Below are 61,819 nucleotides of genomic sequence, written 5' to 3' on the forward strand. Positions count from 1 at the left end.
AGACAAATTTCCATTTATCTCACAAGAAAATGCCCCTTCTGCTTTTTCCAAGCTGAATTCAGCTTTCATTCCGGCACACCCAGAGTCAGGGACTCATATACCATGACCCCAAGTATCCGTTTTGAAACGTCTCATTATCCCCACCCATCGACTCAGGTTCTGAAGCACATACCACCCACACCCATTATCGCTGCAGTGCTGCTCTGCTCTCCAGCATCCTGGCCCACCTGACACCTGCTCACAGTCTGTCTTCTTGGGGGCTCCCACCTCGGTTTCACTGCCTCCAGCATTCACGCTATAGCGACCGTTCTTTCATCTGCCTTAAAATTTCTGTCCTCTTGGCTCAGCTGATCTTTCACTCACTTTTACTCCAGCCTAGCGGGTTAAACACTGTGCTTTTGCTTCACAGATTGAAAATGCCGATCTCTACCTCTGAATGACGCTCCAATAGCATCCCTCTGCCCAGTGCACTGTTACTTTAAAATGTTTTGAAATCTGCTCTCTCAGTGCTATGCCCTCTGCTACTAATAGATTTTATTTTCTTGAACTTAGTGTTTTATTTCTAAATCTAATTATTTTCTTTTTCATACATATTATTTAATTACTGCATTCAAAGAATTATAAAGTATCACTTTCCAACCCAATACTGATATTTTCAGGCGTATGACAGCTTAGGTACCATGAATGGCACTCCTTGGTAAAACAACTATTCACTGGATAAAATGTGTTTGAATATCTTTAACTTTGTTTATTTTTGAGAGAGAGAGAGAGAGAGAGAGAGCAAGTGAGCACAAGTGGAGGAGGGGCAGAGAGAGAGCACAGAATTGGGAAAAAAATCCATTTGTAATTTGGTGATGCCTTCATTATTTTAGACACTACTTCGTATATGATATTAATGCAGTTCCTTTATTTATTCAACAACTATTTGTTATAGTGTGCTAGTATGTGTCAGACACTGTTCTAGGTGTTGAGACTAAGCAGTAGACAAAAGAAAATCCCTGCCCTCATGAGGCTTACATTCTGGCCAGAAGACAGAAGCTAAACAAAAAGAAAATATGTGTAACAGCCGGTGGTGATGATGTTTGGAGTCAGGTTAGGCGGCAAGAAGAGTAAGGAAAACTGCTGAATCTTACACATGCTGCTGTCGTAGGGCTTCCCTAAAAAGGCCTATTTGAGCATTTGTGTGAACCACGTGGATAACTGGGAAAGAACATTCTACACAGAAGGAGAAGTTAGTGCCAAGGGTCTCAAATGAAGCATACTTGCCATGTTTCAAGTCTCTAAAGAAGACCAGTGTGGCTGGAAGGACATGAGATCAGAGAAGTGACAGGCCAGCCAGGCCCTAGGTGGCCTTGTGAGCCCTGGTAAGAACTTGGCTGCCGTTCTGAGTGAGGCAGGAAGTCACGGGGGGGTTTTGAGGAGAGGAGTGACGTGATCTGATTCATGTGGAGATTACATGATGGGAAAAAGATACTGATTACAAAATTATTACAATAATCCACATGAGAGTAACCTGGAGCAAGATGGAATTAGAACTGGCAAGAAGTGATCACATTCTACATATATTTTGAAGGTAGATGCAATAGGATTTGCTGGTATATGGTAAGAAAGAAAAATCAGGGGCGCCTGGGTGGCTCAGTCAGAGGGGTGTCTGACTTCAGCTCAGGTCATGATTTCATGGTTCATGAGTTCAAGCCCTGTATCACGCTCTTTGCTATCAGCGTGGAACCCACTTCAGATCCTCTGTCTCCCTGTCTCTTCCCCTCCCTTGGTTGCACACACACTCTTTCTCTCTCTCTCAAAAATAAACATTAAAAAAAAAAAGAAGTCAAAGATTTGGTCCAGGACAACTAGAAAATGGCATTGTCATTTATTGGGGTAGAGACAGTGTGGATTAGGACAGAGAAAATAAAGAGTTCTTTTTTAAAAAATATTTATTTTTGAGAGGGGGAGTGTATGTGGGGGAGGGGCAGAAAGAGAGGGAGACAGAGAATCCCAAGCAGTCTCCGTGCTGTCAGCCCAAAGCCCAATGTGGGGCTCAAACCCACAAACCGTGAGATTAGAACCTGAGCCAAAGTCTGAGGCTCAACCGACTAGGCCACCCAGGCACCCCAAGAGTTCATTTTTAAACATAAGCTTAAGATACCTATGACATATCCAGAGTAGATGATGTTGAAAAGACAGAATTCAAGGGATCGGTCTGAGCTGGTGATATAAATTTGAGAGTCATCAATACAGAGAAGGTATTAATGTCATGAGATTGGATGAGCTCACATCAAGAGTGAGCAGAGGAAAAGAAGGAAAGACATCTGAAGACTGAGCCTGGGCCACCCCATATACACAAGTCAAATGATGAAAAGAAACCAATAGGGGATGTTCAAGATCCTCTGAGGACCTTGTGCCAGTGAGGAAGAATCATCAAAGATGGTGGTATTTTTAAGCAAAAGGAAGTCAGATTTCCAATGTCTAAGATATAAATGTGGAATTGGGCATCTGAGGTAAAACAGAGGCCAAGAACATTACAAGGGAAGAGGTCAAGAAACCAGAATATTAAAAGGATTGTTTTTTGTGGATATTGCAATCACCAAGAATATTGAAGATCAAATTAGAAAGAGTGACAGCCAGCTTTGGAAAATCTCCAAGGGGTGAGGGGAATCAGTACCCACTAGAGGTCTACAGCCGTCTCGTGTGATGGCACCAGCTTCCAAGTCAAGTAACTGTGAGAATGTCGGTGTTGGCAACATTAGGATGGCCATGCGAAAATGTTGATATTTGACTACTTTTTAGCCTACAGAAAGGCAATTGCATATGGCTCAGTCCAATGACTGACCATATATAAAATGTTTGAATTGTGGTCTTCTTCATAGGTTGATATGTGTATATGTGTTAGTGCTATTTTTTCAGTTGTAGACTCGCTGAGATCAGGAATTTGTATTTCACCACATGTGTTTCTTTCATAGCACTTAGAATTTGCTTGGTCCGGTTAGTTGGTCAGATAGTACTTTTTATACATAATTACTGTAATAGCTACTGCTGACTTCTGTTATTTCAGGGTGATGATCTTTCTCCTCACTTCCCAGGCTAAAATGTCTAGGAAATATACACAGGCATTAAATGGGGATCAATATGAGCTTATTGCTGAATAAACTGGGATAGAAAAAACACTTGGACCTGAGGCCAAGATGGGATCCCACATCTTTCCGCCCGGGAATGTATTATGCACTCAGTCCCTGGACAGATGCAAACTGCCTCCCGGGGGCACAGCCAGTTTCTACCAGCGTGAGGCTGGGCTGAGGGTAGCAGACACAAGGACTTGCAAAAGGCCCAGTCCTGACTACCTTCTCTCCACTTCTCACAGAGCCAGCCCTTCACGATGCTTTCTTCAGTCTTCACAGCCATCCTGTTAACACAGTGTTTTTGAACTTTGGAAGATGTGGTCCAAGGCAGCAACTGCTTCCCCTTCTGCTCTTGTCCGCTAGGGCTTGCTGCAGTGAACGCACCGCTATGGACAAGCAGATCTGACCGAGAGAGCGGGAGAGGCCAGGGCACGTGTGTGCAGTGACCCTTCCGGCTAGTCCCCCGTTAAGTAAGGTGCTCCCCTCGCAGCGAGCCATGCATGGAAGGAATTAGAGGTAAAGGTGGACATTTTTTCCCCGAAACATCTGATGGTAGATCCAGGTATTGTGAGGCCTGAGGTCACACAATTTGGATAGTCCTCTTGAAGGAAAAGAATATAAAATTACAAGTGTGAAATTAGGTCGAAAGTTTGGAAGAGGACTGAGCAAGTGAGTGAGGGTGTTAAAACTTAAGCATTATAGCTTTTATAACAAATCCTCCTCTGCTCTTCAGAAGGTAGCAACCTATTTTAATATGTGTATCCGCTAGGATGCTCTCAGACACAAACTCGCAAGCCCACCAGCTTGAACTAGCTTAAATAATAAAGAAGAGTAGCGGCCCACATCAGCGAAGAGTCCAACTGTTGGACAGGCCCCAGGGGCCGTTGGTCTAGCAGCTTAACAATGTCATAATGACCCAGTTTCTTTCCTTTCTCCTCTGTGCTGCCCCCAGTATCTGTTCCTCCTCAGGCAGCTCCCTGGAATGCAGAGCATGAATGCCAGTAGCAATGAGGGCCACTAGCTTCCCTTTTCCGTTAGAAGATAAAGGACAGTTGCCTCAATCATAGAGCAAAACCTTAAACTTCAAACCATGACCTGTTGGATTCAAGAGTCTCAACAGTTAAGGCCAAAGCCCGGCACCGTGGCAAGAGGGATAGGGCAAACAGTGTCAGGGTCAGGCCAACCGGGGGGCTCCGGGGGGAAGGAGAAGGCTCATCCGAATCATGCGGCTGCTGAACCATGAAGGAGCAGAACTGAGGTTAGTTTTAAACCAGAGATGAGAGTGTGGAAAAATGACCTCAACGTACTGAAGGTTTTCCAGATACTCATTTGATTTACATTTTCCCTCTATCGTCATTTCTATCCACCATGAGACTGAAAGCCCCAGGAAGGCAGGGGCCATTTGTTCACTAATTATTTAGCACCTAGTGCTTAAAATGTACTGAGAGAATGCACGAATCTACCACAGACTTAGGAGAAACAACTGTCTGGAATGTTAATAGGTATCCATAAGGGTTTATGCAAAATGGAACTACATAAGAATATGAAGTCAGAACAACAACAAAAAAATGAGAGATTATTGGATTTAAGCCAAATTAAATACTTTTCATATCAGAATCATCAAGAAAAAGTACTAATGGGACAAAAGGATTTTTTTTAAATGTCTCTTCAAACTCTAACATGCCTGAGGTTGTCAGAGATTCAATTAAGATATCAAAAATATTTCACAAACAGAAAGATTAAGTGCAAAGTGAAGGATGGTTAAGATAATTATTTTATTTTGACACTATATAAGAAAGGACAATTAGGTACAATCTCAGCACTGAATTTGTGGTTGTGTAACACAGTGCCTTGAGCTGAATGTAATGACTGAATTTTTTTTCTGTATACCAGTAAAACATAAAGCAAGTGACCTTTCTTAGTATGATAAATCTCCTGGAGGAGGAGAAATCAGGTAACAATTTTGCATGACCTCTGATTTTCCATTTTTTACATCTTTGATTCTCTAGAGTCCTTCCTGAAAAGTAGAGAGTAATCTGAGTTTGGAAACTCAGATTACCTTTTAAAGGTAGCAAGCCTTTTTTTTTTTTTTTTAATTAAACAATTCCCTGGTAAACACTTCTGGCAAGAGGCTTACTTTTCACATTGAAACCCTATATTTCTTGCATTTTTGAATATTCAGTTTTATTAAATCAAGCCAGACCTGTTCTGGGAAACGTGGTGTTAGGTGCGGCAGTGTTCATTTAGGGTGGAGTGGTGAGACGGCAGGGACTTTAAATCAAGGCTCTGCCTCGGAAACCAGGAACGTCAGTAGGAGATTTAGAAAGGTCCACAGCTTGCCGCGTACTTCGCTATTCTGATAGACAGTTTGCTTACTGATGCTGACTCTTGCATAGTAAACAGGTTATCCAAGTCTTAAACGTGATGCTTGTTGTGAAGACAGTATTTGAATCACCCTTTCCACCAACACAGTCACTTATTTGTACATTTAAATGTCATTTTCTGTGAATATATCAGTATGCCACAAACCAAGGAAAATTTTTTCCATGACTACACCCCTCACCTTGGCTTTCTGTACATTTGTAGTCCTTAAGAATGGAGTAGGAAAATATATATGCTGACGTATATATTGTGCTGACAGCTCAGACTGAAGCCTGCTTTGCATTGTGTCTTTGTCTCTCTCTGCCCCTCCCCTCTTTGCTCACTCTCTCTCTCTAAATAAACATTAAAAAGAAATTTTTTTAATTTTTTGTTTTATGTTTTTAATTTTAATTTTTGAGAGACAGAGAGAGACAGCGTGAGCAGGGGAGGGTCAGAAAGAGAGTGAGTCACAGAATCTGAAGCAGGCTCCAGGCTCTGAGCTAGCTGTCAGCACAGAGCCCAATGCGGGGCTCGAACCCAAGGACCATGAGATCATGACCTGAGCCGAAGCCGGATGCTTAACCGACTGAGCCACCCAGGCGCCCCCCAAAAAATTTTTTTAAATGTGGGCACCTGGGTAGCTCAGTTGGTTAAGCAACTGATTCTCGATTTTGGCTCAGGTCATGACCTCACAGTTCATGAGCTCGGGCCCCGTGTCAGGCTCTGTGCTGACAGAGCGGAGCCTGCCTGGGATTCTCTCTTTCCCTCTCTCTTTGCTCTTTCACCACTTGCATGTATGTACTCTCTCCCAAAATAAAAAATAAATGCATAAAATGGTATATTTTGGAAAAGGAGATATAAATTTTTTCATTTGAATACAGAATTGATAGTACATAAAAGGCCTTTGAAAGTTAAATGCAAAATTATATGAAAATTGTGCCTAAGACAATCACACCAATTGATATAACATTTTTTCATAAAGAATCTGATTTTGCTAGACCACTCACCCACTGATGAATATTCTCTCATTGGGAAAAAAATACATATTTGGTGACATGTTTAAAGTGCCTCGGTAGCATTTAAAGTGAATGATCTTCACACCAAATAGCTATGTATATGCTAAAAGATGGGAGTCCTCTACTTCTACAGACTAATTCTGAGGTCCAAGATCATCCAATGTATTTGAACTCCTCTGCAATGGCTGGTAATGGCCTGTGTAACCTGCCTTACTCCCCCTTTCACTGAGCCTTCCCCTACTCGTTGCCTCTCTTCCTTTTGCTCTACCTACACTCCCGCCCCTGCTCTAGCATCCTCTCTTGAAGGCCCTGGCCCAGTGGCCCCCACTGTCTCGAACACTCTCCCCTAGACACCCTCCAGGATAACTCCCTCACCTCCAAATCTCTGTTCACACTTCACCTTCTCAATAATTTAACACTGTGATTCTCCCTGCTCTTTTTTTTGTCCTTTAGTGTTTACTTATTTGTGGGGAGAAGCACAGAGAAAGGAGAGAGATCTCAGTCACACAGACCGTGAGATCATGACCTGAACCAACACCAGGAGCCAGATGCTTAACCGACAGAGCCACCCAGGCACCCTTGCTTCTCCTGATCCCCCCTTACTCTGCTTTTTCTCTAGAACATTCTATATGAATTTTCTTATGTATTGTGTTTATTGTCTATTTCTCATCTAGTTGTAAGCCTCATGAGAGAACAACTTCTTTGTCACCCGCTTAATCCCCGTCAGTGTCTGAAGAAATGCTTGGTACATTGTAGGCTGGCGGGAAGTATTTCTTGAATTAACATTTCTATGATCCGCCTGCTCACTGCTGGTCAGGAGCCACTTTCACCATGTGATACGTTTCCAAAGTCAAACTTCCTCAAAGGGAATGTGAAAATGAACAAAGGGAATCACTTACAATGGATCTGGAAGCCCTGAAGGGATACCACACCCCACCTTTTACAGACCCCGGTAAGAAAACGCTTTCCTGTACCTTCCACAATAGGATGAAGCTTCCTTAGTACCCCAGTAATAGAGAGGAAACTTTCTTACTGTCCTCACAATAACTCAGTGAGCAGTGGCCAAAACCGAACTCTCGCTCTCTTCCAATGTACTTGGGATTCAAATAGATTCCAGCTTCCTCCTTTCCTCTGTAAAAACAGTCCCCTCTTCTTTTTTCACCCAACTTGCCTACGGTTTGTCACAATTTGAACGTCCCAAATTGCAATTACTCTGCTCTTCCCAACAAACTTATTCTGGTAGTAAATTAACCAGCTTGTTTAAGGCTGACTAAATTATCTACCCCCAACATCAAATTCTCATTTGCCAATCTCCAAATAAAAACATGGATTTTTCTAAGCAAGGATTATAAATGGGTAAAATGATAATTTCACACACACGAGAAAAAAATAAACGAATATTTTAGTGAAAGTATTCTAAGTTTCACTAACCATTAAAACAATGCTAGTTGGGATATCCTAGAGACTCAACCAGAAAGTGCAATCCGTGTGGTAGGGGTTCCTTTTGAACTTTTAAATAACGTCAATAGGACGATCGTGTCCATGGAAGGCATGAATGACAAGCAATTCACTGTTTTTTAGGTGCAGGCTAAACAGCACTGAATACATCCTCTCCTCCTGGGTTTAGCTTGGTTCTGACAACCTAAAGGCTTCCCTGCGTTAGATGAAAACACACAGCTTAGCTGCTCAGTGGCTGAACACATCAGTGAAGGAAGGTCTGCAATTCTACCTGATCGTTCCACCTGTGTCTAAGTTCAAGTAACGGAAACCTAAATTCTGACTTGTCAGCTCCGCGGCGAAAGGCTAAATGGGTAATTTACTCCAGGGTGTCCGTGGTGATTAGATTCCCGCCACCTCCCTCCCTGCCCCTAACAACTGAGTCTGTTCCGTGACTCCAAGGTCGGGATGAACAAGCTTGCTCACTTCGGCCCTGCTCTGCTCAGAGTGCAAAGGTGATCGGGGTAGCAGGTAACGCCTCCGCGGTTTGAGACTCTCGTGAGTTGGGTCCATTTCGTGAGCTTTTGGTACCGGGTAGCCTGAATGTACAGCCCTTTCTGGGCCGCTTGGGGACACCGTACAGGTGGCACCAGGCCCCGAGTGGACGGGGGGCTACCTCCGCGTGTCGCCCGCGGCCAGCACCCGAGCAGGCTCCGAGGTGGGCGCGGACCTCCACGCGCCACGACCGGGAGGAAAGTTCCTGAGCCCCACCCGCCGGGGGCGGAGCTCTGGCTGGGCCCAACCACTGCCCAGGGGCCCGGGGGTGGGCCCGGCCAATCTCGCGGTCCTAATGCGAGCCCTGACTCCCACCCCGAGGATTCCCCACGCCTTCCCGAAGGCCCCCTCTTCCTGCCGCACTTGCCGCGACCCCGAAGAGCCCCGGTCTGCCCTTGCCGCCCCGTCTGCCCCGCGCTCCCCCGTCTCGCTTGGTGCGGCCCCGTGCCTCCGGTCACGCGGCGGCGGGGCGAGGCCTGCCTGGAGCCCAGCTGGTACTTTTTGCAGACTCCGCTGGCGTCTCGCGGAGCGACTGGCACCATGCTGGGCTTGGGTCGCCTAACCTTCGTCCTCCTGGCCGCGGCGGCCACCTGCGCCCTGGCGCAGCAAGCGCCGCCGGTGAGTGAGCGCTCGGGGACGGCGCCGAGAGGGGCGTGCAGCGTAGAGGTGGCGCAGGTGCCCGTGTGGCTGCGGGGGGTGGGGGGGGTGCGGCTCGAGGAACGCCAGGTGCGGGGCAGCGGCTTTTCGGGGGTCCGCGGTGACCCACTCGGCGGTGTGGGTGCAGAGCGAGTGGCGAGCCCTACTCCGGTTTGATTCCGTACAAACTTGGAAAGCAACCTTTAGGGAAATTCTGACCCCTGCAGAATGCTGGTTGTGATTTGCACGGCTCCACATTTGAGCGATTACACTTGTTCTACCAGTTCCAGGCTGGCGCATCCTGTACTGCTACGGGAAAAGTTCGGTCGACTTGTGTACATAATTGGGCGACGGACTGCTTGATGACTTGGGCATTCTCTGCCAGGGGAAGAGGTGCTGAAGGATAAATTCCCCCCGAGGCTCCTGAGATCCCTGGGAAAGGCTGAGGCGTCCCCAGTCAGGGCTTGTGGGAGCTGCTCAGGCTGGCCCAGTGTGGCCTCTGTGGCCTTGACCCCCGAGTCATGGGAACGCCTGTCCCGTGACTCTTTCCCCAGAAAGAAGTCAGGGGAACCCAGATTTGCTAACTGCAAGAGACAGTGAGGAACTAGGCTGACTTATTTTACAGAGGAGGAAGTAAACTCAGTGGGAAAATGTCTAGCCAGAGGTCACACGCTTGCGTACTGAAGTATGCCTAAAACCTCAAGCCTCTTGACCCCTAAACTGGTGCTCCTTCGTAATTCACTTCTTTAAAAGCATTAAGACTCCACTTACAGAGTAAGTGGACAGGCCAGCAGATCAGACATGTAGGAGCTTGGGCGCATCTGACCTGAGGTTAGATGAGGGTTGTCCTCAATAGCTTAGTTAGGATGTCAACAGTGGGAACATGATAGGCATTTTCTCCTTTTACTTTTATTTTTCTAAGGAGAAATGATGTAAGAATAAAATCACGGTGGGATATTATTCATTCATTAAAATTGATAGAACATTAAGCAAATAAAAGCAAAATTAAATAGTATGTACCGTGATTTCAGTAACAGAAAAATGCACAGTATATACACGTGGAGTAGGATTGGAAGGGCATAAGAAGAGATAAAATTAGATTTTTTTAGTGTGTGTAGGGAATTTGTTTGCTTTAAAGTGGTTGGGATCATGAATATTTTAAGAGTTTCTTTGGTACTCTGAGTGCCCTCCAGTATTCACAACTGTGGTTGAACAAATTGGGTTTATTCTCTTTGCACTGAGAAAGAACCATTGGCCTCTCAATAAAAGGGCACTTGGCAAAACCTATTTCATAATTTGGACTTGGGTTGAGTAATTTTGGGGTAGGTCCAACAAAGAGGGGATTTGATCTAGATTGGATACTTAAAAAATTTTTTTTAATGTTTATTCATTTTTGAGAGAGACCAAGCACAAATGGAGAGGGGCTGAGAGAGAGGGAGAGGCAAAATCTGAAACAGCTCCAGGCTCTGAGCTGTCACCACAGAGCCTGACTCAGGGTTCAAACTCAGGAACCCATGAGATCATGACCTGAGCCAAATCGGATGGTTAAAGAACTGAGCCACCCAGGCACCCCAAGATAGGATACTTTTTAAAGGTGGGGAAATTCTGTGATTCAGTAAAGAGGAAACATTAATTTAGGAAGAGAAGGGGATGTTTGGTATTTTGTAGGTTGCACAATACCCTTGTTTTGTCTGTGCTTACACAGAATCATGGGGTAGCCTTGTGCTTTGCTGCATTTTGTCATGTCTCAGAGTACCCTTAACGGAGGTGGGTATTCTGAGAGATTGGCCATATTCAGCAGGAGAACAGAGGTGGCCTGTATGTCACTGTCATACCAGTTTGTAATAAGACTGAGGTCTAATTGTGAACCTCTGAGCAGTTTCAGATGTCAGAGGCTGCTTTTTTTTTTTTCCTTTCAATACTTTCAAGCAAGGGGTTTTATTTTATTTTAGAGTTTATGCATTTACTTTTTAGTAATCTCCACATGCAACATGGGGCTCAAACTCATGACCCCGAGATCCGGAGTCGCATTCTGACTGAGCCAGCCAGGCACCCTGCAAAGCCGTCTGTAGAAAATCAGTAGCTCTCATCCAGAATAGTGGTTGTCAAAATTGAGTGTAGCTACTGGTGTTAGTTTTGGGAAAATTTTCACAAATCTTAAACGATAAGAGAAAAATGACAGCGTCAAACCAAAATTATTCATTAAGAATGGTAGCTGCTATTCTGATTTCATGCTCTTTCCGTTTTTGTTGTCAAGGTGTCCTTTCACATGTGTGGGGTTTTGTTTGTTTTTAACTCCTCCACATGGGAGAATAAAAATTTGCACTCCCTTGTGCTGGGCCTCTTTATATCTTACTGATCTGAAAACTTCTGGCTGAAAAGGACCTCTGGAACCTCACAGATATACAGTGACCACATTCCCCGACAAGATTAAGCATTTTTTTCACTTCAAATCGTATGATAAACTGCACAGTGACGTAACCAGAGATATTTCAGAACTACTTTTGATAAACATGAACAGTGAAGACTGGCTCTAAGTTACCAACAAAAATTACCCATTTGGAATGTTGTGTGGGTTTTGTGTTTGAGGCTTTTCAGAATAGAGCATATTTTCAGGTCTTCCTGAGTCATTCTTAATCATTGACTTTATTAAAAGACCTACTAAAGGACGGTGGGCATGAGAATGGCACAAGAAATCGCTGAAGAGGGAGATGGAGACGGCCTTTCAGGCTCTGTGAACTTTGTGAAGGGTTTGCATTTTATTTATTTATTTTTTAAGTTTGTTTATTTTGAAAAGGAGGGAGAGAGAGCGCAAGCGCTAGTGGGGGAGGGGCAAAGAGAGAGAAGGAAGGGAGACAGAGAGAGAGAGAGAGAATGAACCCCAAGCAGGCTCCAGTGTCGGTGCAGAGCCCGACAGGGGCTCAGTCTTCCAAACTGTGATATGGTGGCCTGACCTGATATCAAGAGCCGGTCGCTTAACCAACTGAGCCACCCAGGTGCCCCAAGTGTTTCCTTTTAAAAAGTCTAGGGGGCTGCCTGGGTGGCTCAGTCGGTTGGGCATCCGACTTTGATTTCGGCTCAAGTCGTGATTTTCTAGTTCCTGAGATTGAGCCTGGAGTCCGGCTCCGTGCTGGCTGCTGGGAGCCTGCTTGGGATTCTCGCTCTCCCTTTCTCTCTGCCCCTCCCCTGTTCTCATTCTCTCTCTCAGAATTAATAAATGAACTCTTAAAAATAAATAAAAAGGTAAGTCTGGCTTGGAAGGGAGCAGCGGTGGATACGAGGAGACTAGTCCGGGGAGGAAGTAGCCGGAGGCTGACGTGCAGGTGGAAGGCGGCGCCCTGGGGGAGGAGAGAGGTGGGTGATTCCGGAGAGAAGCTGGAGGCCGGATGGGCAGAAGGAAGGGTGGGAGGAGGAGGAGGGACGAGCATCTTTCTCCAGGGCTCAGCTGGCTGAACCGGTGGCGTCCCTGGCGGGAAACACAGGAAGGGGAAAGTTTGGGTTGGAAGAATGAAGATTGTGTTTTCTTGGGTTATCGTTGCATTTCCCGTGGCCCCAGGATCCCAGCAGGCGTTGGGGACTGAAGCTCCGAGGAGGAGATTGGAAGTCGCAGGCTTATCGCTTGAAGCCTTTGGAGCAAGTGAACACTGAGCAGATAGATGATGTAGGAGAGACCCCTTGGCAGGGGTTAGGGCGCCTGCACACGCACGTACGTGTGTCAGGTAGACAGGATAGCAAAGGTGAGCGGCAGCCAGAGTGGGAGTGTGAGTGTGGGGAAGCTCGGAGGAGAGCGAGGACAGTGGCCTCCCTGTGCCGGATGCCATTGAGGTGTCAGGTGTCTGTCACACTTGGCAGTTGGAGGTCCTCGGTCACTTGGCCTGAGCAGTGTTGGGAGCAGAAGAGATGTTGCAGTTGGGCTGAGGAGTGATGAGAGGGAAAGGAATCCGCATGGGAGAGGCGACTGTTGTCAGTAATGAATGCGAGTAGATTCCGAAAATGTGTGAAAATGAAACCCAATGGCCCGGTAATTAACTGCTCAATCAGATTTATTTATTTTTATTTTTTTGATGTTTATTTATTTATTTTGAGAGGGAGAGAGAGGGCATGAGTGGGAAAGGGGCAGAGAGAGAGGTAGAGAGAGAGGATCCCAAGCAGGCTCTGCGTGTGAGCACAGAGCCTGACGTGGGGCTTGATCCCACAAACTGTAAGATCATGACCTGAGCGAAATCAAGAATTGGGCCCTTAACCGACTGAGCCACCCAGGCGCCCCTAAATCAAACTTATTGTTATGCTTGAACTTCTCATACGAGTAATAACATTGTTGACATTAGCTACTAGGTCAGCATTTAGCGATGGTTTTGACAGTTCGCACGAAGCACATACACACCTTCCGGCCTGGCCAGTATCCTGGTACTGCATCTGCTTTCCCCCAGTTCCTCCAGAGGAAGGAACGCACCGGTGTCATCTGTTCGCTTGGCCAGCACTGCGCGCCTCCTGTGGGTCAGGTGCTGTTCGGGTGCTGGGAGCGGGTTAGTGATGGACACAAAGGTCCTAGCCCTCATGGGTTTCCTCCCATTCCTTTCTCCTCAATATTCCTCGTTTAGTAGAGTGCCATGCCTTCAGAGGTCAGAGAACAAGTCAGCGCTGCTTGCCTGTTTGAGTTTGTCATACATGCAGGAAACGTGCCTTCCTCAGCGGGTATGTGTACACAGAGAACATTTTAAGAAAAAAATTCTTAGAAAATTGTTGGTAAATTAAAGAATTAAAATTGTCTTGCTAGAATTGTTTGACTTCTTTTCTGATGGTGTGAACGCTGGTGTGAGCTATATAATTTCTTCCAGTTGCCTTTCATTGTCTTTTTCTGAGTAGGTGAATAAGACAGGCACACGAGGGCTTTCTGAACATTTTTGTAGAGTCTCAGAAGCACACAGCTCACGGACTGTCTCTCCGATTCTGCAGGACTCCAATATTTTGAGGACCTGGATGAGTTATGTCATTTCTTTTAGGCATGAAGCATTTGAGTGGCTGATGGAAGAATTTTCACTATCTGTGTTATTTTCCTAAATAACAGTGTGTCCAGTAGCTCTGTAAGTTTTCTTCCTGAGTGGGGAGGACATAAAGATGGTTTAATTTCAAAGAGGTGCAAGTTTTATCAAATAACTAGAATATTCAGAGAATTCACTAACACAGAAAGTGTTTACAAAACATTTTCCAGAGATTTTCACCATTTCCTCTGGGTCTAGGAAGCAAAAACGCGAGAGAGCAGTGCGAGAGAGATTGAGATCCTAAGCTGGCTGTTTCCTTCCCCTGTGATAGAGCGCAGTGTGCCAGGCCAGCCACCTAACACCGCTCCCTGTCACCTCGTTGTAATCTTGACCTATCATCTATGTAAATGCTCACCTGCCTTGATACGGGTGTCTGTTATTAAGACTATGTATAGTTAAATTTGGTGATAGGGAGAAATTTTAAATAACAAATGAGCTCATTGTAATTCCAAGTCTCTACATAGATATTGAAGCTGTCTTTCCTCCTAGAAGTCTCCCTTGAAGGTGTGGATACAGCTGTTTACACTCAACGCCCAAATCTAACCTCTTTGTTGAACATGACTTCAGTGTTAATACCTTCTGAGCACCTGAAATACCCTGGTCTTAAGCTGATGCATTAAAAAAGTTCAATCACATTTAACCTTAATTCTTTTTTTTAACATTTAATTTTTGAGAGAGAGAGAGAGAGAGAGAGAGAGAGAGAGAGAGAGAGAGTGTGTGTGTGTGTGTGTGTGTGTGTGTGTGTGTGTGAACGGGGGGGAGGGCCAGAGAGAGACGGAGACACAGAATCGGAAGCAGGCTCCAGGTGCTGAGCGCTCAGCATAGAGCCCAACCTGGGACTCCAACCCATGAGCTGTGAGATCATGAGTCGGACACTTAACCAACTGAGCCACTCAGGTCACCCTAAGCTTAATTCTTTCAGGTAGATCTTATGTAGATGTCATGTCTGTACCTCATGGCTAGTTTTTGCTGCCAGGACTATCATGCTACAACATTTTATTGGCCTCAAAGTCCCACGTATATTTCGGCGAGGCTGCTCTCACCTCTGGGGCAGGTTGATTTCTTTCCGGGGACTTGACTGAGCACGTTTAACTTTCCTCACATCGTCTCATATGAAATATACCCTGTAGTTTGATTTTTATATTGACTTTTTCACCCAGCTCATGCGGATATAATTATTAGGGAGAGATGAGCACTACTTGCCCGAATTGATCCCAGTGATCATTAAAAACCCTGAAGGGAATTTAGATTGTTCACTATTAGGAATTAAATTGAGGCATCGGTTTTATTGCTCTCTCTGTGAGAAGCGTTGTGAGAGAGAGCGCGAGCAAGCGAGCAGGAGCGAGCAGGGGGAGGAAGCTGGGCCGGGGCTCTGGAGGCCCGTTCTGGATACGGCTGTCACACTGACTTCAGTCACTGATGGAGATGGGCCAGACATGAGCCTCAATTCCTGATAACTTGAAATTCAATAAAAGGGCGTACGTTGGATTTTAATGAATCAGGTCACATTTTAAACTAACCCAAAGTTGTGATATATGGAAGAATCTTACGGTGAGTAAGTTGGAATGAAGTCAGAGTTGTGTTTCTAGTTAGTAATTGCCCTTATTAAGTGATATGTTTGGAAAATTCATGCTTGCAGCTTAAGACTTTATTAAGTAGAGTGCTACTTTGTCGTGTCCACTTCTGACTTTGCGAAAGAAGGACTGCTGAGTGCTATGCCCTCGGTTGCAGTCATATGTTGTTTGTGATTCCAGTTACTTAACACAGTGTAATGTTAGTTTCAGCGTGCAGTGTAGTGATTCAACACTCCATATGTCACCTGGTGCCAGTCACAAGTGTCCTTCTTATTCCCTCCCCTCCCATTCCCTCCCCTGCGGTAACCATCCATTTCCTCTCTGTAATTAAGAGTTTGTTTCCTAATTTGACCCTTTCTCTTCTTCTCCTTTGCTACTTTGTTCTGTCCCTAAATTCCACATAGGAGTGAAATCATATGGTATTTGTCTTTCTCTGACTCATCATGCTTAGCCTTATACTCTCTAGCTTCATCCATCCATGTTGTTGAAAATGGCAAGATTCTGTTCTTTTCATGGCGAACAGTATTCCATTGTATATCTGTTACCACATCTTCGTTTTCCATTCATCAGTCATTGGACTCTTGGGCTGCTTTCACATCTTGGCTATTGTAAATAGTGCTGCTATGAACATGGGGGTGCATGTATCCCTTTGAATTAGTATTTTTGTATTCTGTGGGTAAATACCTAGTAGTGGAACCTACTCGGTTATAGGGTCATTCTATTTTAACTTCTTGAGGAATCTCCATACTGTTTTCCAGGGCGGCTGCACCGGTTTGCATTCCCACCAACAGTGCAGGAGGGTTCCTTTCTCCGCCACATCCTTGCCGGCACCTGTTGTTTCTTTGTTGTTGATTTAACCCTTCTGACAGGTGTGAGGTGATAACTCATTGTGGTTTTGCTTTGCATTGCCCTTGTGATGAGTGATGCTGAACATCTTTTCATGCATCTGTGGGTCATCTGGATGTCCTCTTAGGAGAAATGTCTGTTCACTTCTGCCCATTTCTTACTTAGATTATTTGTTTTTTGAGTGTTGAGTTATAGAAGTTCTTTATTGGATATGTCATTTGCAAATATCTTCTCCCATTCCAAAGGTTGCCTTTTAGTTTTGTTGTTTGTTTTCTTCACTGTGCAGAAGCTTTTTATCTCGATGAGGTCCCAAAAGTTTATTTTTGCTTTTGTTTCCCTTGCCTCAGGAGACGTGTCTAGTGAGAAGTTGCTGTGGCCGAGGTCAAAGAGGTTGTTGCCTGTTTTTTCCTTAGGATTTTGATGGTTTCTTATGTTTAGGTCTTTCATCCATTTTGAGTTTATTTTTGTGTATGGTGTAAGAAAGTCATCCAAGTTCATTCTTCTGCATGTCTCTGTCCAGTTTTCCCAGTACCATTCACTGGAGAGACATTTTTAAATTGGATATTCTTTCCTGCTTTGTCAAAGATTAGTTGACCTTCTAGTTGTGGGCTTAATTCTGGGCTGTCTGCTCTATTCTGTTGATCTGTGTGTGTTTTTGTGCCAGTACCATACTGTCTTGATTCCAGTTTGTAGTACAGGCAGAGGTCTGGGATTGTGATGCCTCCAGCCTTATTTTTCTTTTTCTTGATAGCTTTGGCTATTTTGGGATCTTTGGTAACTCCAAACACATTTCCAAATTCTTTGTTCTAGTTCTTTGAATAATACTATTGCTCCTTTGACAGAGATTTCATTAAATGTGTAGATTGCTTTGGGTAGTATAGACGTCTTAACAGTATTTGTTTTTCGGATTCATAAGCATGGAATGTCTTTCCATTTCTTTGTATCCTCATCAGTTTCTTTCATCAGTGTTGAGTAGTTTTCAGAGTACAGACCTGTCCCCTTTTTCATCAGGTTTACTCCTAGGTATCTTTTTATTTTGGGTGCACTTGTAAATGGGAGTGTTTTCTTAGTTTTTGTTTTTGCTGGTTCATTCATGGAGTATAGAAATGCAACAGATTTCTGTAGATTGATTATGTATCCTGTGACTTTACTGAATTCATTTATCTGTTCTGGCGTATTTTTGGTGGAGTCGTTAGGGTTTTCTATACATAGTATCATGGCATCTGCAAGTAGTGAAAGTTTTACTTTTTTATTGCCAATTTGGGTGCTTTTTTTTTCTTTTTGTTGTCTGTCATTTGTGGCTGGTACTATGTTGAATAAATGTGGTGAGAGTGGACATCCTTGTCTCATTTCTGACCTTAAGAGGGGAAGCTCTCAGTTTTTGCCCATTAAGGATGATGTTACCTGTGGGTTTTTCACATACAACTTTTATTATGTTGAGGTATGTTCCCTCTAAACTTGTTGAGAGTTTTTATCATGGATGGATGTTGTACTTTGTGAAATGGTTTTTCTTTGCTGAAATGATCATATGGTTCTTATTTTTTCTCTTATTGATGTGATGTATCATATTGATTGATTTGTGAATATCGAATTACCCTTTCCACCCAGGAATAAATCCTACTTGATCGTGGTGAATGATTTTTTTTTAATGTTTTTATTTATTTTTGAGAGAGAGAGAGACAGCGTGAGCAGGGGAGGGTCAGAGAGAGAGGGAGACACAGAATCCGAAGCAGTCTCCAGGCTGAGCCAGCTGTCAGCACAGAGCCTGACGCAGAGCTCAGACCCACAAACCATGAGATCATGACCTGAGCCAAAGCCGACGCTTAACCGACTGAGCCAACCAGACGCCCCGGTGAATGATTTTCTTAATGAACTGTTGAATCTATTTTATGAGTATTTTGTTGAGGATTTTTGCATCTGTGATCATCATGGATGGTGGCCTGTAGTTCTCTTTGATTGCAGTGTCTTCATCTGGTTTTGGGATCAGGGTATGCTGATAGAGTGACACTGGAAGTTTTCCTTCCTCTTCTCTTTTGGTAGAATTCACCTGAAGCCTTCTGGCTTTTGGTGCTGGGCGTTTTCTGATTGCTGACTCAGTTTCTTTGCTGCCTCAGTTTGGGTGGTTTATATGTTTATAGGAATTTATCTGTTTCTTCTAGATTGTCCAATTCATGACATATAATTTTTCATAATATTCTTCTATAATTGCTTGTGCTTCTGTGATTGGTTCTTATTTCTCATCTCATTTGTGATTTTATTAATTTTGGGTTCTTTCTCTATTTTTCTTCAGAGGTCTGGTTAGAGGTTTGTCAATTTTACTAATTTTTTCAAGGAGCTAGCTCCTGGCTTCATTGATCTATTGTTTTGTTTGTTTGTTTGTTTGTTTTTTAGTTTCCAGATCATTGATTTCTGCTCTAATCTTTATTCCTTCTGTTGATTTTAGGTTTTGTTCTTTTTATAGCTCCTTCAGGCAAAAGATTACATTGTTTGAGATTTTTCTTCTTGAGTTAGACCTGTATACCTATAAATTTCCACTTAGAATCACTTTTGCTGCCTCCTAAAGGTTTTGGACTATTGTATTTTCATTTGTTTCTATGTGCTTTTTTATTTTATTTCATGATGACACATTCATTGTTTAGTAGCATCTTATTTAACCTCCATGTGTTTGTGGTATTTCCAGAGGGTTTTTTTTTTTCTAGTTGACTACTAGATTTATAGTGTCGTGATCAGAAAAGATGTACGGTATTACCTCAGTCTTCTTGAGTTTGTTGAGCTTGCTTAATGGGCTAAAATGTAATCTGTTCTGGAGAATGCTCCTTGTGCACTATAAAAGAACATGTATTCTGCTGTTGTAGGATAGAATGTTCTGAAGATACCTGTTAAATCCATCTCTTCCAGCTTACTGATTTTCTTTTCAGATGATCTGTCGGGAAGTCTTCTACTATTATTGTATTATTATCGATTAGTTCTTTTGTGCTTGTTATTAATTGTTTTATGTTTTGGGGTGCATAAATATGTACAGTGTTGCATCTTCTTGTTGGATTGTCTCCTTTATGATTATTTAGTGTCCTTCTTTGTCTCGTTAGAGTCTTCATTTTAAAGTCTAGTTTGTCTGATATTAGTATTGCTATTCTGGCTTTCTTTTGATGTCCATTTGCATGATAGGTATTTCTCATGCCCTTTCTATTTTATTTAAAATTTTAATTGATTTGTTTTGAGAGAGACAGAGATACAGAATACCAAGCAGGCTCCAGCTGTTAGAGCAGAGCCTGACACAGTGTTCAGTCCCATGAACCATGAGATTATGGACTGAGCTAAAATCAAGAACCAGACGCTTAACTGATTGAGCCACCCAGGTGTCCTTCCATGCCCTTACTTTTCAATCTCTGCTTGTCATGAAGTCTAAAATGAATTTCTTGTAGCCAGAATATAGATGAGTCTTGTTTCTTTATCCATTTTTACCCATTGCCCTATGTTTTATATTTGAAGCATTTAAATTATTTATATTCAGGGGCGCCTGGGTGGCTCAGTCGGTTAAGCATCCGGCTTCGGCTCAGGTCACATCTCCCAGTTCGTGGGTTCGAGCCCTGCGTCGGGCTCTGTGGTGACAGCTAGCTCAGAGCCTGGAGCCTGTTTCGGATTCTGTGTCTCCCTCTCTCTCTGACCCTCCCCTGCTCACGCTGTCTCTCTCTGTCTCTCAAAAATAAAATAAAAAGCAATAACAAAAATTTTTAATTATTTATATTCAAAGTAATTATTGCTGCATATGTATTTATTGTCATTTTATTATTTGTTTTGTGGTTGTTTTGGAAGATTTTCTCTGATCCTTTCTTTGTATTTCTCTCTTTCATGGTTTGCTGATTTTCTTTAGTGGTAATTTTGGATTTCTTTTTCTTTATTCTTTGCGTGTTTATTAGTTTTGCTATATAATTACCGTTAGATTTGTATATAACCACTTTAAAAAATTTTTCTAATGTTTATTTTGAGAGAGAGAGAGAAAGAAAGAGAGAGACAGAGAGCGAGCATGAATGGGGGAGGGGCAGAGAGAGAACGAGACACAGAATCTGAACCAGACTCAAGGCTCTGATGCAGGGCTTGAACTCATGAATCATGAGATCATGACCTAAGCCAAAGTTGGATGCTTAACCGACTGAGCCACCCAGGCGCCCTCATGGGTTTGTATACAACCACCTTTGTAGATAGCAGTCTGTATTTTGGTCATTTATGTTTGAACCCATTCTTTAATCCTCTCTAAGCCATGTTTTAAGTATATGTTGTTATATCTTATGCCCTTTTCTTTTGTGAGTTCCTTGACTGATTTTTTTACAGAAATACTAATTTTTACTGCTTTTGTTTCCTACCTTTGTACTGTCATTTTTGGTCTCTTCTTTCCACTCAGAGAGTCCCCTCTAATATTTCTTGCAGGGCTGGTTTAATGGTCACAAACTCTTTTAGTTTTTGTTTGGGAAACATTTTTTATCTCTTCCTATCTGAATGATAACCTTGCTGGGTATAGTATTCTTGGCCGCAGATTTTTCCCATTCAGCACTTTGATGGATCATGCCACTTCCTTTTTATTTGGAAAGCTTTTGCTGAAAAATCTCCTGCTAGCCTTATGGGTTTTCCTTTGTAAGTTATTGTTTTCTTTTATCTTCACACTTTAAAATTGTTTATCACTAAATTGTGCCAACTTAATAACAATATGTCTTGGTGTGGGTCTGCTTTTGTTGATTAAATTTTTTTAATGTTTATTTTTGAGAGAGAGTAGACAGTGCCAGCAGGGAAAGGGCAGAGAGAGACACACAAACAGGATACAAATCAGGCTCCAAACTTTGAGCTGTTAGCACAGAGTCTGACATGGGGCTTGAATTCATGGACTGTGAGAACATGACCTGAGCCGAAGTCAGATGCTTAACTTACTGAGCCAGCCAGGCATCTCTGCTTTTGTTGATTTTAATGGAAGTTGTTTGTACTTCCTGGATGTGGACCCCTGTTTGTTTCCTTCTCCAGATGAGGGAAGTTTTTAGCTATTAATTTCTTCAAGTCAGTTTTCTAGCCCCTTTTCTCTCTTCTTCTTTTGGAAGTCCTATAACATGATGGGGTTTGTTTTTTTTTTTAATTTTTTAATGTTATTATTTATTTGAGAGAGAGAGAGAGAGAGAGAGAGAGAGAGACAGCATGAGCAGGGGAGGGTCAGAGAGAGAAGGAGTCACAGGATCTGAAGACAGGCTCCAGGCTCTGAGCTAGCTGTCAGCACAGAGCCCAATGCAGGGCTCGAATCCACAACTGTGAGATCATGACCTGAGCCGAAGTCAGACGCTCAACCGACTGAGCCACCCAGGTGCCCCAACATGATGTTTTAAACTTGATGAAGTCACTGCATTTCATAAATCTATTCTAGTATTGCATAGTTGTTTTGTCTCTTTTTTGTTCTTCTCAATTATTTTCCATGACTCTGTTTTCTAGATCCCTAATTCATTCTTCTGCTTCTTCCATACTGCTGTTCATTCAATGTGTTTCTCATTTCATCTACTATCCCCTTTATCTCTGCTGTGTTATCTCTGTGTTATCCCCCTTATCTCTCTGTTAAGGGTTTCATTCACGTCTTTCACTCTTTTCTCAAGTCCAGTGAGTATCCTGATGATTGTTACTTTAAATTTTCTATCAGGCATGTTGCTTTATATGTGTTTCACTTAGATCTCTGACTGTGATCTTTTCCTCTTCTTTCATTTGGGATAATTTTCTCTGTCTTCCATTTTGTCCAAGTCTCTGTGCCTGTTGCCATATATTAGGCAAGTCACCTACCTCCCCCATCGTTGAGGAAAACGTCCATGTGAAAAAGAGGTCTTGTGCCCTGCCGGAAGGTGTCCTCTGTCCTCCAGGGCCTGGCGCCTCCAGGACTGTCTCCACCCTGTGCTGCCTGTGCTCTGTTGTTGGTGTTTTGGACGCTCTGTCAGACCAGGTGTGTATCTACAGAGGCTCCTCGCCTGCTGTGTGGCAGTGGTGCCGGTTCCTGCAGGTGGTCCTGGGCTCATGCTGAGGGTCAGGGGAGGGAAATATGAAAGCTACTTCCTTCTTCCTAGAGGGGGGTCTCTCCGTGAATGTGGTCTCTCTGGGACATGCTCCTACCTAGGTGAACAGCCCCTGTTGTGTCCCCCAGCCACTCATCCGATCACTGTTTCACACTGTGTCTGCACATTGTTTACCTGCGTTCTTTCCGAGAGTAGCACGGTGCCCTCCGGGTTGTGTCCCAGCCTGGCCCGGGCCCCACTGGTTGCCCAAAGTCAAAAGCATTTGGCCCCTCTTGCTTTCCAGGCCAATTGCTGTGGGGATTTTGTTTTCCCTTGTGTCCCCTGGGCGCTAGTCTGTCACTTGCCCTTCTCCATGACCTTGCCTCCCTCCCCACCGCGGCAGCCAGGACCTGATTCTCTCTAATACCTTACACCTCTGCACTTCGTACCTTCTTCAGTGTGGCCTCTTCTCTGGCTTTACTCGTGTAGTATATTCTGCCTGTTTTCGGGTTGATTTCTGAGGTATTTAGGATGATTTGATAGTTATCTCGTTGTATTTGTGGGATGAGGAGAGCCTAGGGTCCTCCTGCTCCATCACTATCTTCCTGTCCTTGCTCTGTAAGTTGTTATTTTAAGATAATTTTAGATAATGATGGTTTAAAACACTAAAAAACAATGTCAGAGACTCATTCTTTGAAAATCTTCCACAGCATGTAAATGAAATAACATTATTTAAAAAAATTTTTTAAGTATATTTGAGAGAACAAGAGCGGGAGGGGCAGAGAGAGATTGAATCCCAAGCAGGCTTCACGTGGTCAGCGCAGAGCCCAGTGCAGGCTCGAACCCGTGAACTATGAGATGACCTGAGCCGAAGCCAGGAGCCAGACACTGACTGAGCTACCCAGGCACCTCAAAATCTCGTAATTTTTAAATTTGATGTTTTAAAATTTCTATCAAAGCATACATAGTTAAAATCAAATGATGTGGATAGGCTTATGATGAAAACCAAGTGTCCTGCTTCAGTTCTTTCATTCCCTTTTCTAGAAGCAACCACTTGTAACTGTTAGTACTCAGGTGACATTCAGCCAGCACCTGTGTCTACTGTCATACTAGTAGCTAAGTCTGTTCTGATAACTGGTGCTCCTGCCATGTGGGGGGCTGAGGGTTTTGAATCTCTCTTGGTTATCTTTATGAATATGATTTTGATATGGTTATGCTCAGTTTCTCTTAGTCAGCGTTAGGCATTGTCTACTCTCCTACTGCAGTGATGGATAAAAATTTACTTACCTTCAACCATTTTCCATGCACCTTTTTTTTTTATAATAGTTTTGAGAGATAATTGACATACCATACAAATCACCCCCTAAAAGTCTATGATTGAATGTCCTCAGCATATTTACAGAATTGTGCAACTGTCTCTCCACATCGTTTTAGAACATTTTCATCATCCCTAAAAGAAACTTTATCCCTTAGCCCTAACCTTGAAACCTACGCCTCAGTCCTAGGCAACCACTTACATACTTTCTGTCTATACATTTGCCCTTTCCAGACATTTTATATAAAGGGGATCATAAAATATGTGGTCCTTTGTGACTGGCATCTTTCACTTAGCATAATGTTTTCAAGGTTCATTCACATTGTAGCATGTGTCGATACTTCATTTCTGTTTATGAGTGAATAATTTCCATTGTATGGATATACCACATTTTGATCATCCATCCATCCGTTAATGGACATCTGAGTTGTTTCCATTTTTGCCTGTTATGAGTAATGCTGCTGTGAACATTTGTATTTGTGTACTTTTTTTTGCATATACATGTTTTCATACTTTTTCAGTTTATACCTAGGAGCAAAATTAACTGGGGCACATGATAACTATATGTTTAACTGGAAGTGTCAGACCATTTTCCAAAGATGCTGCATTATTTTACATTCCCACCAGCACTGAATGAGGGTTCCATTTTCTCTACAGCCATGCCGACACTTGTTTTATCAGTAATAGTAGTAGTATTGATATTAATGGACGTGATGTGCTTTCTCATTGTGGTTTTGATTTGCATTTCCCTGTTGACTAGTGTTTGGCATCTTTTCATGTGTTTGTTGACTTATATCTTCTTTGGAGAAATGTCTCGTCAGATCCTTTGCCTGTTTCTTAATTAAGTTTTCTTTTTCTTACTGAGCTGTAAGATACTTAGATGTTCTAGATACAAGTCTCCTGTAAGTTGTGCAATTGGCATAAATGTGAGGGTTTGTTTCTTGGACTCTGATTTCTCCTCGATTTATCTGCCTTTATGCTGATACTGCAATGTCTTGATTACTATTGCTTTGATAGTGAGTTTAAAATCCGGAAGTGTCAGTCATTCAACTTTGTTGGTCTTTTTAAGCCTGTTTTGTCTATTATAGGTCCCTGGAACTTCTATGTGAATTTATGGTCACTTCTCTTTCTGCATAGAAGCCAGCTGGGATTTTAGTAGGTACTGCATCAGACCTGTGGATTAGTTAAAGGAGCATTACCATCTTAACAATATTAAGTCTCCCACTCTATGAACATGTATGTCTATCCATTTATTTAGATCCTTAATTTCTTTTTACAATGTTTTAGAGTTTCCAATGTGCAAGTTTTGCACTTCTTTGATTAAATTTACTGCTAAATACTGTATTCTTTTTGATACTATTTTAAGTTGAACTGTTTTCTTAGTTTCATTTTCAGTTTGCTCCTTGGTATTTATAGGATTAATTTTTGTACATGGATCTTGTATCCTACAAATTTGGAGAATTCATTTATTATTTTAAAAAAATTTAGTGGATTCCTTAGCATGTTTTATAGCTTGTAGCCATATGAAAATGAAACGATTTTACTTCTTTTTCAGTATGAATTCTTTTATTTTTATTGCATACTTGTTCTGGATAGATGCTCTAACACAGTATTAAAGTGGTGCACATGGACATCCTTGACCCCTCTAACATTTTTCTGCCTTCCTCAGTTCTATATACTTTTATTCTCGCATAGTAACATTAGTAACATAATTGTAACTGTAATTGGGTCATCCATTCTTTGTATGTCTCCTTTTAAAAATGGAAATAGTAAACAGGGCTTAAAGATGTATGACGTAAGTATTGGTTATTTCTCAGTGTGCTATAATTTCATTTCCTTTTCTGTAATTCAAAAGCCAAAACTCTAATGGCACTGAAAGTGTATTCAAATATATTTTCTGCCGAATATTCATATTCATACCACATTTTAGTTTGTGTCATGTTTATACCATGACATTCTTGCACAGATTTTTTCCTTGGAGAAAGAAATTCTTTTCTTTTCTTTTTTTTTTTTTTTGTCATTAGAAGAAGAAACGAAACCTATACCATCATGACTGTAGTCTATATATTGTTCAGCTTCTGACTTATTATCTCAGTATTTATTGTGTCTATTCTTTTTTTTTTTTAATGGTTTTTATTTATTTTTGAGACAAAGAGAGCGCAAGCAGGGGAGGGTCAGAGAGAGAGGGAGATACAGAATCTGAAGCAGGCTCCAGGCTCTGAGCTAGCTGTCAGCAGAGAGCCCAACACGGGACTCGAACCCACGAACCTCGAGATCATGACCTGAGCCGAAGCCAGACGCTAAACTGACTGAGCCCCTCTATCCTTGAAACCTACAGAATTTCTGTTCTCGTTAGGATAGGATCATTTTCTTTTTATTTGGACCATATGTTTCTAATACTGAAGTTTCTTCCTTTACTTTCTAGATGTTGTTCTTTGTTTTTCACTCTTAAATTCTGTGCTTCTCCCTGTCCTCAAGCCTTCCAGCCCTTCAGCCATACAGTTTACTGTGTGGAGCCTCCTTTCCGGAACACGTGTCTCCTGGAGCCCTCCGTCACCTAAGGGCTCCCTTTACCGCTCTGCAAGTTGGAGAATTCTTTTGAAATTCGGTTCCTTCTTTTACTTGGTTTGCTCCCTTGTTTTGCTAGAATACATCTTGAAGTCACTTCTTAAGAAATCATGTGTGGGAGGCAAACCGAGTCCTTGCAATGGTATAAAATCAAAGACTTCATTTAAATATCAGAATTGACCAGTGCTTGATGAACTATAAAATTCTAGTTTGAAGTTAATGCCTTCCCAAGGAAATAATGGCATAACTCTCTTTAGTATTCTTACAGCTGTTGGGAAGTCTGACGGGAGTGTTATTTTTAGTCTTTTGTTGGACCCTCCTCCAATTTATTGCTAGAGGCTTTTATGGTTTTTGTCATTACTCTTTACATCTAAAATAGCACAGTAACTTGTCTAACTGAAGGTTCTTTTTTCCAGTCTTTTTTTTTGAGTAATCAGTAGGACTTTTCATTTCACAGACATCTCTCCATTTAGCTCTAAAAAATTTCTTACATTATTTCACCTTTAATTTCCTCCCCTTTATTTTCTGTGTTTTCTCTTTTTGGAAATCAATCAACTTATTAATCAGTTGTTAGATCCCACATATTGATTTTATAAACATTTCTCTCTTTTTTTCTCCTGTCATTTTATTATTTTATTTTTCCTGTGTTTTCTCGATAATTTTCCTATATTCTAAGACAGATTTTGTCACCTTTACTATCTTCTTATCTCAACAGTAATGCTTTTAATTACTTGGTTCACCTTTTTTTTCCATATCATTCTGTTCTTGGTATATAGATATAGTAAAATGTTGAATTTTCCTTGTTACTGTTTAAGTTACCAGAATGTTGAAATTGGTAATTATTTGATGATATTTATTTTTTTCTGTTCCTTAAATTATTGGAGTATTTTTGAGTTAGGTTGTTTTTAATTTGTTTTCTTTGTGTCTAAATATTAGAATAGGAGCCTCAGTGGTGGGTCGCTTAAGCGTCTGACTTCAGCTCAGGTCATCCTCTCTCGGCTCGTGAGTTCGAGCCCCACATCAGGCTCTGTGCTGACACCTCGGAGCCTGAAGCCTGCTGCGGATTCTGTGTCTCCCTCTCTCTCTGCCCTTTCCCCACTCACCCTCTGTCTCTCTCTCCTTCAAAAAAAATAAACATTAAAAAAAAAAAAAGAATAGAAGGTCTTTATCTCAGGCAGGAGTCATTCAACTTTTTTTTGTGCAGGGCCAGATAGTTGCCCCCTGTGGTTGTTTTTATTAAAGACCTGCAAGCCAAGAATGGTTTTTACATTTTTGAAAAATTGGAAGGGAAAAATGAGAAGATTAGTATTTTGTGATATGTGCAAATTAGATGGAACTCACGTGTCAGTGTGCAAAGACACTTGCATGGGAACATAGCCACCCTTAGGGGTTTGCTCACTATCTGTGGCTGCTTAGCATGGCAGCGGTCGAGTTGTCCAGCGGGCCCCGTGTGCAGTGCGCTCGTGACTTTTCACGGCTCTCGGCAACTTCAGGCGACGCCCCTGCACACCCCTGCACTCTTAACTCGGCAGTGTAAGTTACCAATGCAAACCTATCTTGTCGGAACAAGAAAAGTGGGCCTCAGATGTTGTGCCCTTGAGGCAGTGTAGAGAATGGGATTATCTTGTCACACAATTTGATGACATAGTACATCTAGAGTTGTGCTGAAGGAACACAATAAATGTCAACATCGCATAATGAAGCGCTCACTCATCACGGTGTTCCAAACTCAGGAAAAAATGATCAGAAAAATGAGACAATATTTTATGTTTTTTATTTATTTCTGGGAGACAGAGAGAAACAGCGCAAGCAGGGGAGGGTCAGAGAGAGAGGGAGATACAGAATCCGAAGCAGGCTCTGAGCTAGCTGTCAGCACAGAGCCCGATGCGGGGCTTGAACCCACGAATCGTGAGATCATGACCTGAGCCGAAGCCAGATGCTCAACCGGCTGAGCCACCCAGGCGCCCCAAAATGAGACAGTTTAAAGCAAAATATCTTACCACAGCAGAATTAATTTACAAATTTTAAAAAGCAAAACGAGGCTGCGGTCAAAGTAAGTTTTTTAAGCGGCTCATCTGTTACCAAGAAGGGAAAACTGTTTACCCATGGTGCATTAGGGAAACTTCATTTCATTGCAGCAGGAGAAATGTCGCGAAAACTTTTGTGTTGCGCTGTGAGCCTTCAGATGGGAACAGCGTCTGGGACTTAGGTGGAAACCTCCATGTCAGTTGAAGAACAAGGCAAATTGATTCCCAGCTATTGATACTGAGCAGTTATTGCTATTTATTAAAGCATCATGGCCAAGTTTGAGACTGAAGAACATTAGGATGTCACTTAGATATTAATGTTGTGTGCCCAGAGTTGTGGATTTTTTTTTTTTTTTGCACAAATAAATACTCCAATTTAAAAAAAAAAAAGAGGGATCTGCATGGAACCACTATAGGCAAGGATGCTTTGGAAGAACTTGAGAACTTAGTAATTCAGTAAGACCCTAAACGGAATCTGCTACTTTGTATAACAACTGACTGTAGTAAAAATAGGTGCAGAGGAGACAGAGCTTAGCTGAAGGGATGTCCAGAGCTTGTGAAAATGCAGGTTCTTTCAAGCCTGTGATTGTTAATTATGTTACTGATTGGCAGGTACTTTGTGGAAAATACTGGAGTCTGTCATGTGTTAATGAACCAGTAATATCAACCATGAACTTCTGCTCTCGCAGACTTCACCATTATTAAAATTCCTTTGAATTTTTATAAGAAATAAATGCTGACTATCCTCCTTACTGTATTAGCTAGCAGCTAGGTAGGTGAGCAGCAGTGAAGTTTTACCGTGAGCCAGAATTTCTCCAAACAAGAACAGGCCCTCAGCCACTGTTACTGAACACTGAATGGCTTTGGAACTTAGCTGTTGCCAACTTGATAACGGGTTATCGGGATTGCTATTATATATTGTCTAGTTTGTTGTTCTGTAGTAATTTAGAAACAGAGTTTAAATTCTAACGATCAGATTAGCTTCTGATCATTTGATGCTTGGTGCTGTATCTTAGTGAATTCACTCTGAAATTACAAGGCACAACTTGAGCCGTTGTATGAGAAACTTGTCCTGTAGTTAAGTTATTTAGACCGTTAATATTTGGATCACAGGTAATGTCAGGCTACATTCTGTGCTTCCTTACTGTAAAAAATTAAGACCTTATGGAATGAGTAAGTCATAGGGATGAAGGGCGCGGCACAGGGAATAGAGTTAGTGGCGGTGTAATGGTTTGTCTGGGGACAGGTGATAGCTTGCGGGGAGCACAGCACAACCTTCCGGATCGCGGGCTCACCGCGGTGTTCCCCGGAGACTGACGCAGCCTTGTGTACCGACTCTGCTTCGGTTAGAAGAAAAGTTAAAATAAGATGTTAGAGACACATTCCCACCCACATTTGCTGCATGTGTATTTTCTGAGCTCAAACTTGAGGTCTAGTAGTTCCCTTCCCTATTCTACCTCTTACGGTGGATTTATACTTCTTTTTTTTAATTTATTATTTAATGTTTATTTTGAGAGAGAAAGAGAGTGCACAGGGGAGGGACAGAAAGAGAGAGTCCCAAGCAGGCTCCAAGCAGCTCGGAGCCTAGGTGGGGCTCGATCCCACAAACTGTGAGATCATGACCTGAGATGAAGTTGGGAGTCAGACGCCTCACCCACTGAGCCACCCGGCGTCCCTGTGCTTCTTTATAAAAGTTACTTTACTTTTGCAAAATTGAGTCTGTGGCGAGAGGGAGCTAAACGGGCCTGCTGTCTTAAACTAGTAATAAAACAATCAAAAATCCAGGCGGGCCTTTCTCATTTCATGTTTAGAGCTGCTTTTACTTTGCTCCCAAGCTCAAACGCTTCCCCCCGAAACAGTCTCCTCCGTTCATTCACCACGTGGCCTCAGTGGTGAGAGCCGTCCTCCCCTCAAGGCGTGCAGAATCCGGCTGTGGAGAGGGCCACCAGTGATCACAGAGCAGGGTCATGACTGCGGGCGCGGGGCTGGGCACGGGTGCCGCGGGCAGGCAGGGGGCCGGAGAGCCGTCTTCAGGTCGGACGCCCTGGAGGCCTCACTAAACAGACCGCGTCTGCACTGGGTCTCGGGAGGGAAAGCCTGGAGCTCCCTGGGTGGAGAAAAGGCACGGTACAGGCAGCAGGAACAGCATGCCCGGGCAGGGAAGGGCGAGCCACCAGAGGATGTGGTTGCGTGTGTCCACACGTGGGGGGAGTGGCAGGAGAGGAAGGCGAGAAGGGAACTCACGGCGGGATCACGAAGGGCCCGGCACAGTGTGTCCTGAAAGTCTGGTTTGGGATGCAAATCTGCTGCAGTGGAGTTGGCTCATACATTCAAGCGAGAGCGTATCCTGTCAGGTCGTTTACCGCTCCAGATAAATCAGCCTGTCTGCCGTAAACATTTGCATCCACTTCCTACATTTCCTCTTTGCTCCATGTGTGTGCAACGTACAAGCCGTGTTACAGCACTGCTGCAGCCTCACTAAGACTGAAAATGCACTTGAGACTTTGCAAGTGTTCATGGGAAGAAAAGACCTTTCAGAGGTACTGAAATGATCCGAAAGGGTAAATCATCCTTGGTTTTTTTCTCCCAGTTTTAACTCTTTTTACAGATCGCCTAGTCAATTTGTTATTTTCTGAAACTTCACTTTCTTTGTTTTTTAGTGGACAGAAGATTGCAGAAAATCCACCTATCCCCCTTCTGGACCGACGTGAGTAAATATCAGATGGTCACGATGGACTTGGACCCTGGGGGAGATTTTTCCCTGTGTAATAATCTCATAGAAATGACAATAAGGAACAAAAAATTAGGTGATGTCATCTATCCTAAGACCACTTATTTTTCCCCTGAGACTAATTTTTCTTCAGGTTTGTGTATTATGTATTTGGCTACCACCTCAGACAAATATGGAAATACCCCATGATTAAAATGTCTATTTCTAGCCTATCAAAATCAGAGGGGAAAAAAAGAATTTCCATTTTCCAGTAAATTCTGTCTCCTGCTAAGCATTTTTTCATCCTGACAAGTGCAGAATGGACTGACTTTCTGTGGTGCCTCAGTAAGAACCCCGGGATTATTGGAAAAAGTGGAGAGCCTCATTTGTGAACCTCCAAGAAGTAAACCCTGGCCTGATAACCAAAGCTGCCAAAGACAGCACAGGATTCAAACCCAAGGGAAGCAAGGGCCAGTGTCATATTTTAGTGCATTTAATGTTTATATGTTTTTTTAATTGTTTTACATTTATTTTTGGGAGAGAGGCAGAGCACAAGTTGGCGGGGGGGAGGGGAAGAGGAGGCAGAGAGAGAGGGAGACACAGAATCTGAAACGGGCTCCAGGCTCTGAGTGGTCAGCTCTGAGCCTGACATGGGGCTCGAACCCATGAACCATGAGATCATGACCTGAGCTGAAGTCAGACAGTTAACTGACTGAGCCACCCAGGTACCCCTAATGTTATTTTTCATCCAGGTGTACCGCCTTTTCAAATCTTCTGTGGCTAAATGGGTCTGTGAGAAAGACCTAAGAATAGCCCACCCACCCAGAGGGCACACAACATGGAAAAGAAGGGACGGTCTAGGGAAGGATAATCTTTGTGCCCTGTTTTCCTACTTTCTGAAAGCAGCCTGCGGGGTGTGGGGGAAGGGGAAGAACAACTTGAATGCATTAGAAATAAATCTGCCTTGGGGCGTCTGCATCCTGCATCTGGTTATGCATCCGATTTTGGCTCAGATCATGATCCCACAGCTCGTGAGTTCAAGGCTTGTGCTGTCCTCTGTGCTGACAGCCCAGAGCCTGGAGCCTGCTTCAATTTCTGTGTCTCCCTCTCTGCCCCTCCCCTGTTCACGCTGTGTCTATCTCCTTCAAAAAAGGACATTTAAAAAGAAAAAAATTGAAAGAACTAAATCTGCCAGTATTTTACCAGCAAAAATGGGTTTGTTTGGAAACAGAGAATTGCAATCCTGGACAAGCAAGCTACAGCAACACCACAGGCAAGCCTGCAGAGCAAAAGAGGGGAACACGCTTATAGGGGAGGGGGGGGAGAGTTGGGAAGGCTGTGCAAACAAAAAAGTTCATTGGAGTAAATGGAGTTTGAAGTGTAGCAGCTTCTCATTGGCTGAGTCATGGGACTCTCTCATTGGCTGGGCTGTTGCCAGGGGAGGAAGAAAGTCTCTCTTCCAGGGTGGTGAAGGAGCATCTAAAGTACCCAACTTGCAAGGCTCCTTTCTTCCCGCTGGGTGTGCAGTTGAGAAGTGAGCGGGCGTGAGAGCTCCCCCAGCTGCCTCCTGATTCCATTCTAAATGACGTTTCCTTTTACTAGTTTTCCACTTTTAGCCGTTTCTTTAAAAGTATCAGTGATGAAGAGTTAGGTTTTTCTTATTTAGTGGTGTCTCCCCCTCTCGGCGGGAACAACCTTCATGGCAGTCACGTGCTGTGCAGGGAGGAAAGTGCACAGCAGTTGGGCACCGCTGAATGCCACGTCTGAGTTAACAAGGAGGGTTAGGAGAGGACACTCAGACATTTCCCATCTGAAGTCTGTGTCTTCGTAGCTCGTAGGTGTTGGCGTTCTCAGAGCATCGAACCAGCATCATCTTATTGGGTGCATTGCTTTTTTAGAAAGTTCAATAGGGAGCAAAACACAAACTTGAAAGTGATTATACAGAACAAAAGAAGTAACACAAAACCTCCAAACTGGATGATGGCTCTAAACCAGGACTCGGGTCTGAACATGGCCAACTGAACAATTTATTGGCACGTATTCTGACTTAGGAGGGAGGTTCTCCCTTTGAAGACAAACGGGGAGTCCTATATGCCTCCTGGAAGTGTCTGCTTGATGAGAAGCAGAGCAGTAAATACGGCCGAGAACGCACCAGAAGAACCGAACTGAGTACGTTTGGAAATAACACCGTACTGGTTTAACGTGAAGTAGTAGCTGATGAGCTTTTTGCAAAATAACAAAAGTGCAAAGGCAGCTTAAAAACAGTGTTATCTCAAAGAACTGTTTGGAAACTAATGTATTGTTGATGGTCTAGCCTGTAAGGTTGTAAGTTCAGAGATGGTGAATTAGAATGAGAATCCTGAGTCGGTTAAGAGGGCAGAGGAAAGAAGAGTTTTGTGAATTGTGAACCTTCTAATCCTTCCGGGAGAGCGAGCAAAATAGTAATTTGTCGCAGGATCTTGATGAGACTGTTTCTGAAAGGCCATAATCAAAAGCGGTTTCCCCTCTCCCGAAGGCTTGGGAAATGCAGACAAGGGCCTTGTCTTTCCACAAAAGAGAAGCAACCGTGAGAAAAAGGCATACAGCCTGGTCCAGACGTCTTAGGAAAGCTGTATCATCAGATGTCATTTGCTTTATTTCTGGGAAAACTTTATACTTTTTTTTTTTCTCAGTTTACATATTTATCGTGAGAGAAAGAGAGTAAAGGCAGGGGAGGGGCAGAGAGAGAGACAGAGAGGGGGAATCCCAGGCAGGCTCCAAGCTCTGCATTGAGCCTGACGCGGGGGCTCAACCCCACAATCATGAGGTCACGACCTGAGCCAGAACCAAGAGTCGGATGCCTAACAGACCAAGCCCCCCAGGGGCACCCCAGGAAATCTTTAATTTCAGGTCACCAGTTGGTGTGCGGGCCCAGGCAGAGTTTTAGTAGATGTGTCACATAAATCCAAGAGTCAATTCCTCGAGATTTGGAAGTACATGTTTTGCTTAGCAGTTCCTGAAAAAGGCCTTTCTAGCGAAGTTAAAGCGTCCTTCTGGAGATGTCTTTTCTAACCGACAAAATATTCAGGTTGCAAGGTATGCCGCTTAAGGTCCTTGTCTGCTAGGAGTGCGCTGGGAAAATACGGTTCTCCTGAAGCATGGCTACCTTTAACAGAAGCAGTTAGTGCTCAGGATATTGGGGTATGTCTCCTTTGTCCGCTGTGGGTCAGAGGAGGCAGGGACCGGGTGTGCTGAACATCCCGTCACTGTGTCAGGAGGTTGAGTCTGTGACTTCCCAAGGGGTGGATGTGCAATTTGGAAGGACCCATGGCAGCGCTTTCCGCCAAGGTATGTGAAGGGTCGCTGCACATTCGGTCCGTTGAGTGTCAGTAGTGCCGTTAGCATGTGCGGCCCCCTCTGAGGACTGAGAATCGTACACGCCGTGAAGGTGTTGAAAACTGGCCAGATGGCACAGCTCATCAAAGCCCCCGACCCATCAAATTGGTTCCTCAATCACCGTGACGTTGGAGGGGGGTTGGGTTCCCCAGGTAGGGATAATTTTTCTAAAAGAATTTTAGCCACAGGAGAAGCATTGGCCTCATCTATAAAAGAACTCTTTGGTCCAGTGAGAAAACATACATTGTATGATTAAAAAAACATATCTCTGTCAGTGAGAAGTTGTATGAAATGAATTTGTGTGAACAGGCTTCCCTGGATGATACTTTGGACAGACGGGACAGGTGAGGAAGCCACGTTTGCATCCCCGTTAATATTTCCCGACCAGTAGGGGTTCATGAACGCTGCCATCTTGTTCGTAGTCCGAGGGTTTAGTGCCCGTGAGTGGTGGGAATTTTAGAACTTCTAGTAGGGCCAGATTGTTATTTGATCCAAACCAGAGTTCTCTTTTGATCCAACCAAAAATTAATAGATTTTCAATGTTGTTTTTCCCCCTCTGGGACCAATTGTTGGGTATCTTGTGTCAATTTTTCCAAATTATCATTTGGGAGAACATCCCTTTGCACCATGACAGAGTTTGGCTAGTGTTTTCCCTGAGAGCAGAATTTGTGGTTCTGTTTGGTCTCCATGGGGTTAAGTGTGGTGTGCCCAAGAACCTTAGTAATAGAGCAGCTGGCAATGGGATCACTTCTAATAAATTGTGGACATGAGAGCCATTTTTATTTTATTTTTATTTTTTTATCTCTTTAAAATTTATTTTGAGAGAGAGCACGAGCACTCCAGTGGGGGAGGGAAAGAGAGAATCACAGGCAGTGCCTTGCTGTACGTGTAGAGCCTGATGAGGGGCTCGAACACACAAATCATGAGATCATGCCTGGAGCTGAGATCAAGAGTTGGACACTTCACTGACTGAGCCACCCAAGTGGCACAAGAACCATTTTTAATTGTATCCCCATTGGAGGTAAGGACACCTCATGTTTCCATAATGTTTCAAAGTCATGAGCTACCCCAAAGGCATTCCGACTAGTGGTCTGAATGTTTGTGGTTTTACCCTTGGCTAAGGGACACGTTTGAGTAAGGGCGTCTGTGTCAGCCTGTTGGGTAGAAATAGCAAAAGGTAAAGGAGTTGCTTCAGTGACTTTGAAAAGAAGTGTCGATAGCATCCTGAGTGCGGTATTTACTGTTTATGTCCTTTAAAGTAGAACTGTGGGTAAGTCATGAAAAAGCTGCGTTGGTTACAGGAATTTCTTGTAAATTGTCATGAGGAGTTAAAAAGTAATGTTAACATTAAGCAATCATGAATGGTTTCATCTGGATCCAAATGTAGTCCTCCTTTGGAGATCAGGTGCCCTAAGTATCAAACCTAAATTTGAAGAGACTGCTTTTCTTATTCTTTTTTGGAGACTTTATATCCCTTTAAGGCTACAAATTTGAACCGGTGGATGCCGTCTCCTGTGAAGAGGTTTGGAAAGGGGGTTTAGAGAAGCAAGTCATCTACAGATTTGAGCAAAGTGGAGCCTTTAGAAAACTTCCTAGCTTCCACATCATCTCTTAAGGTTTGTGAAGAGTAAGAGGGACCCCGCAAAGCCCTGGGGTACTTTTGTCCAGGTGCGCTGCTGTCCTTCCCAAGTGAGGGCAGGAAGGTGCCAGCTCTTCCTACCGGCCTGCTTACAAAAATCACAGAGTCGTTCAACTATGAAAACTTTGCTTTCAGTAGGAATGGATATCAGTAGCATAGAAAGGTTGAGAACAACGAGATGCCAAGAGAAAACGTGGTATTTGTTGCTCTTAGGTCCTGGATGAACCCGCATCCTTGGCCTTTGGGTCTTCATCCAGGTAAAACAGGAGTATTACAGGCACTAGTGTAGGACTAGCGAAGCCTTGAGCCTCATCGTCTTCTGTGATGGGCTTGGTGCCTCGGGGGGCTTCTTCCCTTACAGGCTGCCGAGTAATTCTGCAGAGAGGTTTTGAGGGATGTGTTTGAATCTTGATGGGAAGGCGCCCTTGGGATTCTCCCAGTATCAGTGGAGGATGTTGCCCATTAGGGGGATGGTGGGTAATCCAATAGGAACAAATAAGCAGTGTCCCTGGAGGCAGCTATAGTCAGACATGGAGCAAATGCAAGATGTGGAAGGGTCATTTAATCCCCCTGGTTGGTTATTTTGATTACAGTTGTCAAATTCAAGAATTATTTACCCTTTGGGGAGAAGGAGATCCTGGCTGGATAGTTCTGGAAGTCCAGGCCCAGTAAGTGAATATAGGTAGAGAGACAAAGGAGAAAGGGTGCCCATTTCTCAAAGGGCCTGCACAGAAGGGGGCAGCTTCAGAGACGGGAACCTGCTGAGATTTACCGGAGACCGTCTCCCCTCTGCCCCCATCTGGACTGTTGTGGGGCTCTGAGGCAGGGCCGCTTTACAGCAGTGGCATTCGGCTCCGGGAGTGTGGCTCTGGCGTCACGACAGACTGGTTCCCAGTCTGGAACGTGGTTTCCCCGGGCCAGGTAGGAGGGAGGACTGGGACAAGCCCCTGTCGTGCCTGGGGGCCGCCTCGTGGGGCATGAGGAGGACACTGGAAAGACTGACTGGGGGCTAACAGTGCTTGGAGCACTTAAGTTTCTAACAGTCTTTTTTCTAACGCCCTGGGTCATTGAAATAACAGCAGAAGTGTTGGTTTTGTTTAGGCGCTTTCATTTGCCAAAGTTGAAAATTGAGAATTTTAGCAGTCTTTTTTCTGCTGACCCGTCTAGGACGCAGGTGACCTGGTTTGCCAAGTCCAATCTGGAGTAAACATAGTTTTTCATTCCATCTTGGTCCCTTGAACTAAAAGAGAAATATTCCAGTTCAGGTCCTTCGTGAACATAGAGTTTGGTGCTCCCTGGGTGGATTCAGCCTTTAAAGGACAACCAGAACTTTCTTTAAAAACAATTTGTAGTCAGGGCACCTGGTTGAGTGTCTGACTTTTGCTCTGGTCATGATCTCACAATTCGTGAGTTTGAGCCCCGCGTCAGGCTCTGTGCTGATAGTGTGGAGCCTGGAGCCTGCTTCAGATTCTGTCTCCCCCTCCTCTGCTCGCACTCTGTCTCTCCCTCTCTCTCAAAAATAAACAAACATTTTTAAAAAAAGTAAAAAATAAAAAATAAAAACAATGTGGAGACCATTAATAACAGCCATGAGGAGAGTCATCAGGCCTGATTTTTGTGCCCAGCAGCAGGCTTAGGAAAATCTACGGTCATTGCTCAGTGCGGATTTCTTACAAGCGTTCTAGTGTCTTGCCAAAAGTTAGGAGTCCTTCGCTCTAAGTGTCCTTCAGGATGTTCCCAGTGGGCTAGTTTCATCCAATGTGACCTTCACAAATAAGCACGCAGCCTAATGGATATAAATCTGAGAAACTAGATTGCTATGTTTGAATAAGTAGGTTAAATTCAAAAGCAAGCTTATGGGGATTGTCCGTCCCTTTAGAGAGGTCTTTAAGTGTGGCTCACGTAGTTCCCTTAATGCGGGGAACATGAGAAACTTGGAGTTTCTATAGATCCTCAGAAGAGTCATTATTAAAGAGGGGGGTGTTAGTAGGTTCAGGAGGGGGGAGGGGGGCATTTCAGAGGACAGAGGAGGTTTGGCAGTGAGAATAAAGGAAAGTGGCACCTGATGTGAGGTCTCGAAGCAAAGAAGGTGGGGGAGGAGCAAAAGACGTCTCAGAAACCATCTTGGCTGGTCTCGCTGCCACAGTTCATTCTAACATGCAACAAATACCTTCCCAGTTCACGATTTTTTTCTGCTCCCTTTCCCGTGTACCTTACAGGAGTCTGTGAACTGATTACTCTGCAAGCCCTCCCTGCTTGGGCGTTTAACCGCTTCTAGGTTGCTGAGTGTGTGTGTGCGCGTGCGCGTGTACGCACACCCGAACAAAGCCCACAGGCACAAATAAACACATTTTTCTCGTATTTACATATCCATACAATGTAAATATTTGCCCCGGTATTCCTGCTGGATTTACTCCTGCCTCACTAGCCTGTTCTCCATTTAAAAATCTTGCATTCTACTCTGATCCTTTCTCTGAACTGTACATGTGTCTTGGGATGTGAGAGGGGAGTGTGGTATTCATTTGCCTCTGAATGACAACAAAATTCTCTTCTACTTTTTTTGACCAAGTGCAGCAGTTGTGGAGTTCTGCGTGGGCATCTGTGAGGGAGAGAAACACCTGCGTGGCCAGCCTGACCGGTCAAATGAGTGCTGGAGATCAAGGGACGGGCAGCGGGGGCACCCCAGAGTCCATGCAGACCCCAGGAGCGTTTATTTTCTCGTGCTCCCTGCTGCTTCCTATCTGCGTGCGTGTACTGTGTCACTTGGACTAGTTTCCCAGCCACCTGGGGAGCCAGATGGCTTTCGTCGCTTCTTAATAGTGACTGTGATGATCTGGGCACAGCAGTTACCAAGTCTCAAACGTAACTGAGTGATGTTTATTGTTTGTAGTCAAGTAGGAAAATATTCTCTGGTAATTTTTATTGATTGAATACCTGTATTGCTGAGGGGTTTTTCTGTGTGTATTTTATGTGATCATCACTGCCCGTGTAAGGCAGATGCTACTTATTTCTTTAGGAATTTGAGGTAGAGATGTTAAATACTGAGATACTTTAGAAAATGCTTAATTTAAAGTAAATTTGGAAGCATGCCTAAACTCTAGTTATTAAAATAATTTTATTGTTCAGTTTAACAAAAGAATTTTCAAAGAAGTCTCATTAGCGGAGGTATTATTATAGAGAAGTTTCTGGGGTCTCCCCATGCCCAGTTGATATAATCATCTCCTATAATGAGTTTATTTCCGCTCTATTTCTTCTTTGCAAAAGAAGGGCTGAAAAAGAATCCAGAGATCAGGGTGGATATAGGTTTGGGTTTTTTGGTTGGTCTAAAGAGAGGAGCAGGAGTTCATAGATGGGAAGCTTGTCTTGGGCAGCGTCCCCAGTGTGCGTAGCTCCCGGGGGCCCCTGCTTCCTCGTTGCTACCAGACATGGAGATCTAGGTGCTCACTGCAGGGGGGGGGACACTGGCAGCACTGTCTCTGATAGGATGAACAGGAATCATTTTGTTGAGTGTGGGACAGAATTTTGCATGTGAAATTATCATCAGTCAGAAACTGAATTCATTTGTTACTATGTTAAGCTTTTATCTGGGAATTAAGTGTCCTAGTCTTTTAATGTAGGTGTCAGCACTGTGGCTCACACCAGAGCAATAACGGAGCAGATGCCGGCTATTTTTAGGCATAGTTGTAAGCTGATCAATCACCAAATGCCACCCCTTCAGAGGCTATTTCAGTTTCCTAACAAGAGGCGGAAGATACTGTCTCAGTAGCTACAGAAAACGGTCGTAGAGTTCACTCACCAGACATGCAGCCCAGCTCCATTGACAAGGGAGTGGACGTTGTGACATCCTCACTGTAGAAATTGCTGTGTGTTAGAGGAAGAGTAGGAAATTGGGGATACGTCTGATGGAGCCCTGCTGGGTTTGGACTGACTATGGAAGTGTGTGGAGAGAGGGAACATGGCGGGAAGAGTCAGTCACCGGAAGCTAATACATGTCCCCACTTCTGAGGACTTAAAAGATGACCTTTCTGAAGCCAGTGATAGAGACATGATTGGACAGGGATGTTAGACTGTCCCGGAGGGACTGCTGAGGCCGGGGCACCAGGCAGAGAAGTGCCGGAGCCTGGACCAAACCTTTGCAGAGATTTAGGAGGGAAAAAAAGCAGTTCTTTTCTTTCTTTTTGTTTAATGTTAATTTATTCTTGAGAGGGAGAGAAAGAGAGAGAGAGCACAAGCAGGGGAGGGGCACAGAGAAAGGGAGACACAGAATCAGAAGCAGGCTCCAGGCTCTGAACACAGGTCCTGATGTGAGGCTCAAACTCACCAACTGTGACGTCATGACCTGAACTGAAGTCAGACGATTACCTCACTGAGCCACACAGGTGCCCCCAAAGCCAGCATTTTCTTTTTTTTTTTTAAATGTTTTATTTATTTTTGATACAGAGAGAGACAGAGCATGAGAGGGGGAAGGGCAGAGAGAGAAGGAGACACAGAACCGGAAGCAGGCTCCAGGCTCTGAGCTAGCTGTCAGCACAGAGCCTGACGCGGGGCTCGAACCCACGAACGTGAGATCTGACCTGAGCCGAAGTCGGAGGCTTAACCAACTGAGCCACCCAGGCGCCCCTAAAGCCGGCATTTTCTAACACTCGTATTCAGATTACATGAGGCTCTTGCACCACCATTGATTCTTTCCCATGTCACCCATTCACCTTAACCTCCCACAAGGTGTAAGTCTATTCTGAGATTTCTGAAATCACGCCTGACTGAGTATGCAACACAGGGCAGAGTGCGAGCTGGGAAAATGAGAGCTTCTCTGCAGACTTTGGTTGGAGCACTATCGTCTGTGTTGTTGTTAAGAATAGGACTCTAGCATATCCATCTGGATGTAACTGTCCACCTGCCATCCAAACACTGCTTTTCATGTTTCACGGTGGTGCGCCTCTCTTTCCAGCTATCGGGGTCCGGTTCCGTGGTACACCATAAATCTCGACCTCCCGCCCTATAAGAGATGGCAGGAACTGATGGCTCACAAGGCACCCGCGGTATGCTGATTGCTAAATCTTCTCTTCTGACTTTACCAAATAGAATTGCATTTTTAAAAGAGCATTTCATGGAAGTACATACCAGGTATTTTAAAGATACGGCTCCCCCCCCCCCCCCCGTTAACAGTGATAGAAGAAAAGGTGGCATTTTTCTGTAATTTCCTGCTCTTTTTACTAGCCTTTGCCTCGGTTTCTTTCCATGTTGTCTACTTTTATCTTAACCCTATAGTCTATTAAAGATGTATTCTGTGCATGTACTAGTTTAAAATATTTTCAAAAAGCATTCTGTTTATGGATGAATAAGTCAGAAGGTCTGTTATCTGCTTTTATTTTACCATTACTAATCTTAAATGTCAACACTTTTTATGTCTCTCACTAATTAAATAATTTATTTATGTTTCAGCTAAAGGTTTTGTTGAATTCCATGAAGAATATGATAAATGCTTTTGTGCCTAGTGGAAAACTTATGCAGTTAGTGGATGAAAAGTTGGTAAGAAATACTATTTCCCACAATAAATTTTAAACGTATACGCATCCCCATATCCACACAGAGTTCAGAAACGGCCCTGGGATGGAAAGGCGTAATTGGACAACCTCTTCTAAGGAGCTTGGAGGAGTTTGCATTGATTCTGGGTCACCTGTCACAGCTTTACAGGGACTTAACCTTCTGAGGCCTGGTAGTGTTAGAGTTTACTATAGGACACAAAATAGCATGGCAAATTTTGGCAATTTATTATACCTTTTTTTTTTAAAGTATGGACTATTTTATAGATCATGGGCCAAACGTATATTTTGTTTGAGGGCTGTCATTTCCTTCCTCTCACACGGTGTGTTGACCGTTGAACTACACAGCTTTGAGTTGGAAAAGTCCATTTATATATGCATTTTTTTCAGTAAATAAAGTACTAAAAATGTATTTTCTCTTCTTTTTGATTTTTTAACATTTTTCCCTCTAGTTTTTTTTTTTTTTTACTGTAAGAATGTAGTATAAAATACATATACAAAATATATGGTAGTTATTGATATTATCAATAAGGTTTCTGGTCAACAGTTAACTACTAGTAGTTTAGGGGAGTCGAACATTATACAGAGATTTTCGACTGTGTGGGGGATGGGAGCTCTGAACCCCCACGTTGTTCAACGTTGTTCCACAGTCACCTGTACATTTGCAAGTTCACTATCGAAAACTTGGGTTTTCTTCTTCTCCTTCAGTACTTTGCCTGCATATCCCAGGACACGTTTTTCTACCGACTATGAATATGGCTAGATGACATGTGCAGCCCGGCTCTGTACTTTCCGAAGTCCCTCAGTGGCTGTGAAACTCACTTGGGTTGTGTGTTTTTGTAGCTGTGTATTCACCAACTCAGTTCATTTCTCTCCTGGTCGCGCAGGACGACCCCATTGCTTCAGCTCCTTTGTAATTCAGGTGGAACCGATGGAAAATCTAGGGCCCGGCCCGCGGAGCCCCTCAGGGATCCTCAGCACCCCGTTTCGGTCATTGCTCTGGGACCCTCGGTGCTCTGCTGGTACAAAGGATTGGGGCGGACACCACGGACCTGGGGCCTGCCGGACATTTGGGATTGGACAGTGTTTTCCTGGGGATGCTGTCTGCTCATGGTAGGGCGTTCAGCAGCGTCCCAGCCTCTACCCCCTGGTGCGTCCCTTCGTTCGTGGGAGCCACAGATGTCTCTGGGATGAAACCGCTCCTGGTTGGGCGTCAGTGTTTCGCGGAGGCCGAGGCTCTGGCGCACCATCCCTGCGGCCCGGCACCTGCCAGCCAGCACACACGCTAGCCCTCGTGCTTGTGCTCGCAGAGCTTTTGATTGAGGGTATGCGGGGGGCCTGGGTGGCTCAGTAGGTTGAGTGTCCATCTCAGCTGGTTTTTGGCTCAGGGCCTGATCCCAGGCTCATGGGATCGAGCCCTGCATTGGGTTCCATGCTGAGCATGCAGTCTGCTTGAAATTCTCTCTCTCCCTCTGTCCTGCTCCCTCTGTCCCCCCTGCCGGTCCCCCCGGTGAGGGCAGCAAGCCCAGGCTTTGCATTCGGACAACATTGGGGTTTTTTTCCCTTTAACCGTTCCATTTTAATTTTGGATCAGTCACTTAATAACAGTATCCATCGACACATTTCTTAATCTGTGCAATGCATTCTCAGCAGGGACAATATAGTAGTAATAGACGTTTTATATAGTGATTGTAAGAATTAAATCACATAGTTTACATGAAGCACAGTGCCTGGATATAATCAGTGGCTAACAAATGTTCAATAATTTGTCTTTGTATTGGCAGGAATCCTCTTGTGTAATGCTTTGAATTCCTAAGGCTAAAACATTTGCTTGATTAGGTCACCTGACCTCTAAAGACGGAGTTGGTGACAAATGGGACTTGTAAAACTTTTCAGCACATTATTTTTTAAATATTTATTTTAGATACAGAGATAGAGCATAAGTGGGGGAAGATCAGAGAGAGAGGGAGACACAGAATCTGAAGCAAGCTCCAGGCTCTGAGCTGTCAGCACAGAGCTCAACACAGGGCTCGAACCCATGAACCATGAGCTTATGACCTGAGCTGAAGTCAGACACTTAACCGACTGAGCCACCCAGGCGCCTCTGAGCACATTATTTTATTAGCAAAAGGTTGTGAGCTTAAATTGTTTTCTCACTGTTGGTGAATAAAAGTGTGTGTCCACAGAGGGTCTGCTCCTGTGCACCTTGTTTGCGTTGAGGTTGTGGTAGTGCCTCACGGCCCAAGAAGCCAGTAATCAAGACAGAAGGCTTTGTGAGTGACTCAGAGACAGATTTGTTTTCAGGGGTATGGGAAGGAAGTAGTAGCAAGCTGTAGTGCCAAGGTGAGAGGGCGAGTTTGGGCAGAGATAAGGGGTAGTTGTTGTGATGTTGCTGTGTCGTAGGTCACGCTAGGTTAGCTGCATGCAGCTGTCTCCTCTGCCTGGAGAGCACGGTGAAATGTGAGGCAGGAAAAGCAGTCCTGCATCTTTGCATCATACCTGAGAGCAGCAGAGTTTTAGGGAATAAAGGCAAGAGTCAAGACTGAGGGCCCAGTATTGAGTCTTTGAGAAATATGGGACGTAAGAGTGCTTTAAAAATAACTTGAGTCATTTACTATGGAGGGGCATCTAGAACAAGTTTTATGTAAAAAGAAAAACTCTCAAAGCAACCCTTGAGGTCGAATGATGGGTAATTTGTTTGTTTTCCAGCCTGGTCTACTTGGCAGCTTTCCTGGTCCCTATGAGGAGGAGATGAAGGGGATTGCCGCTGTTACTGACATTCCTTTAGGTAAAGTTCCCTTTGTAGTTTTTAGAAGATTTAATAAAACACTTCAAAACGTTTCCGTTGAGGTACACTGCATAGATCTTAAGTACACAGCTCAGTAGAGGGTTTTTTAAATATATTTTTTAATGTTTTACTCATTCTGAGAGAGAGAGGGAGGGAGGGAGGGAGGGACGGAGGGAGGGAGACAGCATGAGCAGGGGAGGGTCAGAGAGAGGGGAGACACAGAATCTAAGACAGGTGCCAGGCTCTGAGCTAGTGGTCAGCACCAAGCCTGACGTGGGGCTCGAATCCACAAACTGTGAAATTGTGACCTGACCCAAAGTCGGACGCTCAACTGACTGAGCCACCCGGGTGCCCCGGCTGTGCCTCTGCTTGAACCTCCTAATCACAGTGTGAACTGTTTGTCAGGTTTCTTGTACTTACCATTGTAGGTGGTGTGCTACTGAGTAAATAGTGTGTTAGGGTGGTTCCTAGGCTTGGGACATTAACAATAAGGCAGTTCTGAACATTTTTGTAGCTGTCCTTTGTTGGACATGTGCACTCCTCTCTGTTGGGTACATACTTGGTTATGGCGTAGCTGTATTTCAGCCTTGTACACTCTGCAACTGGTCTTGCAAAGTACCTGTACCCCTGACCGTCAGCACAGCACAGGAGTTTCAGTTTTCCCTGCTCGACGCTCTCTACCTGCTGGCATCGGGATTGACCTATCATTTCATTGGTGTTTTGTTTGATTGTTTTTGCTCCTTTAAAAAAAATGGTTTCGAAAGATAGTCTACCTGTTTCTCATTCCTTCTCAATGTGAAGGAATGAGAAGTGTTTGTTACAGTCTTTCACCCATTTTTAATTGGTTTTAAAGAATTTTTTTAAGCTTTAATTTGAATTCCAGTTAACATACAGTGTTACATTAGTGTCAGGTGTACAGTTTAGTGATTTGTTTGTTACAGTCTTTCACCCATTTTTAATTGGTTTTAAAGAATTTTTTTAAGCTTTAATTTGAATTCCAGTTAACATACAGTGTTACATTAGTGTCAGGTGTACAGTTTAGTGATTCACCGAGTCTGTACGTTCCTCGGTGCTCATCATCTGTTTCACACCCCCTTCACCTCCCCTCTGGTAACTGTCAGTTTGTTCTCTGTAGTTATGAGCCAACTTACTGCTTTGTCCCTCTCTTTTTTTTCCCCCTTTGATTGTTTTTGTTTCTTAAATTCCACATGTGAGTGAAATTATATGTTATTTGTCTTTCTCTGATTTACTTCACATAGCAGTATACTCTCTAGCTCCATCCAGGTCATTGTAAATGTCAAGATTTCATTCTTTTTTATGGCTGAATAATACTCCGTCATATATATGTGTATATACCACATCTTCTTTACCCTTTCGTCTGTTGATGGGCACTGAGGCTGCTTCCGTCTCTGGGCTGTTGGAAATAATGCTGCTGTAAACATAGGGCTGCATGTGTGCCTTTGGTAGTAGTGTTTTTATACTCTTTGGATAAATACCCAGTAGTGTGATTGCTAGATTGCAGGAAACTTCTATTACTAACTCTTTGAGAAATCTCTGTATTTTTCCTGCAGCGGCTGTACGTGGCTGCGTTCCCACCGGCGCAGGACGGTTCTTTTTTCCTTTCCGACATCCTCGCCAGCACCTGTTGTTTCTTGTGTTGTTTACTTTAACCTCTCTGACAGGTGGGAGGTGATCTCTCGGTGTAGTTGTGATTTGTATTTCCCTGGTGATGAGTGATGATGAGCATCTTTTGGTGTGTCTATTGGCCGTCTGTATGTCTTCGTTAGAGAAAAGTCTGTCTGTGTCTTCTTCCTATCTTTTAATTGGATTGTGTTTTTGGGTGTTCAGTTGTATACATTCTTTACATATTTTGGATACTGTTTATTAGCTATGTCATTTGCAGCTTCCTTCTTCCATCCTGTAGGTTGCCTTCTAGTGTTTGGATTACTTCCCTCTCTGCAGAAGGTTGTAATTCTGATGTAGTCCCAGTAGTTTTTTTTTCTTCCCTTGCCTTGGGGGACCTATCTAGCAAAGAGTTGCGACAGGTGGCATCAGAAATTACTGCCTCTGTTCTTTCCTCTGATTTTTATGGTTTCCTGTCTTACATTTTGGTCTTTCATCCATCTTGAATTTATTTTTGTGTATGGTGTAAGAAAGGGGTGCAGTTTCGTTCTTTTGTATGTTGCTGTCCTGTTTTCCCAGCACCATTTGTTACAGAGACTTTTTTTGGATATGCTTTCTTGCTTTGTTGAAGACCAACTGACCATATAATTGTGGATTTATTTGTGGGTTTTCTATTCTGTTCTGTTGTTCTGTCCGTTTTGAGGCCAGTACCATACTGTCTTGATCACTACAACTTTGTATAAACCTTCCAGAATTGTGATGCCTCCAGCTTAGCTTTGCTTTTTCTTAATTGCTTTGGCTCTAGAGGGTCTTCATGGCTCCATACGGATTTTAGGATTGTTTGTCCTAGCTCTGTGAGAACTGTTGTTGTTGTTGTTTCGATGGAGATTGCATTGAGGGTGTAGACTGCTTTGGGTAGAATCTATGGTCGTAAGGAATTCTTTATATGTATTCTGGCTAAAAGCCTTTTGTAAGATATTCGGAATATCTTCTCCCAGTCTGTGGCTTGCATTTTTACTTTCTTACTGGTGTCTTTTATTAAGCAGAAATTCTTAGTTTTAATGAAGTCCAAATTAATTTGATGAAAAAGATTTTTCCTGCCACCCTAATTTTATTTTTGAGCTACTGAAGTATTAGAGTTGGTTTTACAAGAGAGATGATTGAGAATTTCTGCAAATTAGTAGTATTTTTTAAATTTTTAATGTTTTATTTATTTGAGAAAGAGAGGGAGAACATGTGGGGGTGGGGCAGGGAGAGGGAGACACAGAATCCAAAGCAGGCTCCAGGCTCTGAGCTGTCAGCACAGAGCCTGATGCGGGGCTTGAACTCACGGGTCAAAGTCGGGTGCATATCCGACTGAGCTACCCAAGCGCCCCCCAAATCAATAGTATTTATCAACAAAAGTGGCTAGGTTAAATTTTAGTGCTTTTTTGTTTCCTTAAAAAAATAATGTAAAAAGATGGTCAGCATACTGGAAATACATTCCCACAGCCTATATGAGAAATAAGTATTTAATTCCTCTATTATGTAAAGAACTCTAGAATATAAATACCACATATAAAAGAGAGAAAAATGGATTATAAAGACTAACAGATGATTTGTAATAATAGAAAATAACAGCAGGATCTTACCAAAATGGAAATGAACATTAAGTTAGGATAGGAAAAAAAAAAAAAGCTTTACACGTTAACATATAATGCATTAGAGATAAAAGTGCAATACATCTTTAAATATTTAATTAACATAATTGTTCTTGTTTGAGTATAGCTGACAGACAGTGTTACATTGGTTTCCGGTTTCCAGCTAGTGATTCAGTACTTCACGCCGTGTGCTCAGCGCGAGAGTGGCCGCTGTGTCCATCATTGAGCGCTGTCGCGCCCCTCCGGGTGTGTCCTCTGTGCTGTGCCGCTTATTCCCAGGATGTGGGCCTTCTCACAAAGTGCTAAGTGTTACTATTACATAGTTTTGGAAAATTATTCAAAAATTAAAATGTTTTGAAATGGATTTTTAAATGGTAAATTACCATTTTAAAATGGGAGCTTTGCACTAATTTTATTATTTTAATAGTTCCTCACCTGAGAAATATTGTCACTTCTAGGAGCACCTGGGTAGCTCAGTCGGTTACGCTTCTGACTTCGGCTCGGGTCATGATCTCGTGGTTCATGAATTCGAGTCCCACGTTGGGCTCTGTGCTGAGAGTTTGGAACCTGGAGCCTGTTTCAGATTCTGTGTGTCCCTCTCTCTGTCTGCCTTTCCCCTGCTCATGCTGTCTCTCTGTCTTTCAAAAATAAATAAACTTAAAAAAAGAAAAATACTGTCACTTCTAAAAGTATGAGCAAGGGGCGCCTGGGTGGCTCAGTCAGTCAAGCACACAACTTCGGCTCAGGTCATGATCTCACCGCTCATAGGTTTGAGCCCCGGTCAGGCTCTGCACTGACAACTCAGAACCTGGACACAGTTTCAGATTCTGTGTCTCCCTCTCTCTGCCCCTCCCCTGCTCATGCTTGCATGCCTGCTCCCACTCTCTCTCTCAAAAAGAGAATAAATATTAAGAAATAAAGAAATTCAGTAAATAAATAAATAATTTAAAAATGTGAGCCAAATACATATTCAGTGTATAACCAAGAGCCAGGTGTATGAAAAGTTGCCGTGCTCCAGTGTCCTCAAACCAAAGTAAAGTGAAGCAGATTGATGGGAGATGAGGGCCTCCTGTTAGAGTCCAGTTCTGACGCGCCCACAGAGCTGCCCCACTGGGGGCCGGGTTACCTTGGGTCTGTAGCGCAGAGGCTGCTGGGAGCCGCCACCCGACCGGCGCTCGCGGCTGCCGAAGCGAAAATCACAGTGGTGACTGTTAAACCTTTCCTTAAAAAAGAATTTTCTAACCATGTCATGGTTCTGTATATTGACCAAGAAAATGTTCTGTCTCTTCTCATAGGCGAGATTATTTCATTCAATATCTTCTATGAAATTTTTACCATTTGTACTTCAATAATCACAGAAGACAAACAAGGTAAGGTGCGCTGGGCGGGTAGTGCAAAGTATAAAGCAGAAGAAAATGTAAATGGAATTACAACTTGTAACGTCCAGGCTTACTCTTCCAATTCTGTGTATGTTGCATACAGTTTTATAAAAGATCTTAGCAAATTTTTAAAGGTGAGGTTAAAACTCTCCTTATTTTGGGACTGCTGTATTGCCTATTAAAGTTTAGTTCAGGTACGCAAAAAACTTGGAAGGAAGAAGTGTGTCCGGCCTGTAAACGTTCTTACCCTTCCTCCTCGTCCGCTTACACTCCACTCCACGATTTGGTGTAAGTGCTCCCAGGGTCTTCATTGTCTGTACGTGCACGGTGACCCTGGTCTCCCTCGAAGCCCAGGACAAACCTCGCCGCGTCGCTTCCCAGCCCAGTGACAGCGTTCTCCCATGGTTTGTTGTGGCCGCTACCCGGGGTGCAAGGCACAGAATGATGTCCCCTGACTCGCTTTTATTTTTGACCTCTACGCTCGGGGAGAAAGTGTGCCTGTACCCAACTCTCGAGGTGTTCAGCGTTGGGTGACAGTTCCTGATGGAAAGCATGGTGGCAGGTCACAGGAGGGGAGGCTCGGATGGCTGTGTCCCGGAAGCTGACACAGTGGACCAGAGAAGGGACCCCTCATCCTCTTCCGACGCCCTAACTACCTGGGACCCTGCGCGCTCGGACCGTTGTGAGGGGATCTGGTCAGTGTGACAGGCGCGGCCTGATCTGGGTCAGGCTTAAGATACTAGGACGCTGCCTGAGTCTCACTGTTGGACCAGATAGTTGTATCAGGAAACCAGAACTCCGTGTGATGCTGTCACAACTGCCACGACACGTGTCTTCCTTCTTTATCTCAGGTCATTTACTACACGGGCGGAACATGGATTTTGGAATATTTCTTGGGTAAGTAGAGAATGCAGTGAATAGCAATCCTTCGGAAGAGTAGGTCGTATTATATTGATGAAAAGTAAATCCCAAATCATGCCCAAAATATGCCCAGAAGTGAAGATCCCATTCCTTAGTTTTGAGATCAGATGGGCGCCGCGTTTGGGTCCGTAACGGAGTTGCGCCTGGTGTACACACGTCCGAACAGCACGCGGAGGAGGATCGAAGGCCCCAGAAGCGCCTCGGGCTGACCGCGCACAAAGGAAGAGTGGCACATTCCATTTTATGTCTTAACCTTCCTGAAAAAAAATACAACAGGGCTCTGTAATTAGAGGCCTAACTTTGAATCTGGGGTTTGCTCTTTAGTAAGCTGTGTTCTGTTGGGTTATTTCACTTCTCTGAGCCTCAGGTTTCTCCTGTGGACAGTTTGGGGTGGAGGTAACCCTGCGGCCACGTTGTTGTGAGGAGTGATCTTAGGCACCCGGTGCCTGAAGGCCTAATGGAGAGCCTGGCCTCGTCTTCATACTCATCATTAGTCCCATCATTGTCCCTAAATGTCACTGAACTTTGTCTTTTGTAGGTGGAATGTAAACAACAATACCTGGGTGGTAACCGAGGAACTAAAACCTCTAACGGTGAACTTGGACTTCCAAAGAAACAACCACACTGTCTTCAGGGCTTCAAGCTTTGCTGGCTATGTGGGCATCTTAACCGGATTCCGACCGGTAAGAAGTCTGCTCTTACGTCATTTTACAGGTAGCTCTGGGTCCTGCTTCTGCTGCCCGTGAAAGGTGGAGTGTGAGGACGAGGACCTGAAAGAAATAGGAAGCCCGGTCCATCCCTTTGTACCTCCGGTCCCCCTCTAGGTACGAGCCTGGATGGCGGAGCAGCGTGGACCGGGGACGGAGGCCTGTCTCTGAGGCTCCTGGGAGGCAGGAGCGTGCAGCTGGATGTTGAGGACTGGGAATATAGTACCAATCTGGCATCTGGCCCGTAGTCTGCCACCCAAACAAGTTAGGCATTAATCCTCTGCATCTCATTTTCCTTGTCAGGAAAGTGTGACCAGTAACACTCCACCTCCTCGTGTCGCACACCGCACGGGAAGATGCATTGAACTTGTAAAAACGGTTACTAGAACGTGATGATGTAGTTTGGACTCATCCTGCCTCCCCCCACCTCCCATTCCGGGATTTGGCAGACGAGTGTAAAATGAGGGCCCTAAACAGGATGGTTCACGTTGCTGACCCCATTGCTTTGTCTTTTCAGGGACTCTTTAGTCTTACGTTAAATGAACGTTTCGGGACAAATGGCGGTTATGTGGGTGAGTAGAGAGTTCTTAAATGTGTTCACAGGAAGGCGGGCTGTGTGTTCTGGCTCACTGACCTCATCCCACGCCCGTGACACCATGCATGGTTGATTTCTTCCAGGTATCATAGAATGGATTTTGGGAAAGAAAGATGCCATGTGGATAGGGTTTATCGTTAGATCCGTTCTGGAAAATGGCACAAGGTAATATGTTTGATTGCGTTATTACCAAATTTAATATTTATTCATTTTAAAATTATTTTTTTGTTGGAGGTAACAAATGACATAAAACATTCTCTTAGTTTCAGGGTGCAGCGAAATGTTGGTATTTGGGTATCTTGGGAAACGGTCTTCACCATCAGTCGAGCTAACGTCCGTCACCACCTGGTGTCACAGGGGTTGTTTTCTTTGTGTTGAGAACCTTTACGATTTACTTGCAGCAGCTCGCAAACCTACAATACGGTATTAGTGACCAGCGTCACCACGTTAGACGTGACACCCCCAGGACAGACTTCTTTTAGAACTTGAAGTCGTACCTTTGGACCCCTTCACCCATTTTGCCCACCCTCCATGGTCACCTCTAGCAGTGACCACTCTGTCCTCTGCAGCTTGGAGGTTTTGTTAGATTCTACATGTAACTCACACCATAAGGTATTTTGTGTTTCTCGGTTTCCCTCATCTCACTGAGCATAATGCCCTCAAGGTCCAGCCGTGTCGCAGACGGCAAGGTTTCCTTCTTGGTTACGGCCGAGCACTCGTCCTTGCGCAGACGCACCGCAGCTTCTGCATCCCTTCATCCCTCTGTGGTCACTTGGCTTGTGCCCGTATCTCGGCTGTGGTAACTGGTGCTGCGGTGCCCCTGGGGCTGCAGGCTGTCTTTTAAAATTAATGGTTTTGTTTTCTTCGCGTGGACTACCAGAAGGGGAAGGGCTGAGCCATTCGGTACTTCTCTTTTGTCTCCTGAGGACCCTGCGCTCAGCTTTCCACAGCGGCCGCCCCAGTGGCGTCCCCGTCAGCAGCGCAGGGCTCACCGTGCTCCACATCCTCGCCAGTCCTCCTTTCTTACCGTTTTGGTAACGGCTGTTCTAACGTGTGAGGTGGTAACTCACTGTGGCTCTGATTTCCCTTCCCCCGAGGGAGCACATTTTCATGTACTTGTTGGCCCTCTGTCTGTGTGTCATCCTGGGAAAAATGCCTGGTCAGATCCTCTACCCATTTTTAAATCACATTTTCTCATGCTACTGAGTTGTATGAGTGCGATATTGTAAATTTTTTTTTTTTACGAAAGATATGAATTTGATCTTTTTAATTTCTGGTTCACAGCTCCCAAAACCCTTGAATTTCTTAAGTGTTGAGAGTAGTAAAGGTGTCTTTTGTTATGTTAATAAGGCAACTTTTGGAAAAGCACCGTAGGGTGAGGGGGGCTGGTGGCCCATAGAGGCAAACATCAATTATAGGGTTGGAACTTTCAGAGCCGGGACATCAGGAAGGGTAGAGGGGCTGGAGGTGGAATGAGTTGCCATTGGCCGGTGATTTAATGAGTAATGCTGATTAATGGAGCCTCCATCAAACCCCAAAAGGAGAGGGTTTGGAGAGCGTGTGGGTTGGTGAACACGTAGAAATTTGGGGGGAGTGGCATCCTCTGCAGGCATGGCGGCCCTGCGCGCTTCTCCCGTGCCTTGCCCTCGCCGTCTCTTCATATGGCTGTTGCTTTGTATCCTTCAGCATATCCTTTGATAAACTGGGACACGTTTCCTTGAGTTCTGTGAGTAACTGTGGGAAATTAATTGAAGCTAAAGAGGACCCTGTTGGCATCTCCAGTCTTAGCCACTCAGCTAGAAGCACAGCTAATGCTTACAGTTGGCTTGATGGGGCTTAGGACTGACCTCTGAAGTGGGGGATGGAGTGCAGTCTTCTAAGTCTGAATCCTTAACCGGTGAATCCAGTGTTATCTCTGTATAGATAGTGTCGGAATTGAGTCCAATTCTTGGACACTTGAGGATGTCCAAGAATTGCTTGGTGTTAGGTACAGGGAACCACCCCATGATGTTAGAGTTGGGTCCAAGAATCATAAAAGAATTAGTTCTCTACATATTTTGTATATTAACTCTTTTTCAGAGACACAATTTGCGAATACTGTCTTCTTTTCACTACGGTGCCTTTTCGTTTTGTTGATGGTTTTCTTGCTGTGCAGAAGCTTTTTAGTTTGATGGTGTTCCACTTGTTTCTGTTGCCTTTGCTGTTGGTGTGAAATCCAAAACTCATCACCAAGGCTAATGTCAAGGACTTTATCGCCTATTTTTTTTCTAGTTTTATGGCTGTAGGTCTTATGTTCAGGCCTTTCACACATTTTGAGTTGAGTTTTGTGGTGTAAGATAGTGGTGTAGTTTCATTCTTTTGCATGTTACTGCCCTTTCCCAATTGAACATTCTTTGCTTTCTTGATGTAAATTGATTGACCATATGTGCATGGGTTGTGTCCGGGCTCTGTTCTGTTGATTCGTGTGTCTGTTTATGCCAACATCCTGCTGTTTTGGTTACTATAGCTTGGAAATATAGTTTGAAATCAGGAAGTTTAATGCCTCCAGCTTTGTTATTTCTTTCTCAAGATTGCTTTGGGTATTTGGGATTCTTGTGGTTAAACTTTAGGATTATTTGTCTGTTTCTGTGAAAAATGCTGTTTGAATTTCAGTAGAGATTGCACTGAATCTGTAGCTTGCTTCAGATGTATGGACATTTTAACCGTATTCTTCCAGTCCATGAGCACCGAGGATCTTCCCTTTTATTTGTGTCTTTTTCCATTTCTTTGATCAGTGTCTTATAGTTTGTAGTGTACAGGGCTTTCACCTCCTTGGTGAAGTTTCTTCCTGTTGCACTTGTAAATGGGATTTACTTATTATTAGTGTATAAAATGTAACTGAATTTTGTATATTGATTTTGTATCCTGTAACTTTGCTGAATTCATTTATTCTAACAGTTTTTTAGTGAAATGTCTAGGGGGTTTTGTGTAGAGTGTCATATTGTCTGTGAATAGTGACAGTTTTACTCCTTTCTTATATATATATAAATAATATATATTAATATATAATATATACATATTGTTTATTTATTATTAACAGAGAGAGACAGAGCATGAGCATGAGACGAGCATAGAGAGGGAGACACAGAATCCGAAGCAGCTCCAGGCTCTGAGCCGTCCGCACAGAGCCCGACACGGGGCTCGAACTCACAAACTGGGAGATCATGACCTGAGTTGAAGTTGGACGCTTTACCAACTGAGCCACCCAGGGACCCCTCCCTCCTTTCTGACTTAAGTGCCTTTTATTTCTTCTCCTTGCCTAACTGCTCTGGCTGGGGTTGCCAATACTTCTGAATAAAAATACTGAGAGTAGACCTCATTGTCTGGTTCCTAGTATTAGAGGAGAAACTTGGAGCTTTCCACCATTGACTATGATGTTAGTTGTGGGCTTGTCCTCTGTGGCCTTTATTATGTTGAAATATGTCCCCCTATATGCACTTTGTTGAGTTGTTAAAATGAAAGGATGTTAAATTGTTAGGTGCTCCCTCTGAATCTGTTGAAATGATCATATGCTTTTTCTCCTTCATTTTGTTAATGTTCTGGACCACATTGATGTGCAGATGGCAGTCCGTTCTTGCACCCCTGGAATAAATATTTGATTAATAGTGTGTGATCCTTTTAATGTATTGGTAGTTTATGTTAAATTATTCATATTAAAATAGAAAAATATTTTCTAGGTAATCTTCCATTGGGTAATTATTTCAGAATTTCTTAGGTTAATCTTTGACATTCATAGGGAGTTCATGGGGAGTGAGTGAGTGTGTGTGTGTGTGTGTGTGTGTGTGTGTGTGTGTGTGTGTTTAAAGCAAAAAAATGAGCTGATTTAGTTTAAAAGTGTTAGGGATAGGGGCGCCAGGGTGGCTCAGCTGGTTGAACGTCCAACATCAGCTCAGGTCATGATCTCACCGTTCATGGGTTCGTGCCCCGTGTTGGGGCTCAGTGCTCACAGCTAGGCGCCTGGACCCTACTTTAGATTGTCTCTCTCCATCTCTCTCTTTCTGCCCCTTGCCCACTCATGCTCTGTCTCTCGCTCTCTCAAAAATAAACATTAAAAATATAATGGAAAATAAAAGAACATGTTTCTCAGATACTTCTGTTTTCCCTTAGTTTCAACAACTAAATATTTTTCATTCCAAGTCAACTACAGGGTCACCTGGGTGGCTCAGTCGGTTAAGCCTCCGACTTCGGTTCAGGTCAGATCTCACGTTCGTGGGTTCGAGCCCCGCGTCAGGCTCTGTGCTGACAGCTAGCTCAGAGCCTGGAGCCTGCTTCTAGTTCTGTGCCTCCTTCTCTCTCTGACCCTCCCCGTCTCCTGCTCTGTCTCTCTCTGTATCAAAAATAAATAGAACATCAAGTTAAAAAAAAAAGTTGGTTAAGCCAAGTCAACTACAAATGTTTACTTTTTTTTTAACGTTTCTATGTAGTTATGAAGAAGCCAAGAATATATTGACCAAAACGAAGATACTGGCCCCAGCGTACTTTATCCTGGGAGGCAACAAGGCCGGGGAAGGTTGTGTGATTACGCGAGACAGAAAGCAAGCTTTGGATATATATGAGTAAGTACATTTGTGCAATGTAAAGCACAGACTGACATATTTATGGGTTTAAGGCATGAAGACTAGTCCGGATCTCTCCTTTTGTATTTAGACTCAACCCCAAGCAGGATATATGGTACGTGCTACAAACAAATTATGACCGTTGGAAAAGTCCTTTCTTTCTCGATGATCGCAGAACGCCTGCAAAGAAGTGTCTAAACCGGATAACCCAGGAGGTACCGTCACAGGGTCCTGTGAGAAAGAAATGGTGGCCTTTGAAAATTGTCCTAGTGGTGGCATATTTCTCTGGCCTTTGAGGAACTTACAGACTGCCCGTCACGCGGTACCTCCGGACCGTCTGCACGGAGTTTCTCGTGCGTTTTCAGTGGGAGAGCAGAATTCGCGGGCACTTGCCTCGCCCACTCTAAGGCTGACAGGAGACTGAAGCCGAGTGACCCGCAGGAATGAAAGAGGGCAGGAAGAGAGAGAAAAAGTGACATATTAGAACCATTAACTCTTTCAAACGGTGACCCCAAGGGAAATTCTTTTAGGGGCCTCAGGGGAGGTTAACTGAAGAATGGCTTTGTTTCTAATGACCCCTTGTGTGGGTAAACCTGCTGACATCAGCATTTAACCTAATGAACAAAATGACTTTTGTGTTTTAGAATATCTCATTTGCAACCATATATGACGTCCTCTCGACAAAACCTGTCCTCAACAAGGTATTTTTAAAAATCTTTTAAAATTAAAATTTAAGATTTTTAATAAATGTATTTATAATTTTACATTTTTAAAATGTATATACATAAAATTTACTTTTAGGGAAATAATCTGGGCCTCTGTTTTATCTTTCCCTGTTACCATCAGTCAGAGCTAGAACCCCCGAGTCATACTCTGCTTAAGGTTGATGTTTAAAAATGTTTGTGTGACTGAAACAGTCACTCCTGCGATATGACAAACTGATTAGTGTGGTTTGAGGTCCAGAGCGGTCGGAGATGTTTCCGGTCTCACTTCCATGACGTTTCAGTTAAACGTAGCCTTTTACTTTTGACTTGTCCCGTCGGAAATCTCACGCTGTGCACTGCAGTTAGAGCCCAAACCTCAAGGAAGCCCGAAGTCTGTTTTCAGAGGGAGCTTTGTGCCGGTGGCCCCCCGCGCCCCGCTGTGTTAGCTGTGTCAGAAGCGGATCAGGATGGTCCCCGCTGGGCCCCATCAGGCCCCCCGGAGCTGAGGGCGGTGGGGGGTCAGCGCAGTGGCGGCTCGCTGCCGGGTGGTGATCTGGTAAGGGATGGAAGGGCTTCTCTCCAGAGCAGATGTATGTTCCCGAGCTGGAGTCGCCGTTCTGTTGAAGTCAGTTGTTTCAGTTATTATTATTATTATTATTTTGCTGTTGTATTCTTAAATGGTGAAATACAATTTTTGTTAACTATTTCATTCTTTGTATATTTATTTTTATATCTTTGTATACATACAGTTTATATACTATTTTATACTAAGAAGCTTCATAGAGCAACTCACCATGTATAGAAATGTTTACATAAGTCGAGACATCTTAGAATTGGAAACATCCTTAAAAGTCACTTTTCTTCCAGCTGACTGTATTCACGACCCTGATGGATGTCACCAAAGGCCAGTTTGAAACCTACCTGCGGGACTGCCCAGACCCTTGCATAGGTTGGTGAGCACACACTGGCTTCTAGAATGCTCTCCGTGCGGCCTGAAGACGGAAACTCACCCCTGTCCGAGTAGTGCAGCTGTCTGATCTCCTTCCAAAGACTGAGCCTCGGGGCAGTTTCTCTTTGAGGCATGAACTCGTCTTAGTACCGATCACAGACTGTTTCTGCCGCACACGATGATTGTTCTCATTTACAGAGAACTCCGTAAGAGAACCCAGTCCCCTGGAATTTGCGGTGTCACGTCACTTGGACATTTGGGGACAGGGACACGGTGGGGCCCACCTCCACAGAATGAAGCACGCGTCCCGGTGGGCGTGGACTCCTGCACACCATCCCATTTTTCCCGTTACTCCACATATTTGTATGGTTTTTCGTACAGCAGTATTTTCCTTTTGATTCTGACTGCTGTTAACATTGGCATGCCATCATGGTCTTTGCTGTTTTTGACAGCAGTGTCATTTCAACTGATTTTGGTTGGAGAGGGAGGAGACAGGCATTCAGGTAGTTCTCTCAATAGGCAGTAATACTTGAGCCTTTGACCCTGAATAGAAGCACCTTTTTGGGTTCATAAAGTAATCTGTGTGCGAAGGCGGCCTTTGAACACAGAACGGAAATGTCCCTTTTTCATCATTAGTCTCCCCTCCCAGTAACTCCAGGCACTTGTCAACTTCAAAAACTGAGTCCTAGGTTCTTTGAGTTAGTAGTAAATAGGTCCAAGCCTGTGGAAATTGACAGGTGAATCCATAAACTCTCATAAATATCCACTTAATACATACTTAGTCTTTCTGATCAATATGTATATTTTAAAACCTTTACTAAAAATGTTTTTCAGAAATCTGTTTGTGAAAAGTGCTGATAGAACTTGTTAACCTTTCAGACTTTCACACAATTAACTGTGAAGTGCATGCTGGTTGGGTGAGACTGTATCGTCTTGGTTTTGTGTAATGTCACTTGTATTCACGACTTGAATAAAGAGTCATCGGAAGTAGTGTCAGCAGACACACCTGCTGGTTCCGTGTGGACCGCGTGCTGGTCTCGGGGTGGGGGCCGATGGTGGGGAAAAGCAAGCGGAACAGACCTGATTCAGTTACAAGGCTCAGGTCGATGGGCTCACCTCGGAACTCCCCGGTCACCAGCTCACGTGACTGATCCTTGCCCCCTCTCAGCCCACCAGTACCGCAGCGTGCAGGTGCCCAAAGGCGGCTTTTCCTCTGGGAGGAGGTGCAGGCCCAGAACGGTAGTCCTGCCAGGATTGGCGTGGTGAAGCAGGCGGAGTTACGCGGATTTGTGTTAAAGTAAGATTAAAACAAAAAAAACTTAGATTTTGCCCTTCATAAAAATGGAATGAGGTAAACTTGTGTTTTTTCTAATGTAATAGCCTTGGATATTCATAGTAAATGGGTAAGATGGTGGTTTTCAGACCCAGTTCCTCAGGACTCATCCGAGAATGTGGAGGGAAATACTGGCATTAAGATGTTAGGTAGTATTGTTTTGTGGCAACACAGCAGTTCTAGAACAGGATACAGAAGCCTATTCGCGTGTCCCTCGGTCTCCGGTGTAGAGAGATGCCTGGAAGGGGGTTGACCGACATGTTGACGGTGGCTCCCACTGCCGTGTGAACTTGGAGAGGCCTCGGGGTCGCAGGCACACCTGGTTTTACTGTATGTCGCTTTACTGTCCTTCACAGATCGTGTTTTCACAGAGGTCCGTGGCGCCCCCACGGCAAGCAGGCCTGTCATTTTCCAACAGCGTGTGTCCACTTTGCGCTGTCATGGTCTAATGCTGCACACAGTGTGTCAGGCCTTCTGATCGTTCCTGTATGTGATGTGGTGATGCACCCACTGCCCATTTCCCCATCTCTTCCCATCCCTGCGCGTCCGTATGCCCCCGGGACACAGCAGGACTGAAATGAGGCCCCTTAGTAACTTCACAGTGGCTTCTACACCTGTTTTCCGTGGCAAGTCTGTACCTCTTCCAGTCCCCTATTTCACCCCCACAGGTTCTCTGTATTTACAGATCTGGGGAGGATGGATTTTAGAGTCCACATATGAATGAAATCAGATGGTATTTCTCTTTCTCTTACTCCGTTTAGCAGAATACCCTCCATTTCCATCCTTGTTATTGCAAATGTTAAGATCTCATTCTTGTTTATAGCTTAGTAGTATTCCGGTATGTGTGCGCGCTCATATACCACATCTTTATCCGTTCATCTATCAGCGATACTGTGTAGCTTCCATATTTTAGCTTATTGTAGGTAATACTGCAGTAAACAGTACTGCAGAAAACACTTTTTCGTTTTCTTTGGGTAAGTAGCCAATAGAGGAATTACTGGATCCTGTGGTAATTCCGTTTTAACTTCTTGAGGAACCTTCATGCTCCTTTCCCCAGTGGCTGCACCGGTGTGCATCCCCAGCGGTGCACGGGCTCCCTTTTCTACACATCCTCACCAGCACGTTATAGCATGCCTTTCTGACACTGACCATTCTGACCAGTGTGAAGGGCTTTCTCATTGTGGTTTTTACTTGCATTCCCCTCATGATTAGTGATGGTGAGCATCTGTAGGTCTCCTTTGGAAAAGTGTCTTTTTGGATCTTCTACCCATTTTTAATTTTTTCATGCCTCCAAACTCCTACTGGGTGTTAGGAGTTTTACATATATTTTGGATATTAACTCTTTATTGGATACATCATTGACCCATCTCCCCTTCAGGAGGTTGCCATGTCTGTCACTTTAAATCAAAAGCTCACAGTGACTCAGCTTGGTGAGGAAGGTATGCAGAAAGCCAAGAAAGACTGAAAGCCGGGCCTCTTATGCCAGACGGGCAGGCCAAATTGTGAATGCAAAGAAGTTCTTTAAGGAAACAACGTGGTATTCTGGTGAACACATGGATGATAAAGTGAAACCGCCTTAGTGCTGATACGGAGTAAGTTTTAGCCAAAGCCTAATCTAGAGCAAGGCCCTACTCTTTTCAATCCTTTGAAGGCTCAGAGAGGTGAGGAAGCTGCATTAGAAAAGTTGAAACCCAGCAGAGATTGGTTCATGAGATTTAAGGCAAGAAGCCTTCTCCATAATAGAAAAGTACAGGATGAAGTGGCAAGTGCTGATGTGTTAGATGTAAAAGTTATCCAGGTTGATGAATGTGTCTAAACAGATTTTTTTTTTTTTTTTAGAGAGCGAGCATGTGCCAGTGGGGGAGAGGGGCAGAGGGAGAGAGAAAATCTTAAGGTGCCTGACGTGGGGCTTGATCCCACGACCTTAGGATCATGACCTGAGCCGAAGTCAAGAGTCAGACACTTACAGGAGACCCAGAACGAGGGAGCTTGAAGATGTGCCTGAACTGCTGCGTTCTCATAAAACTTGAACGGATGAGGGGTTGCTTCTTACGGATGAGCAGAGAAAGGGATTCCTGGAGATGGAATCTATTCATGGGGAAGATGCTGTGAAGACTCTTGAAATGACAAGAAAAGAATTGATAAAACAGGAGAGCTTGAGAGGATTGACTCTAATTTCGGAAGAAGTGCTCCTATTGGTAAAATGCTGTCGCACAGCATTGGGAGCCGGAGAGAGACCTGTGACAGGAAGTCAAGACGATGGCAGCCTTGACGAACAGCCAGAGTCTCCCCAGCCGTCAGCAGCCGTCAGCACGAAGGCAAGACCCTTGACCAGCAAAACGAGTACAGCTTGCCGAGAGTTCGGATGACGGTTAGCATTTTTTAGCACTAAAATACTTTCTAATTAAGTATGAACATTGTTATTTCAGACATGATGCCACTGCACAGGGAACAGAGTCCAGTATAGCGTAAACATAAACTTTTAGACGCCCCGAGAAACCCAACTTTGACTCCCTTTATTGTAGGATGTGCTTTACTGTACTGTCTGGAACCAAGCCCGTCATCTCCAGTGTATGCCTGTACTTTTTTAAGTTTATTGAGAGAAAGAGAGAGACAAAGAGAATCCCGCAGAGCCCAGTGTGGGCCTAGAACTTACCAACCTAGAGATCATGACCTGAGCTGAAACCAAGAGTCAGACACTTACCAACTGAGCCACCCAAGGTGCCACCAATGTATGCCTGTATTACTTTTGCCCCATTGTAAAACTGAAAAATCATAACCTGAACCATCATGAAGCTGGGGACTGTCTGCACA

At 43.9% G+C, this 61,819-nt stretch overlaps 1 protein-coding gene across 2 annotated transcripts; it reads left to right on the forward strand.

The window, feature by feature from the left end:
- Positions 1-8,529: 8,529 nt before the first annotated feature.
- ASAH1 (N-acylsphingosine amidohydrolase 1) lies at positions 8,530-58,673 on the forward strand. 2 transcript variants are annotated; one of them, XM_029934847.1, is made up of 14 exons: positions 8,530-9,103; positions 31,165-31,211; positions 41,177-41,267; positions 41,671-41,757; positions 44,481-44,559; positions 49,118-49,192; positions 50,053-50,098; positions 50,661-50,805; positions 51,347-51,401; positions 51,508-51,589; positions 55,888-56,019; positions 56,111-56,234; positions 56,664-56,720; positions 57,591-58,673. In XM_029934847.1, exons 1-14 carry the CDS (start codon positions 8,534-8,536, stop codon positions 57,678-57,680), a joined length of 1,680 nt encoding a protein of 559 aa, XP_029790707.1. In that variant the 5' UTR covers positions 8,530-8,533; the 3' UTR covers positions 57,681-58,673. The 2 variants fall into 2 exon arrangements, with proteins under 2 accessions (XP_029790707.1, XP_029790714.1); XM_029934854.1 differs by lacking the exons at positions 31,165-31,211; positions 41,177-41,267; positions 41,671-41,757.
- The last annotated feature ends 3,146 nt before the right edge of the window (positions 58,674-61,819 follow it).

This window comes from Suricata suricatta, chromosome 1, assembly GCF_006229205.1.
Source record: "Suricata suricatta isolate VVHF042 chromosome 1, meerkat_22Aug2017_6uvM2_HiC, whole genome shotgun sequence".
In the NCBI taxonomy this organism is placed as follows: Eukaryota; Metazoa; Chordata; class Mammalia; order Carnivora; family Herpestidae; genus Suricata; species Suricata suricatta.

Bases quoted from the DNA above. Each gene is read 5' to 3' on its own strand.
- ASAH1 (XM_029934847.1), top strand. From the start codon at position 8,534: ATGTACAGCCCTTTCTGGGCCGCTTGGGGACACCGTACAGGTGGCACC. The intron at 50,806-51,346 runs GTAAGAAGTCTG...TTGTCTTTTCAG, and splicing joins TCTTAACCGGATTCCGACCG to GGACTCTTTAGTCTTACGTT. The intron at 56,020-56,110 runs GTAAGTACATTT...TTTTGTATTTAG, and splicing joins CAAGCTTTGGATATATATGA to ACTCAACCCCAAGCAGGATA.